The sequence below is a fragment of the Physcomitrium patens genome, chromosome 19, assembly GCF_059467195.1.
Source record: "Physcomitrium patens ecotype Gransden chromosome 19, ASM5946719v1, whole genome shotgun sequence".
NCBI lineage: Eukaryota > Viridiplantae > Streptophyta > Bryopsida > Funariales > Funariaceae > Physcomitrium > Physcomitrium patens.
Window position 1 is genome coordinate 1536012 of NC_143428.1, and position 60948 is coordinate 1596959.

At 36.2% G+C, this 60948-nt stretch overlaps 2 protein-coding genes across 2 annotated transcripts; one reads left to right on the forward strand and one right to left on the reverse strand.

Annotated features, from left to right (window-relative positions):
* Window positions 1–42992: 42992 nt before the first annotated feature.
* Window positions 42993–48274, forward strand: LOC112296151 (uncharacterized). Its single transcript, XM_024548400.3, has 4 exons — window positions 42993–44394; window positions 44672–44719; window positions 45087–46179; window positions 46511–48274. The coding sequence occupies exons 1-4, from the start codon at window positions 43147–43149 to the stop codon at window positions 47878–47880; spliced, it is 3759 nt and encodes a 1252-aa protein (XP_024404168.1). The 5' UTR covers window positions 42993–43146; the 3' UTR covers window positions 47881–48274.
* Window positions 48275–54738: 6464 nt separating this feature from the next.
* LOC112272881 (uncharacterized) lies at window positions 54739–60234 on the reverse strand. The gene is made up of 4 exons (XM_090244930.1): window positions 58619–60234; window positions 58294–58341; window positions 56834–57926; window positions 54739–56502 (listed from the first exon to the last, which is right to left on the reverse strand). Exons 1-4 carry the CDS (start codon window positions 59864–59866, stop codon window positions 55133–55135), a joined length of 3759 nt encoding a protein of 1252 aa, XP_090101056.1. The 5' UTR covers window positions 59867–60234; the 3' UTR covers window positions 54739–55132.
* Between the last annotated feature and the right edge of the window lie 714 nt (window positions 60235–60948).

Here is a 60948-nt window from a genome sequence, read left to right on the forward strand (position 1 = left end):
ACCTTCAAAGTCTTTAGATATTATATGAAAAAATTACTCTTTATTGGATGTCAATGAAGAAAATAGAGATTTTCATGTATATTAAAAATTCAAGCATTGGTTTCATATAATTTGGAATAATATTAAGATTTTTAAGGAATTTTCAAATTTAATAATATTCTTGGTGGAATGAGGATTTAAAAAATAAAAATATGTATACAAATTTGAAGGTTTCTTGAGTTTTTTGATATGTGTATAGGTAAAATTTAGATAATATGTTAGTGTATTAATTGTGAATATGTATGCAATTTTTGAAATTAATCAAATGGTTAGATTGAAGTATATGAGAGTTTTTGTAGATTGAAGTCTTAGAAATTAGAGTTTGAGGGTCAATGAATATTTCTAAGATCTTCAATAATTAATTAATTGGATTGAAGTGAATTTTTTTGCATGGATACTAGACCACATTTTTAAACTTTTGAGTAAAATTTGAAAGCAATTCAAAAATTCAAAAAGAGATATTAGTACTGGAAGTTTAGCATTTAGGTTGAAGTAAGAGGCCATCCAATATTCAATTGAATTATCTTGAATTTCTTTCAATTTGTAAGTCCAATTGATTTTATATTTTTTATGCTTTTTCCTCACTAAATTATTAAGAAATGTGAAAATTTTGAGTTGATCTCAACAATTCAATTATTAATTGTTCAGGTTTTAATTTGCTATAGCATTTATTAAGAGTTTATTTAAGATTTAGAATTTGATTAGGGATTGCTTAAGGTTTGTTTTAGGATTTGGTTTAGAATTTAGTTAAGTTTTAATTAGGGTTTTAATTAAGATTTGATCTAAGATTTTATTAAGATTTATTGAAATTTCAATTATAACTAAATTAAGATTTAATTAAAATTTATTCTAGATATCTATTCTTAATATTTCTTTAAAAGTTTTTATTTCTAATATTTTTTTAAGATTATTTTTATTTCTTTAAAGGCTTATTTTTATATTTTTTAAAAATTTCTTATTATTTTTCTTTGAGATTAGTTTAAGATTTCTATGTAATTCTTTTATAATTGTTTAAAAATTTGTCTTTGATTGGTCAAAGTTTGATAAGGATTATTATGGTTTATTTAAAGTTTATTTGAGATTCTATTAGATTTAGTAGGATTATTTTTGTATTTCTAGTTACCTTCTATAATTGGGTATCTAATGCATTCTCAAGCAAGAACATACATAATATGACAATGAAGAGAATGGAAGAAATAGAAATATGGAATAATGGATGTAATGATGGTTTAGATAGATGGATTGCTTTAATAAAAGTTTGGATCACTTTATCATTTTTTTATATAGTATTTTTGGTTTTATCATTTTAAAAATAAAGAATCTTAATTATCTTTTAAGAAATAAAATTTAAAAAATAATATAAAAATATTAATGTATAAATATAAAGATTTTAAGACCTTTTTTATATTCTTCATTAAATATCATTGGAATTTTTTAATTGCCATGGCAAATGCTACCTTTATTAATAATTAGCTTTGTTAGAACTTTAATAGAATCTTTGTAAATGATAGATATAACATGAACTTTAGAAAGAAAAAAAATCAACTATTCTTTGTAGTTTCTAATTAACAATGTTATCTATATAACTTAATTTTTCAACTAAATAATGACTAAATATAATTTATTGCAAGGTCTTTGAAGCAAACTAATATTTGTAATAATATAATGGAACATCTAATCTTCAATTCTAACTTGAATAATAGCAATCTAAGTAGACTTAAATTAATTAGTTACTTAATTTAATAATAAATACTACTATTAGTACTAATTTTATTATTTATGTATTTTTTTAAATAAATGTATAAGACTATAAAAATTATTTTTTATGTTATGCTTATTAGAATCTTCAATATCATCCTTTTATACAAATAAATTTAACTTATTTGTCAAAAATTCATCTTTACATGTCCTATTTTCTTATAGGCCTAAATATACATCTAAAATAAAAGTCTTTAATCTTTAGATGTACTTTCTTACACATTAAAAGAATCACTATGCTTCTTAATAGACTATAAATTATCAATTTATTCTTAATTTATAAGTAAATAATATATTTTGGTTTATTGAAGATAAATATCTAATTAATAAAATAAAACCTTTAAATATGATAAAAAAATTATTGATTATCTTTAAAAGATTTCTAATAAATAATCAATTTTATTTTTATTTATTTTTTAAATGCATACTTTTGGTCGATTTGCATACTTTTATATGATATCAAAGCTTTGATCATTGTAAAGTTACATCAACAATCTCTTCTCTTAAGTTTTTCATAGCTACACTTAAAAACAAATCTCTACTAAAACTTACTATAATTATTTCAAATATCATTTTAATACCATATATATTTTAGAAATTTTTAATGACTATCTTAGTATAATATTAATATTATATTGATATCTCATTCTAAATGATAAATATTGACTTTTTTAGAATATCAATATTTGATGTATTTTTTGTAATACTGCAAAAAAAATCTTTATAGAGATCAAGCAAAGTTTTGAACAAAGAATATATAACTTCTTTTTTACTTAAAATTTGTGATATAATTATATAAAAAATAACACATAAAATAATCTTTTTTGATTTTAAAAGTTTGTTATTATATTATTAGAAATAAACAAATTTTACAATTCATGTTGGTTCTTCTACAGAAACATAACTTTTTAAGTTTATAATCTATCAAATAAACTATATTGAAGTAGAAAATACATTGCTCATTATTCAACTTTAATCAGCAAATGTTTAATATTCCTATTAGTTCGTTATAATCCAATGCTATATGCTTCTAAAATATTTAATTTTTTAATTCTCATTGTCAATATTTTCTATTATAATATAGATAAAAATTTACTAAATTATTTTCTTGATTTTAAAAAATCCTTTAAAAAGAAAAAATCTTTAAACTATTATCTTTCTTTCTATAAGAATCTCAATTATATGATCTTAAATAAATTGATATTATGTAATATTACAAAAACTTACTTTAAACTTCTTTTATAGCTTCTTTACATGTATTTGTGTACATAAAAGCAAAAAAAATCAAACAATAGACTTAACTACTTCAGAATTTTTATTATAAAAATTTCTTTCAAATATTGATTTGATTTTTTTTTTTGCTTCTAACAATCTCATTTTTAAGCTTATATCGTCAAAATTTGAAAATATATATATATATATATTTTTTAATTTTTTTTAAAATTATAGAGGTCTATACACAATCATAAAAATAAATAAAATATATATTTTTTTATAATAGAATCAACAAAAAAATCATATTTTAGTTAAAAATATATGTTGTCTTATTGTCCACTTCTTTGTAGACTTGTTCCACCAAAAGTATTATATAAACTCTTAATATGGTTAAGAATATAAATCATAAAAAAAAATTTAAAGAAATAATACACTCTTATTACATTCAAAGAAAAAAAATGTAGACAAATAAAAGTTAGATATAAGATAAAAAAATAAAAAATAGAATAGCTATTGTTGAATAAAAAGAAATCAGAGATTCTTGAGCTGAGATAAAAACAAAAGAAAGGCATTAAAAAGATTAAGATAGGTCTCAATTTTGTCTCTACATATATTATCTAATTAAGAAGCTATCAAACAACATTCTATAGATCATCTAACATGAATTTAGCTTACAAGACATATAACTAAGTTGCAAGGTAAGTTTCCAGCATGTTGGTGACAAATGACCAACTTGTATAATAAGTAGCTATCACATGCAATATATAGCTAACTTTTTGGCCAAGTTTTCAACTTACCAATCATCTACAAATACTTGTAAAGTCACATTTACATTTGTGAAGCTTCTAAGAAGCTTGGCCATAAGATACTATCAATTTTACATACTTTTATTTTTGTTTGATTCTTCTTAATAATTAATAGTATCATTGTGTATGTTTGTGATAATATCCCCTTTTTTCTAAACAAATTTCTCAAGGAGTAATGATCACATATTGAAGAAGTTGAAGATGCACCAAATTGTATATGCCATATGCTTTAATTTTTATTTCTTTTGGAGATAGTTGATAGATCCTTCCAAGTATCAATAGTGTCTTTATATTAAAGCAAAAAACCAACTTATTATTTGATCATTTTTAAAAACTTTATAACTTCTTTTAAATAAAATATTTGATATACCATCAAAAATGATTTCTACTTCTAATAATATCAACAAATATTGAGAGTCTTTTTAAAGATTATGATATTAAATGTATTGTATTTTAATCTATTTTAAGAAAGATACATTGTTCTTAATAGACTTCATCATTTTTATATTGTCTTGAAGGATGAAACAAATTCGATGTCTTATCCAATAACTCAACAAACAACAGTTCTTAAATTTAATTTTTTGGTTGTTGATTTTCCATCTCTTTAATACCACAAATAAAAAAAAATCAAAAACAAGAATAAAAAAATATAATAAAATCTCTTATAAATCTACTTTGGTACATATATCAAAAATTTTTTTTGACTCTTTGTCTTAATTTTGATAAATGTTGTTGGTGAAAAATATCAACCTTTTTTGATGCATTTTTAAGCTTCATAGATGGCTCCTATGTGCTTTTATTAATCTTATATTTATACCAATGTGCAAGATATTTTATTATATTTTAAAGTTACCTTCAAATAAAGTCTTTTCCTATTTCAAACTTTAATTGTTATCAACTCCTATAAAAAAAAAGTAGAATTTGTCTTTTTTTTCATATATCCACTCTTTTATATGGCTTAAAAGGATTTGCATGGAAATTCATGATAAATCTTTATAGAGTATGGTAGAAGTAATTAAAATACAATTAGATTGATTTTTTCACAAGTAAAAAATAATCTAAATCTCTAATAATTTAACTTTTCATAAGTAAAAATGATCATGATAATACAATAAAATAACCATGTTTTTTGACAACATGATATTTAGGTTTTTTCTTACAATAGATATGTGTGTTGATCTTTTTTCATTCTTGAGATTTACTTAATTCTATCTTTATTGTTGCATGTAACTTTATCAAATAATTTAATAAATTTTTTGTAACATGATTTTAACTTTTGTAAAGTCAAAAGAATCAAATCATAGATGATAATAATAATTACCATAAAAATATGATTATTAAATAGAAGAATATATGATATTATTATATAAAAAATTTATTAATGAAAAAATAATTATCTAATCATCTTCATAATGATTGATGGTACATCTTAAATAATATTCTAAAACTTAATTCATTTGATTTTTTTTGTCTATTAATTTGAGGATAAAGGACCTAAAATAAATTTAATACTATCTTTACTATATCAAAAAGAATTCTTCAAAGCTTATTTACAAATTAAGTTCTCCATCTAATATAATATACCTTCGGTACCAATAATAGTTATAAATATTGTCAATTTTTTTTTTTTTGTTGTTACTTCACTTATGATAATTTTTGTATCTAATATAAAATATAGATTTTTAGTAAAATAATCTATTATAAAAAGTATAAAATCATAAGATCTTAAAATTAGAAGATTTATGATATTATCCATAAAACAAATATGACCATGATTTTTCTAATTTAAGTAATAGTTAAAAATAAATAATATTGATAACAAGAAATTTTTGATTTTAAACAAAAATCACATGAATATTTAAAGTCTTCAACTACTATTTATATTTGAAGCCCCAAAAACTTTCTTGAAATCAATTCCAATAACTATCCAAAATATCCTAAAATTAAAAAATAATAACTAATTTGAAGAAAATATAATTATATTTTAACTTTTGAAATTTATAAGCATATTTTAAATAGAAAAAAAATTATTTTAAAATTTAAAATTAGAATTATGATAATATTTAGAAAAAATATCATTAATATTATACACAAGAGGATCTAAAGACATACTTGATTGAATTTGATAAAACAATATTGAATTAATAACCAATATTAATTTGTATTATTCAAAGATGAAATTACTTTAACTGTAAAATAATTATTTGTTGCTAATAAAAAATTATTTTTTATTCTTTTGATATAAGATAAGAATTTTTAAAAAAGATGTTTGACAAATATTGTTGTTTTTTTGGCTAATAAGGGATATTAAATACAAATCTTGATAAGAACATGCTTCAACGGACCTAGCAATAATTTAGAACATGTATTGACATAAAATACTTGAGATTCTTGGAATTTACATAAAAAATCAGTAGACTAAAAGCACCTTCTTAATATTGGCACTATTTTTGAAATAAATCCATAGTTACAAGAAACTCTTTGTTGTGGATCTTATAATTGATCTTGGATGCTAAATATTTTCTTAAATAAAAAGCTATTAGGTGAAATAAGTCTAGTGGATTTGTTCTTATAAGAATGCATTAAAAAAATAAACATAAGATAATAGTGGGAGTATTGTAAAAACTATCTTTAAAGCTTTAAATGCTACTTCAATATCTTTATTTCACTCAAGATTGTCTTCATAAGTCAAATGTATAAGTCTAGTTGCAATTTGAGACTTTTGTTTGATAAAGTTTTTTTTTCTTCTACTTTTTAGAATTTTTAAATACAAAAATTTTTAAATCTTTTTAAAATTCATTGTAAGGCTATTATTTTAAATAATTTATTCTAAAAAATCAACTTAAGTTATGTAAAATACACACTTTACCATCTGAATATTTAGCCATATATCTATAAGTTTTTGTAATACACAACAAATATCAAGCTTATTTTCTTATGTACTTATAATAGATTAAAATTCTGTCTTAATAATAAATAATAAAATTATCTATAAATCTTCAAAAAAAATCATTCATTAAATGTTAAAAAGTAGTTGGCATATTTGTGAATCTAAAAAATATGGTATTATATACAAAATATCCATACTTAGTTTAAAATATAGTCTTCTATTCATATTTTTAATGGATACAAGGTTGTATGTTCTTTATAGTTACATTATTTATTTTATTTTTTTATAATTTTTTTCTTTCTTTAATTAATTAAAAAATCTTGATATCAAAGATAGAGAATTTTTTTCTTGTTGGAGATTTTTTTAAATCCTTGATAATCTTAACATATCTATAGTGATCAATTTTATTTCTTTATAAATAAGATAAGTACTTTTATTAGAGATTTTTGATAACATATAAAATTCTTAGCTAAATTCTCATTAATATATTCCTCAAATAGAGCCAACACATTTTGTGATAAGCTATAGAATGGTCTAAATTACAATTAAGCTTTTTTTTTGATGATCAATTATACTATCTTTAAAAAAAATCTTTAGAAGAATGTCAATAAATGTTTTAAAAAAAAATGTATTATTAATCCTTATATTAGATTAAAATATTGCTTAAATTTTTTTTACCATTAGAAATGGATGTGGCATAAATAAAAAAAGATAATCTTTCTTCTATGACATGTGTAATAGCTCTTGCATCTACAAATAAAGTTTGATTGTATTAATTTCAAGAATTTTTACTTAATTAAAAATAATCTGATTATACTATAGAAAAAATTAACATAGTAGTGAATCCAATTTATTCAAGGATTATATATTTATGGCCATGATAAACATGAAATGGTTAGATTGAAGAAAAATTTCATAACATTAAATATTACTAAGCTATTATAACCATTTATTGCTACTTTTAAATAAATTATTTTATAGATAACATTTCTAAAAGACTAAAAAACAACCATTAATGACTTCTACATGTACAAACTTAGTTTTATCTATTAAAGATATTTTATATTTTTTTTAATAAATTCTTCATCTAAAAAATAAGATGATGCTCTTAAATATAATCAGTCAAACATTTTGTGATTTTTAGATCCTAACCAAATATCTATTATAAAAATAGATGAAAATTACAAAGAAAAAATAAAACTTGTATTCAATGTAACACAAGATTTGATCCATAAAATTTCTAATATAGTTGAAAAAACTTTTTTTTGATATATTATCATTATTTACAACTATGCTCTTTATTTTTTCATTGTCTTGTTTCTTTGGAAAACATTGAATAATGTGCTTAAATTCTCTATAATATAACCATAATCTTTTTTTAACAATATTTTTTTGTTTTTTTATGTTTTTGCTTAGAGAAAGATTTAAAAGTTATTGTATTAATTTTCATGGATTTGGTCTTGATAAAAAAAATTCAAAAACTTAGAAATTATTAAGACAACTTGATTTATTCTTTTATTATCAAATCTTTGTTCTTAGAGCCTTTTAAAAAGTTGATTGTTGCATGCAATGCCTTAAATAATAAATTATTCTAAGTAATCTTCTTTTTGGCATTATTAATAATAAGCCATTAATTTTTTCTTTTAATTCATAATAAAATTAATTGATAAGGGCTTTATCATTTCAATCTAAATCATAAATCAAGTTTTAGAATTTGGCAGCATAGATGATAGTTGATTGTAATCTTTGTTATAAAGATAGGAATTTTTTTCTACTATATTTTTTAAATAACTTTCTATAAATTTAACCATAATACTTCCAATAATAAATTTTAATTATATAAAATTTATATTTTTTTTGAATTAAAAAAAACAAGAAAAAATATTTTAAAATAAAAGTAAACATAAAATTCAACTTTAATAAATCTATCAAGATATTAAGAAGGATGTAAATTTAAATAAAACTGAATTTATTATAAAAATCCTCAAAATTTTGATCTTATTCCACCAAAATATTCTTACATATTAATCTATGTTTTTCTAATATTTATAGTAATAAGATTTTTTGGATTTACTTGTGCAATTGATTTAATAATTTCTTGTGATTGCACAACTTCTTAATATAGACATTGGATCTTATTGTTGATTTCTTTTGTATATATAGAAATAATACTTCTATAATTGATATTAATAGTACTTGAAATTTCTACCTTTAAAATATTATTAAACTTCTAAAGATTTATAATAGCTACAAATCTATTCTAACTTCTATTGAATGTAACATCCATAATTTATTTCTCTTCTATCTTTATAATAGATAATTTTAACAAATCTACAAGTCAAATTAGATGGAAATAATTTAAAACCTCTAATATCAAATAAATATTTTTATAAAAATGGATAGTATACTTTCTTTAAGAAAAGAATCAATATTAGTTTAGAAATGAATATTTTGTAAATTTTAAAATAAAATAGTAAGAAGTGAGGTAATTTATTCACTTCTAAAACAAAATAAGTATATCAAATTACTATTCTTATCAAAGTATTATAACAGGATTTATAAAAAAAAATTAAAAATATTTTTTTATTATAATCAAAGAAAAAAAAATTAAAATTTAAAATATATATAATATAAAAATTATAATAGATATTTTCAAATTTAAAAATATTAAAGATTCTTAAATTAAGATAAAAATACAAAAAGGCATTGATAAGAGAAAAGAAAGCATCACTCTTACCTCCATATATATTATATAATTAAGGTACTATATGGCAATGTTCTAAAGATCATTTAGCACATATTCAACTTACAAGACATGTGTCTTATTTGCAAGATAAGCTTCTAATAAGTGTACCACATGACCAATTTGTTAGCAAAGTTTTCAACCTACAAATCATTTACTAATACTTATAAAATCATATCTATGTCTATAAAGCTTCTAATAAGTTTTTTTTTATAAGATATTATTAAATGTATCTAATGTTTTTTCAATCTAACTTCTTTTATCTTATAAGTTATTGGTATTTATCTGTATAATTTTAATACATATGTGAAGTACTAGAAATCTTTATAGATTTAAAAATTTCAAAAAATATTGTTTAAGATATTTTTGGTGCTTTTTACAAGCTAAAAATAAAATTGCATTACTATTAGATTGAAAATAATTTGATATATTTTGAAAAGATGCAATGCAAATCAAACCACATTTAAAACCTCTTCATGCATTTTTATTCTAAATAATCATTATATTACTTTTAGAGCTCTAATATATCTTATATTTATATATTTCTTACTTTTATTTTATTTATTTTCTTTCATGATTATTATATAATTATGTCATATTCTAAAAAGTTGTAAATATATTTTATAATATAAAATTAATTCTTTCTATTAAGAATATAAATATATATAGAATAATATCTAATTTATCTATAATTTGATTATAAGCATAGAAAATACATAAATTTATTTTCTATAGTTTTAAAAATAAATATTATTATCTATTAGTAATATATTTTAATATTCTTTTAGATATTTCTTTGGATATTTTTTATTCATCATATGTAGAGGTCCATATAAACAATGATTTATTCAAAAATAAGTTGCCTCATATGACAATAAATCTTCTTTTTTATTAATAAAATTCTACATAAATAATTTTCTCAACAAAAATTGTCTCTTTTATTTTATTGTATTCAACAAAAATTGTCTCTTTTATTTTATTGTATTCACCAAAAAATGTCAAGAATTATATGTTTTAAAGTCTTTTTCAATATATATATAATATACATTCTTAGAAGGCTATTTTTTAAAGTATAGTACTTAAAAATATCTCTATTAAAGGCATGATATTAGAGTTCAAAAAATATAGCTATAAAATTGAAGCAATCCTTTGCTTTTTGTGTTAGAGGAAATCTAATTGATATCTTGGACCACCATGGATTTGTAATTATGGTTCTAAGCATATTCGGATATTCAAAATATTGAGTACTAGCTATGGAGTCTTGAAAGATGTCTTTTACTTCTAATATGAATTAATAAAAGTATTATCTTAGATTTGGCTTCTTAATCTTATAATATTGCATATTTCCAAAAATATTTTTTGATCTTTGATTTATACTAATGTATCTTAGTTGATTCTTATTTATTATTATTGAAGCATCCATCAAAAATTCTTACAAGAATTTTTTGCTCTAAAAGATAGAAAAATACTTATTATATCAAAGAAACCATTGAGACAAGTGCAATTTTATTCAAATAATTTGTACAAACTTTTTATTTGCATCTCCATTTTTATGTTATTTATGAATTTGTATCAAAAATTTCTTTTTCTATTGAAATATTTTATTTCATGTTTTTTTTGTTATTTCTTTATTAAATAGAATAAAAAAAATATTAGAAGTAGAAAGATTATAATATTTTTTCTCAATATCTTTATTAAATGAAGATGAATATATATATATATATATATATATATATATCCTTGGATAATATTGTATAAATTTTAATAACAAAGTAAAATAAAAACATGTCATGTTTTCTTAATCATTCTTAAAGCTCTTACATTGTATAGCCTAATAAATTTTAATTACAAGCTATTATTATTCCATATATAATATAAAAATTTTATACGTGAGGTTACATATAATTTACTTCCAATTCACATTTGGATAAAACAACATCTATTTTATACTAAAAAAACCATATAGACTACAACCTTGTAAGAGAATATTATTTATTTTTACACCAAGATATGTAAATGCATGTTTTATATTATATTATCAAATATTATCATTTGTTTTTCTATAAAAGAGTTATTTAATTAGAAACAAAGGATCTTTAAGAAATAGAATCTCAACATGTCTATAAAGACAACATGTATCAAATTTTAGATTCAATCTTGATAATATCAAGGTTTATTTATCCAACCAATAGTGTGTTCTAAAAAATTGGCATTAAATATCCATATTTTCAAAATTATAAAAAATTTCATTGATTTATCTTTTATTGTGATCTTTGAAATTAAAATACTCTTTTTATTCACCAATATTTCTTACTCCATCTTTCCATACTTGTTCTTCCTAAGATACATATAATGTTACTTCTTTCTATGCCATTTGTCTTTGTTGCCTATTTTTTTATATTATTTATCTTTTTTTTGTGCCTTCTATCTTAATTATTTAATTAAATACCAAAATCATATAAATACAATATTATTTTAATTATTTCTATATATCTCAATTTTTTCTAATTCTTTGCTTGTATATTTTATATCTATCTATATATTTTGCTCCAATATTCACATACAAAATCTCTCTATTAACCAATATTTCAATAATTAATTGACTCATACTTGTCTTTAAATAGGTTTCTATTCTAAAATCCATTACGTTAAGAAAATTACTTTGCTTCTTTATGTTGATCTGTAATGTAAAAATTAGCTTATAAATTCATTAGGCATTAGATTATAAAAGGATTTGATCTTATATTGAAGTTGGATTCATAATCCAAAAATAATTCACAAGGATTATAATAATAATATATATATATATATATATATATATATATATACTTAAATGTCTTTAATTAGCTTCTGATTATGTTAATTATACCTTATCAACTATAGAAAATTCTTTAAAATATCATATAATTTTCTAATAAACTCCAAATAAACCTTAAAACTATTTTTAAAATCCTTATCAAATCCTAAAAAAATCGTAAAAATATCATTCATAGCCTTAAAGAAACCATACACATCCTTAAAAAAATCCTAAAGAAACCTTGAACAAAATATATAATAATCTTAAAGAAATTCAAACCAAAATTTAGCCAATCAGAAGGGAACCACAAGTAAATGAGAATTGAATCTTTAGTAAATTCTAAAAAAATCCAATTAAATTCTATTAAAACCTCAAAAAAAATCCTAATAAATCATAATAAAATTCTAAGTAAATTCTTCAAAAGTTTGAATACCTTCTTAAATATGAATTTAGTTGTTAATTTTAATTTGATATTTTTATAATTTTAAATCTAATAGTAAAAAAAGTATAAATTTTTTAAGAGAAATTTTTTTTAGATTTAAAAAAAGAGTGAAAAAAAATAAAAAAATAAAAAGAAATCTACTCAAGCATAAGCTTGTCTTTCTATTCCAACCTTGATGTTAATCTTCTAATAACAATAGCTCACTTTTGCACTATTTTTTCCTTCAAAAAAGTATATAAATTTTAAAAACTAATTTAGCTATCAAATTTTAAAATAATAATGATAATTTAATAAACAGAAGTATTTATATTTATAAAAATCCTTTATAATCTTGAAAATCCAATTTTCAAGTTTTTAATCTATAAAAATTTTAATATTCTTTGATCTAACTACTTAATTTAGTGCAATACTAAAAAATATATTTAATATAGGTATTTTTAATAAATCACAAAATTTTATTTACAGATATGTAATTAAATTTATGTAATTCATCAAAATTTAGTTTATTTTTTTATTTCAAAAATATTTAGTCACAAAAAACAACCTTAACCTTGTAAAGCTTTTAAAAAGCCATTAGCTACTTATATTCGTCTAAACCAATGCTCAAAAAAATCCTACTAAGTGTCAAGGACAAGAACATGATAAAGAAAAATAAACAAGTGAAAGTTCTTTCAAAGAAAGATGACAAAATAGAAATAACTTGATATGTATATTAAAAAAGAAACTGGAATGGCTATTGCCAAAAGACAAGAAAAGTAGAAACCCTTGAAACTAGACTAGAAGCAAGAAAAGACTTGACAAGAATGAAGAAGGCTTCACTCTTGTGTATATATATACTATCTAATTAGCGGCTACATTGCGGTATTCTATAGGACCTCCAATATGTGTTGACTTTGTAGGACACATGCCTTGACTTACAAGGCAAGTTTTTCTACGTGTGGGCCACATAGTTAGTTTGGTCTTCAAGCTAACAACATAAGTGGTACATGGCCAACTTGTTGACCACGTTTCTAATCCGAAAAAGTCAATTAAAGATACCTATAAAGTCAAAGCAGCATCTATCAAGCTTCTAAGAAGCTTCTATATCAAATACTGTAGAATTAACTTATTTTTATCTACTTTTACTTACTTCTACTTATTTATATATATATAATTACTAGCTTATATGAGTATGTTCGTGACCTTACCTTCCCTTCTAAAGACGAGTTCCACGAGGAGTGGTCATCATATGTTGAAGAAATCTATGATGCGACGAATTATATTTGCCACATACTCTGATCTTTGTTCTCTTCGAAGTTGAATGATAGGGCCTCTCAACCATCGGTAGTATCTCATTTCACGACGGAAAAATCACCCAGTTATTTGATCATTGTTGAGGCCTTCATAACTTCCTTCGAATAAAACATTTAGAACATGATTAGGAGTTGTTCCTACCTCTAGTAAAATCACCAAACATCGAGAGTCCCTTCCAACGTCGTGATACCAAATACTTTATATCTCGCCATTTATTTGAGGAAGAACATGTTGTTCTTGAAGATCTTTATCTCGATTGTGTCATCTTGAAGGTTGTCATAATAGTAATGTCTCATCCGATAGATCAACAAACAAAGGCTCTTAACTCGAATCTGTTAGTTTTTGGTTTTCCATCTCTTGAGTGTCACAACTACAAAGAAGCTACAAACAAGGATTGAAAGTAGAATGATAACTTGCCTAGATCTTGTTTCTTTTATAAAGAAGGTTTTCATCTTGATTTTGATGGATGTCATCGATAAAAAGCCTCCACTGCCTTTGATGTATTTGCAAGATTCTTTACTAGCTCCCATGTTCGTTCACTAATATCATATCGACACCAATAGACAAGATATTTCAATTTATTTTGGGGCCGCCTTGAATCTAAGACTTCTTCCACTTCAAACTCTTCATTATTGTCCACTTGTATAGGAGGAGGTGGAGCTTGTCTTTTTCTTGGTATGTCCACTGTCTTATATGGTTTAAGAAGAGACACATGGAATATTAGATGGATTTTCATTGACTCCGGTAGATGTAAATGATATGCATCTAGATTGATTTATGCAGAAATAGAAAATGGTCCAAGCCTTCAATAGTCCAACTTGTTACAAAGGCGAGTGGTCTTGATATTGCGACGAAGTAACTATACCTTATCACCCATGTGGAATGGTGGTTGTTCCTTTCGATAGACATCCACATTGAATTTTTGTTGTTTTTGATCTTCTTTTAACTGCGCTTTTATCATTGCATGAAGCTTTGACAAATGAATTGCCAAAACTTTTGCAGTAGGATTATCAACTTTTGAAAGATCAAAAATATCAAGTCACAGATGATAATCATAATTAACAAAGAAAGGTGTTTGTTTTGTAGAAGAATGTATCGTATTATTGTAAGCAAACTCTGCCAATGGCATAAGAGTTGTCCAATCATCTTGTTGATAGTTAATTATACATCTTAAATATTGCTCCAAAACTTGATTAACACGTTGTTGTGTTGTAACACGAGTATACAGTGAAAATAAAAAGAAAGGGGAATTTTATTAATATTCAGTTACCTCGGATATTGGGAGCATCAACCAACTCCAGTACAAATACTGAGTGGTCAGGTTCAGTCACTCCGTTAAAGTCAGCCGAGGCATACTGAAATGCTCCATTCGATTCCAATAACGGGAGTCAGCAAGAAGAGAAGGACCAATTCACACGACGGGTTCGAGGAGCCAATTGGATCCAATTTCGATAATCCAATCCGGGTCCTCTTATCCAATATGAGACCTGAATTGGCCGGTCGACTCAATGCAGTCTAATTACAGGAAATCCAGGTCTTACTACGGGTCTTAGCCAATCTGACGCGAGGACCAATTTGACCCAATTACGGGAACATCCAGGTTACTACGGGCATCTTTCCCAATATAAGACCTGAATTGGTCGGGCGACTCAATGTGGTCCCGATTACGGGGTTCGATTCTGTTTCAAGCTGTCTTGTTCTCTGTGCCGTTTCAGGGAACATTGTTTTCGATAAATGGATTTCTTAAAGGCAAAAACGGAGGAGAAAGCTTGACGGCGAGAGCCAATTTCGGATCCAAGCTTGAGGTGGGAGCCAATTCCGGATCTAAGACGGAAGATTGAAGAAATTCAGAGGATAAGGTTAGGTGGGATATAGTTTTGAGGGGAGAGGTTTTTTTTTGGGGAATCGGGGGGGAGCTAGTTTTCAAACTTTTGCAAGGTTACCAGTTCGGTTTTTTTTCATTGGAGGTTTTTGAAGATCAGGGGAATTAGAGAGAGGAGCCTCATGCTTCGGGTCGGGGAAGGAAAGAGATAGAATTTGGATTTTTCTTCTTCGTAGAGTTTTGGGAAGACTGAGGCAATCGCTGCTGAAGTCAGTGTTGTAATGGTGAATCGGGATTTTTAAATGAAGTGGGTTTGAATACTCTTGACTGTTTTGTAAAATCGAGTTACGTCTGTGATTGAAGGATTAAAGGGGTGTCTATAGGATTGAGTATGCGGAGTGAATGAAATTTATTGGGTTAATCTAACAGGACAATCAGTGGATACAAGATCGTAAGTACAAAGGGGTATTGAAGATTAACAGTTTGGGTTGTTCGGGGTTCTCTGTAATGTCTAGAGACCTATCGGCTGGGGCAAAAAAAAAAAAAAAAAAAAAAAAAGACTTCGACAAGCAGTCGAAGAGCATCCGTATCGATTTACGGTACATTGTTGCAGTCGTTTATATTCTAGCAGTCAAAAACTGATAGACTGCTTGACTATCAGCGAATCTCCATACTACCTTCTACAGCCAGACGCCCGGCGCGTTCTTGAGCAGGAAAGCACGTAATACGACATAAGTGGTGAACTCGACGTGAAAGCTTGAGGTGGAAGATATTGGATTTCGGTTGATTTTATCTTTATTTTTATAGAAAACGAAAATAAAAATTTTGAACGATTTTTGGGAGAAGTTTCTGGTGGGGAGTCTTCTAAAGGACAAGGTATGCACATGGATCCGTCTATTGCTAGTTTGTTTCAAGCCTTCTCATTGTCAATGCAGCAACAGCAAAGCAATGATCGAAAGGAAGCTTTGGCAACCAAAGTATTGCAAGCTGTGGTCAATAAAATTGATCAATTTGATGGGAGGAATATTTCAAAGTATTTAAGATGTTATGTTCGTGAAATGGAATTAAATCGGGTTTCTGAGAAGAAAATGGTTGCACTATTTGGACTTGCCACGATACCGAAGATAAGGGACCACATTACATCGATTACGGATCGTTGTGGGAATTCATGGGAGGATTTTTCACATGCATTGAAAGACGAATATTTCTTGGAAGATGCTGATCGCGTTACTAAGAAGCTGTTTCTGGGATGGATTGAACGGCCCAATAAGAATTTGCAAGCAACAGAGCTACTAAGGGAATTTGAGAGGCAGTACTCTCAATTATCGAAGGTAGAAAAATTGACATTGGAGCCGAACAAAGTTGATCTATTTCTTCAAGCTGCTGATGGAGAATTGCAAGAGAAATTAGAACCCCTTCTTGAAGACAAAGAAGAAGATGAAGGATTGACAACGAAGTGGAAGAACGTTGAAGATGCGGTGGGGTTGCTTACAAAAAAAGAAAGGAGGAAGGATAGGAGCAATATTCCGAAAACAGTACAAGCACCCAAAGCTCCAGTACGTACAACACCACCAACAATGCCTACAGTTCAACCTTCGACATCCTTGTCAAAGAAAGCAGATATGGGTATGGAAGAAATTATACGAGGAATGCGAGATCTTCAAATCAAATTGGCAAGACTTGAAGAGAATACTTCTATAAACAATTCGAAGAATGTTTCAAAATAAGGATATGTACAAAGATGCATTTGGTGTGATGATGCTTCACACACTAGAAAAGATTGCAATGAATTTAATAATATGATACGGCAGGGAATTATTTACTGGAAAGATGGGAAGATAGCATTGAAAGATAGGGAGGATCTTCTTCAAACCAATTTTGGCAAGGGAGGAATGAGAGCATTGGTTCAAGATTACTTAAAAGAGCATGAAACAGTAGTACGAGAAAGTGCAAGTTATGGTGCTAGAGTAGATGATGAAATTGGTGGGAGTACGGAAACTAGTGAGTTTTGGGCTTCTGCTGTTTCTACAATGCAAGAAGGGAAATTACCTCGAGAAGCGTTATTGAGAATTGCAGCTACAATACGAGGAAGAACAGGTTGGGAGGATCCTGTTGAGTCTCTTTCAGTTCATGCATATATTGCTAAGAGCCAACATGAAGCCTTGATGGAAGAAAAAAGACGAGGAAATTTTGATGATACTAGAGAAGGAAATTCTTTTAAGAGGCAAACTCGAGGAGACAAGGCTCGGGAGGCAACTTCACAAGAATTGCCTGTAAAGGACACCTCAGCATCATTGGGAGAAAAAACAACGGAGACAAAAGATAAGGACAAATCAATTGCTTATAAGCTACTTTCTGACATTGAAGCGGCAACAAATTTGAAAGGGGTGTTGGAAGAACGTATATTAAATGCTAAGGTGGAATTCACATTGAAAGAAGTCTTGGGAATTGCAAAGAAGGAGTTTCATGATGTTATCATTGACAACATTAAGCGAAAGAGGCAATTAATGAGCGAAACTGGAATGAGTCATGCTATTGATGCAAGAATATTTAGAGATGAAGAAGAGGTTGATATTGGCTACGAGCAACCAGTAAATGAAAAGAATGGGTATAATCAGCGAGTATGTTTCGAAGATTCTAGTGACAAGGAAATGAAAACTTTGAGCCATTATACTCGAAAGCATTGGGCAAGGGCAACTACTGAGGTATTGGTGAATGTAGGAGATATAGAAGAACCAATAGTTGCTTTGGTGGACCATGGTTCTGAAATAAATCTCATGTCTAAAGATCTTTATAAGAAGCAAAAATGGCCAATTGATATGGAACATGGATGGGCAATACGAGCAGCTAATAACACACGAGGCGAATTATATGGAGCTTGTCCAGATGTCAAAATTCGGATTGGGGATGTTGCGACGGAGCAACATTTCTTTGTTCAAGATACAACGTCTTATCCGTTGATTTTAGGACAACCTTATATCACGGCAACACGGATGGAAACAAAGGTACTTGACGATGGTTCTGCTTATGCAAGGGTACGGAGCGAAGATGGGAGGAAAGCTGTACAATTTCTAACAGTACCTCCTAACCATGAACGGAATCGAGATAGGTTGAGGGAGAAACCATTGCCAAAGATTGTTGAAGGATTTAAGGATTTTGGAGAGGTACCACTGTAAAGCGAGATTATGGAGGTACAAAAGAGGAGGTACTCTCGAGAGATGAAGGTGCTTTTGATGCGAGTTTTATTGGTATATTGGAGAATGGAAATATTATGTATAAGAAAGTTGATGATTTTAAAAGAAAAGAAAGAAAAAGATTATATGATATTGATGGACAATTACGCAAGATAGGTACATTGCAAGATGATGAGAGGATTTTGGGTGTTTATGAAGAAAATGGACTGGAAGATTCATTGGAATTGATACCATCTATTGGATTAGGGGATAATGATAAGATTGTTGAGATTCATTCGAGAGAGGTTTATACCATGCTTGAATCTTTTCAAGCACCAGAAGTCACAGTAGAGACGAGATATAAAACGGCAGATAAGAAGGTAAAGCCTGTTGCCGGACCATTACCAGAGGATTCTAAAGAACAAATGGGAGAAGCATCAAAAGAAGCAAGTTTAAGAGATCTAATGAGTATTGGACATCAGTTTACTGAAGAGACTTTTGAAGAATTGAAGATTGGTTCTGATGGTTCTTTATTGCCGGAGGAAATTACTTGCTTCAAAAAGATGTTGGCTAAACAAGGTAGATCGTTTGCCTTCGAATCTCATGAAATTGGGTGTGTGGATCCAAATATTATAATACCTATGGTTATCTTCACTGTACCGCATGTACCTTGGAATCTAAGACCGATTCCAGTACCGAGGGCACATTTACCTAAATTAGTGGAACTATTGAAAGAAAAGATAAAGATGAAAATATTAGAACCTTCATTTGCGCCGTATTTTAGTCGATGGTTTACGGTACCTAAGAAGAATGGGTCACTGCGGTTTATTCAAGATATGCAGCCGGTGAATGCTGTAACTGTCAGGAATGCAGGAATTGGACCTATTGTGGATGAATTTGCTGAGGCGTTTGCTGGAAGGGCGATCTATTCAATGGGTGATTTGTATTCAGGTTATCATCAATTTCAACTTGGCGAAGGAAGTAGAGATATGACAACGATGAGAACACCGCTTGGATTGGTTAGAATGTGCACTCTCCCTCAAGGCGCAACCAACTCAGTTGCGCATATGATGAATGGGATGAATAAGGTATTGAGAGATTTTATTCCGGAAAAGACTATGTCTTTTCTGGATGATGTTCCTATAAAAGGGTGCAGAGAAGGAGACAAGGATGAAACTTTAGATACGAGGGGGTGTCGCAGATATGTTGTTGATCATATACAAGATTGTGAAAAGATTTTAACTCGGCTTGGAGAAGTTCATCTTATATTATCGGGTATGAAGTTCGTATTTGGAGTGCGAGAGATTGTAATTGTTGGACATTTATGCGGATCTTACGAAAGAAAACCAGATCCAACTAAAGTTGATGCAATTGGAAGGATGAAAGAGGATTGTCGTTCTTTAACAGAGGTTCGCAGGTTTTTGGGTGCATGTGTATTTTATCAAATCTAGATCCCTCATTTTGCTCACATAGCGGATCCATTATATGAACTGTTACGCAAGGGTTACCGATTTGAATGGAAAGAAAGGCATATTCAGGCAATGCAAAGATTGAAGAAATTATTGATGTCACCTCCAATATTGAGGAAGGTTGATTATAAGTGCAATAGACCAGTGATTCTTACTGTAGACGCTAGTCCAATTGCCGTTGGATGGGCTGTGGGTCAAGATGATTCGAATGGGAATAGATTTGCAGTTCGATTTGGGGCTAAAGTTTTAAGTATTCGTCAGCGTGCATATTTGCAAGTCAAAAGAGAACTTTGGGGAGTCGTTTCGGCTATGAAAGCTGAAAAGGACTATTTGATTGGGGCAGTAGTAGTAATTGAAATAGATTGCTTGCCATTGCTTGGAATGATTATTAACTATTCAACGCCAGATATTGCAATGCTGAGATGGATTGCTTATATTAAGTCACTAAATCCAGAATTTAAGCATATCACTGGAAAGGACAATTTAGTAGCAGACATGCTATCTCGAGCAAGATACGAGAAGGAGGACGAAATGGTTGAAGACATTGATGACGTCAGATTGAAATTCTATTCAATATCAAATCTCAACAGAGAAGACAAGCTATTTCTTGAAGAATCTTATGAAGGAGAATTATTGGATATTGGTCATTATTTGAATACCTTGTCTAAGCAGGGGAATTGGTCTACAGAAAAATTCAAACAAATAAGAAAAAAAGCATATGGATTTTTACTTCGAGATGGATTCTTATGGAAGAGACCGAAGAAAGGAATTGGGATGCTACAACGAGTGATAGGCAAAAGGGAAGAAAAACTAAAATTATTAAAGGAGTTTCATGATAGTTTATGGGCAGGGCATAGAGGAATCTGGGCTACTTTTGCTAAACTCAAGGAACGATATTGGTGGAAAAATATGTATCGAGATGTGCTCTCATTTGTAGAGTCATGTGAAATCTGTCAATCGTATTCTAATATCCGACATCGAGATGGTCTTCATCCTACGTATCCTCTGGCTATTCATTTTAAATGGGTTGTTGATTTGGTTATTATGCCGGTTGGGTTATGGCAGATGAGATATTTGGTTTTAGCTCGTGAAGATTTATCAAATCAAGTAGAAGAAAGAGCATTGAGGACAAAATCTATAGAGGGGATTTGTAGGTTTTTGCTTGAAGATGTCATTTGCCGTTACGGGTGCGTAGGAAAAATCACTGCAGATCGTGGAGAATTAAATGCACAAGAAGCTCGTAAGTTCTTTGAAAAATGTGGAGTTAAACTATCACTGACTACTGCTTATAATCCGAAAGGGAATACGAAAAGCAAACGCGGTCACCCGCCGATTGTGAAAGCATTGGTTAAAGCTTGTAATGGGAAAGTTAAAGAGTGGCCACGGCTTTTGTCATTTGCATTATGGGCTGATCGAACAACACATAGTTCGGTGACAGGATATATGCCAGTAGAACTTATGACAGGTCAGAAACCAATTATGCCGATTGAAGAAAAGGTACTTACTTGGAGTATGCTACCATGGGAAGATGGATTGACAAGAGAAGAACTTTTGGCTATTAGGATTCGACAATTGGAGCAAAGAACGGAAGATGTCCAGATAGCATTGGAAAGGTTAAAAAGAGCAAGGTTACAAAGTAAGGCGCGATTCGATAAGCAACATCGATTGAGACCAAAAGCAATCGAGGAAGGTGACTAGGTACTTGTTTATGACAATAGTCTGGATAATCAACATAGTACTTTGCGGAAATTTTTAAAACGTTGGTTTGGACCATATGTTGTAACAACTGTTCATGATAATGCGACTTACTCATTACGGGAGTTAGATGGTACAAAATTGAAAATACCAATTGCAGGGAAGCGAGTAAAAATATTTAAACGAAGACACGCAGAGATGAATATGGAAGACCTTAATGAAGGTACAGAGATTCTGCAGCAAGAAGATGAAAGTGATATGGATAATGAAGGTGACGAAGACGAACTGGACAAAGACGTAGAGAATATATTCTGAATCAAACAGCAATTGGGTAAATTGGTGCATACCGGAGGATGCACAGGTTCAGAGGGGGTGGATGTCGTGTTGTAACACAAGTATACAGTGAAAATAAAAAGAAAGGGGAATTTTATTAATATTCAGTTACCTCGAATATTGGGAGCATCAACCAACTCCAGTACAAATACTGAGTGGTCAGGTTCAGTCACTCCGTTACAGTCAGCCGAGGCATACTGAAATGCTCCATTCGATTCCAATAACGGGAGTCAGCAAGAAGAGAAGGACCAATTCACACGACGGGTTCGAGGAGCCAATTGGATCCAATTTTGATAATCCAATCCGGGTCCTCTTATCCAATATGAGACCTGAATTGGCCGGTCGACTCAATGCAGTCTAATTACGGGAAATCCAGGTCTTACTACGGGTCTTAGCCAATCTGACGCGAGGACCAATTTGACCCAATTACGGGAACATCCAGGTTACTACGGGCATCTTTTCCAATATAAGACCTGAATTGGTCGGGCGACTCAATGTGGTCCCGATTACGGGGTTCGATTCTGTTTCAGGCTGTCTTGTTCTCTGTGCCGTTTCAGGGAACATTGTTTTCGATAAATGGATTTTTTAAAGGCAAAAATGGAGGAGAAAGCTTGACGGCGAGAGCCAATTTCGGATCCAAGCTTGAGGTGGGAGCCAATTCCGGATCTAAGACGGAAGATTGAAGAAATTCAGAGGATAAGGTTAGGTGGGATATAGTTTTGAGGGGAGAGGTTTTTTTTTGGGGAATCGGGGGGGAGCTAGTTTTCAAACTTTTGCAAGGTTACCAGTTCGGTTTTTTTTCATTGGAGGTTTTTGAAGATCAGGGGAATTAGAGAGAGGAGCCTCATGCTTCGGGTCGGGGAAGGAAAGAGATAGAATTTGGATTTTTCTTCTTCGTAGAGTTTTGGGAAGACTGAGGCAATCGCTGCTGAAGTCAGTGTTGTAATGGTGAATCGGGATTTTTAAATGAAGTGGGTTTGAATACTCTTGACTGTTTTGTAAAATCGAGTTACGTCTGTGATTGAAGGATTAAAGGGGTGTCTATAGGATTGAGTATGCGGAGTGAATGAAATTTATTGGGTTAATCTAACAGGACAATCAGTGGATACAAGATCGTAAGTACAAAGGGATATTGAAGATTAACAGTTTGGGTTGTTCGGGGTTCTCTGTAATGTCTAGAGACCTATCGGCTGGGGCAAAAAAAAAAAAAAAAAAAAAGACTTCGACAAGCAGTCGAAGAGCATCCGTATCGATTTACGGTACATTGTTGCAGTCGTTTATATTCTAGCAGTCAAAAACTGATAGACTGCTTGACTATCGGCGAATCTCCATACTACCTTCTACAGCCAGACGCCAGGCGCGTTCTCGAGCTGGAAAGCACGTAATACAACAACGCTCTGTTTGTGCATCAGTTTGATGATGGAATGTTGAAGATAGTTTTATATCCACTTTTAGAATCTTAAAAAGAATCCGCCAAAATCTTGATACAAATTGAGTTCCTCAATCTGATATAATATCCTTGGGTAATCTATGATAGCAATAGATATTGTCAAGAAAGAGCTTAGCTGTTTCTTCATATGTGATAGATTTTGTATATGGTACAAAATGTGCCATCTTGATAAAACAATCTACTATCACGAATATAGAATCATAAGAACCTGAAATTAGAAGATCCGTGATGAAGTCCATAGAAACAGAAGACCATGGTTGTTGTGGAATGGGTAATGGCTGAAGAAGTCCGTAAGGATGATGACGAGGAGTTTTTTTTATCTCGAGCAAACATCACAAGATTGTACAAAATCTTTCACTGCTTTCCACATTTGGAGCCACCTAAAGTCCTTGGATATTAGTTTCAAAGTTTTATTATATTCAAAATGTATTGTTACTGGAAAGTCATGACGAGCTTGAAGAACACGTAATCGAGCTTCACCTTTTGGAACATATAAGCGTTTCTTAAAATACAATAGATTCTTCTTGAATTCAAATTTGGAAGTATCATGAGACTTTGAAGGATTTTCTTTAATATCACGAATAAGAGGGTCAGAAGACATGCTTGACTGAACTTGCTTAATGAAAGTTGAATTGATAGTTAGTGTTGATTTTATTGCTTGAAGATGAAGATGCTCTAGCTTCAAGAGAATTATCCATTGTTGATCAAAAGTAGCATCTCCTTCTTTAGGTACAAGATCGTCTAAAGAGTGCATCTGACAAACCTTATTATTTTTTTGATCGATAAGTGATCTTGAATTCAAATCTTGACAAAGACATACTCCAATGGACTTGGCGACGATTCAAAACACGTGCTGATATAAAATATTTGAGGTTCTTGTGATCCATATATATTGTGATTGGACTAGAAGTACTTATTAGATAATAGTGCCATTCTTGAAACGAATCCATGATTGCAAGAAGTTCTTTGTCATGGATCTCATAGTTCACCTCGTCCGCTTAAAAAAATTTTAAATGAAAAGTTGTTGGATGAAGTTTATCATCTAGTCCCATTTGTAACAATATGGCACCCAAAGCAAAGTTTGATGCGTCTGTTTCCTTAAAAAATGGCTTAGAAAAATCGACGCGATACAAGATTGGTGCAAAAATAAAGGTTGTCTTCAAAGCTTCAAATACTACTTCTGCTTCTTGATTCCATCAAAGTTTGTCTTTGCAAGTCAAATGTGTAAGTAGAGCTGCAACTTGAGAGAAGTCTTTCATGAAGATCTGATAGTAGTTGGCAAATCCCAAAAAGCATTGGACATCTCTTATCGTTTTTGGGATCTTCCAATCCATAATAGTTTAAACTTTCTTTGGATCCATCATAAGTCCGTCATTTGAAATGATGTATTCTAAGAAGTCGACTTGAGTAGTGTGAAATACATACTTTTCTATCTTGGCATAGAGTCATGCATCTCTTAGTTTTTATTATACTTGGCGAACAGGAAGTTCATGTTCTTTTGAGTTCTTAGAATAGATTAAAATGTCGCCTGAGAAACAGACAACAAAATCATCTAAAAACTCCCAAAAGACATCATTCATTAGATGTTCGAATGCTGCTGGTACATTTGTAAGTCTAAAAGGCATGACATTGTATTCAAAATGTGCATACCTTGTTTGAAACGCAGTCTTCCATTCATCTCCTTCTTTGATGCGTACCAAATTGTATGCTCTCCATAGATCTATTTTTATACAGATCTTAGCTTGATTCAACTGAACAAGAAGTCCAAATATCAAAGGTAGCAGGTATGTGTTTTTGATAATGATTTTGTTGAGTCCTTGATAATCAACACACATCTGAAATGATCCATCTTTTTTCTTCACAAATAAAATTAGAGCTCCTACTGGAGATTTGGAATGGCATATGAAGTTCTTGACTAAATTCTCTTCAATATACTCCTTGAGTTCAGCCAACTCATTTTGAGATAAATTGTAGATTGGTCCAAATGGCCGTTGTGCTCCTTCTTAAAGGTCAATTGAGCAGTCATAAGAACAATGTTCTAGAAGAGTATCCATATTCTTTTTTTTAATACATCTAGAAAATCTTGATATTGGCTTGGAATGTTACTTGAAGTCTTTCCACCAATAGAAACAAGTGTGGCATGAATGACACAAGGTGATCCTCCTTTTGTAGCATGCAAAAAAGTACTTGCACCTACAAATGTAGGTTTAAGTATACTAGACTTATGACTTTCTACTTGATTAATTATATTCTTAATTATACTTTCAGAAAAAGTCAAGACTACGAGAAGTCCAATCTATTTTAGGATTATATTTTTCTAGCCATGATAAACGTAAAATGATTGTACTAGAAGGAGATCTAATGATATTAAATATTATAAAGATACTATGATCATTAGTTGCTATTTCTTTAGGAAGGATTTCATGAATAACATCTCCTGAAGACAACGAATGACCATCTATGACTTCTACATGAACAGGTCTAGTTTTCTTTACTAAAAATATACTTTATCTTTTAGCAAATTTTTCATCTAAGAAATATTTTGTGACTCTTGAATCTAGTAAGACAGAGGCTTTGAGATGTTTAGGTCCTAAAATAATATTTATTGTAAAACATGGAGAGGGTTCTGAGGAGAGGATAGGACCTTTACTAGGCGTTGTACAAGGTTCCAACTGCATGGTCCATACTGTAGCTAGATAAATTCGTTTTTTGACATGCTATCTCCTTTGATCGTCGTACTCCTCATTTTATGGTTGCGTGGCTTCTTTGGGCAATGTTGAGCCGTGTGCTTAGGTTCTCCACAATATAAGCACAATCCTTCTTGACGACGACGAGTCTTTTCTTGCTCAGTAAGAGGTTTGAAATGTACTACATCAATTTGCATATCTTCTACTTCCGAATGTATGTGTTGAAGAGATATTGGTGTTGCTATTGAATTATAGTTATGTTGAGGTCCACTTGTACAGTTCTTAGATCAGAATTCAAAAAGGTGATTGTTGCACTTCACAACAAAGTCAATTGATTGACTCAATGTTTGATGATTAGATAAGTTGAGAATTAATTTTTTTTACCTCATATTGTAATCCGTAGAAAAATTGGCTAATAAGTGCAGCATCATCCCACTTGATATCAGTTGCAAGTTGTCAAAATTGTAAAGCATACAACGTTACTAATCGATTGTCTTGTCGTAAAATATGGATCTTATTGGTTGCAACACGAATTGCATCATGTTTTCCATACATGGATCAAAACTTTGTCAAAAAAGCCTCTAGATTATTTAATATTGGATCTCGTTGTTCAAGAAAAGATAAAAACCATGATAGTGTTGGACTTGAAAGAAGCGTACCAATGAAACTAACTTGCGATCATAGAGTTGTATAGCTTTGGGGTTGAAGTTCAATCACAAGTTGTACTTGATTGATAAATCCTCGAAACTTAGATCTGGTGCCATCAAACTTCTCGAGTAGGACAATTCTTGGTTCTCTAACACTGGAAGGGCATTCCACCATAGGAGAAAGGACATGATTTAGTGCAGATGTTGAAGTAGTTCGAACCATTTCTATATCTTCACTTCCTACCAATCTTGTTGCTCTTTGTGGTGGTAAATTGAGTTGATGCATCGTAAGCATTAACTCCCTCAATTGCTCTTACATATATACCATTGCACTCTTCATTTCAGCAAGTTTTGTCATGATAATTCTTAGAAAAGAGAAGATGTCTAATATCGCTTAAGACAAATAGAGGAGAGGACTTGAGAACAAAAAAATACTAAAGACAATATCAATTTAGAAGACGATAATCCGCAACTTCTAATATATTTGTGTCTTATCAAGAAAAAGGGATAATCCACTCTTAATCAAGATTAGACAAAGCTCTGATATTGTAGGTGTATTCTTGTCAATCTGTCAAGGACAAGAACATGATAAAGACAACTAAACAAGTGAAACTTTTTTCAAAGAAAGATGACAAAATAGAAATAACTTCATATGTATATTAAGAAAGAAACTAGAATGGCTATTGTCAAGGACAAGAACTCGATGAAAACAATTCAGACAAGAGAGCCTTCATTCAAAGAGAGGTAACAAAATATATATAAACAAGTATATATATAGAAAGAGAAACTAGAATGGCTATTGCCAAAAGACAAGAAAACAAGAGACCCTTGAAACTAGACTAGAAGTAAGAAAGGAGTTGACAAGAGTGAAGAAGCCTTCACTCTTGTCTCTATATATACTATCTAACTAGGGGCTACGTGGCAACGTTCTATAGGACCTCCAATATGTGTTGACTTTGTAGGGCACATGCCTTGACTTACAAGGTAAGTTTTTCTACGTGTGGGCCACATAGTTAGCTTGATCTTCAAGCTAACAACATGTGTGGCACATGGCCAACTTGTTGACCACGTTTTTAATCCAAAAAGTCAATTAAATACACCTATGAAGTCAAAGCAGCATCTAAGAAGTTTTTAGGAAGCTTCCATATTAAATATTGTAGAATTAACTTATTTTTATCTACTTTTACTTACTTCTACCTATTTCTATATGTAATTATTAGCTTACATGATTATGGCCATGACATTACCCCCCCTTCTAGAGACAAGTTCCACGAGGAGCGGTCATCATATGTTGAGAAAATCTATGATGCGACGAATTATATTCGCCACATACTCTGATCTCTGTTCTCTTCGAAGATGATTGATAGGGCCTCTCAACCATCGGTAGTGTCTCATACCAGGGCTGGAAGACCACCCAGTTATTTGATCATTGTTGAGGCCTTCGTAACTTCCTTCGAATAGAATATTTGGAAAACCATCAGGAGTTGTTTCTACTTCTAGCAAAATCACCAAACATCGGGAGTTCCTTCCCAAATCGTGATACCAAACGCGTTGTATCTCACCATCTATTCGAGGAAGAACATGTCGTTCTTGAAGATCTTCATCTCGATTGCATCGTCTTGAAGGTTGTGACAATCGTAATGTCTCGTCCACCAGGTCAACAAATGAAGGCTCTTGCGTTGAATCCACTGGTTGTTGGTTCTCCATCTCTTAAGCGCCACTATTACAACGAAGCTACGAACAAGAATTGAAAGTAGAATGTTATCTTGCCTAGATGTTGTTTCTTTTATAAAGACGGTTTTCATCTTAATTTTGATGGATGTCGTCGATGAAAAGCTTCCACCGCCTTTGCTGTATTTGCAAGATTCTTTATTGGCTCCCATGTGCGTTCACTAATACCATATCTGCGCCAATGGATAAGATATTCTAATTTATTTCCGCGTCGCCTTAAATCTAAGACTTCTTCTACTTCAAACTCTTCATTATTGTCCACTTCTATAGGATGAGGTGGAGCTTGTCGTCTTCTTGGTATGTCCACTGTCTTGTATGGTTCAAGAAGAGACACGTGGAATACTGGATGGATTTTCATTGATTCCGATAGATGTAAACGATATGCAACTGGATTGATTTGTGCAGAAATAGAAAATGGTCCCAGCCTTCGATAATCCAACTTGTCACTAAGACGAGTGGTCTTCATATTACGACGAAGTAGCCATACCTTATCACCCAAGATAAATGATGGTTGTTCCTTTCAATAGACATCCGCATTAACCTTTTGTTGTTCTTGAGCCTCTTTTAACTGCGCCTTCATCGTTGCATGTAGCTCTGATAAATGAATTGTCAAATCTTTCGCAGCAGGATTATCAACTTTTGAAAAGTCAAAAGTATCAAGTCGTGGATGATAACCATAATTAGCAAAAAAAGGTGTTTATTTTATAGAAGAGTGTATCGTGTTATTGTAAGCAAACTCTGCCAATGGCAAAAGAGTTATCCAATCATCTTGTTGGTAATTAATGATACATCTTAAATATTGCTCCAAAACTTGATTAACATGCTCCGTTTGTCCATCAGTTTGAGGATGGAATGCCAAAGATAGTTTTATATCCACTTTAAGAATCTTGAAAAGAGTCCGCCAAAATCTTGATACAAATTGAGTTCCTCTATTTGATATAATATCCTTGGATAATCCATGATAGCAATAGATATTGTCAAGAAAGAGCTTAGCTGTTTCTTCACCTGTGATAGATTTTGTACATGGTACAAAATGTGCCATCTTGGTAAAACGATCTACTATCACGAATATAGAGTCATAAGAACTTGAGATTCGAAGATCCGTGATGAAGTCCATAGAAACAGAAGACCATGGTTGTTTTGGAATGGGTAATGGCAGAAGAAGTCCAAAAGGTCGATGACGAGGAGTTTTCGATCCTGAGCAAACTTTACATGATTATACAAAATCTTTAACTGCCTTCCACATTTGAGGCCACCAAAAATCCCTAGATATCAGCTCCAAAGTCTTATTATATCCGAAATGTCTTGTTGCTGGGAAGTCGTGACGAGCTTGAAGAACACGTAAACGAGCTTTTCCTTCTGGAACATATAGGCGTCCTTTGAAATAGAGTAGGTTGTTCTTGAATTCAAATTTAGATGGATCATGAGATTTAGAAGAATTATTCTTGATATCATGAACAAGAGGGTCTGAAGACATACTTAACTGGACTTGCTTAAGGAAAGTTAAATCAACAGTCAATGTTGATTTTATTTCTCAAAGATGAAATAGTTTTGGCTTCAAAATAATCGTTCTTTGTTGCTCAAAAGCTGCATCTCCTTCTTTTGGTGCAAGGTAAGAATGTCTAGACAAGGCATCGGACAAACCTTGTTGTTTTCCTGGCCGATAAGTGATGATGAACTCGAATCTTGATAAAGACATGCTCCAACGAGCTTCGCGAGGATTTAATACGCATGCTGACATAAAATATTTGAGGTTCTTGTGATCCATATACACGGTGATTGGACTAGAAGCGCCTTCTAAATAATGATGCCATTCTTGAAAAGAATCCACAATTGCAAGAAGTTCTTTGTCGTGGATCTCATAATTGATTTCTGTTGTTGAGAATTTTCTTGAATGAAAGGCTACTAGAAGAAGTTTGTCATCTATTCCCATTTGTGATAAAACTGCACCCAGAGCAAAGTCCGATGCATCTGTTTCCATAAAGAATGCTTTAGAAAAATCAACACGATACCAGATTAGTGCAGAAACAATCGTTGTCTTCAAAGATTCAAAAGCAACTTCCGCTTCTTGATTCCATTGGAGTTTGTCTTTACAAGTCAAACGTGTAAATGGAGCTGCAATTTGAGAGAAGTCTTTGATGAAGATCCGATAGTAGTTGGCAAATCCCAAAAAACATTGGACATTTCTTACCGTTTTTGGGATCTTAAAGTCTATAATAGTTTGAACTTTCTTAGGATCCATCATAAGACAATCATTTGAAATGATGTAATCTAAGAAATCGACTTGAGTAGTGTAGAATACACACTTTTCTATCTTGGCATAGAGTCCTGCATCTCTTAATTTTTGTAACATATGACAAACATGAAGTTCATGTTCTTCTAGATTCTTAGAATAAATCAAGATGTCGTCTAGATAACAGACCTCAAAATCGTCCAAAAACTCTCAAAAAACATCATTCATTAGATGTTGAAAAGTTGTTGGTGCATTTATAAGTCCAAAAGGCATGATATTATATTCAAAATATTCATATCTAGTTCGAAACGTAGTCTTTCATTCATCTTCTTCTTTGATGCGTACTAGATTGTATGCTCCTCGAAGATCTATTTTTGTATAGATCTTAGCTTGATTCAGTTGATCAAGAAGTCCGGATATTAAAGGTAGTGGATACATGTTTTTGATGGTAATCTTGTTGAGTCCTCGATAATCAACACACATCCGCAATGATCTATCTTTTTTCTTCACAAATAGAATTGGAGCTCCTGCCGGAGATTTAGAATGGCGTATGAAATTCTTGGCTAGATTTTCTTCAATATACTCCTTGAGTTCAGCCAACTCATTTTGTGATATAGTATAGATTGGTCTGAATGGCGATTGTGCTCCTTCTTGAAGGTCAATTGAGCAATCATAGGGACGATGTTCCGGGAGTGTATTCGCATTCTTTTTTTCGAATACATCTTGAAATTCTTGATATTGGCTTGGAATGCCACTTGAAGTCTTTTCACCAATAGAAACGGGTGTAGCATAAATAATGTATGGTGATTCTTTCATAGCAGCATGCAAGAAAGCTTTTGCACCTATAAATATGGATTTAATTGAATTGGACTTATGACTCTCTACTTGATTAACTACACTGTTAGTTATACTTTGAGAGAAAGTGAGAGTTCGAGAAATCTAGTCTATTTGAGGGTTGTATTTTTCTAACCATGATAAACCTAAAATGACTAGATTAGAGGGAGATCTAATGATATTAAATACTACAAAACTATTATGACCATTGATTATTACTTCTATAAGAAGGATTTCATGAGTAATATCTTCAAAAGACAATGGACGACCATCTATGACTTCTACATGAACAGGTTTAGTTTTCTTTACTAAAGATATGCTATGTCTTTTAGTAAATTCTTCATCTAAAAAACACGCTGAGGCTCCTGAATCTTACAAGGCAGAGACTTTGTAATGTTTAGGTCCTAAAATAACATTTAATGTAAAACAAGGAGAGGGCTGTGAGGAGAGAATAGGACCTTTACTAGAAATTGTGCAAGGTTCCAGCCGCACGGTCCCTATTGTAGCTGGACAAACTCGTTTTTCGACATATTATCTTCTTTCACAGCCATATTCCTCATTTTGTGATTGCGTCGTTTCTTTGGACAATGCTGAGCAGTGTGCTTTGGTTCTCCACAATATAAACATAATCCTTCTTGACGACGACGAGTCTTTTCTTGCTCAATAAGAGGTTTGAAACGTACTGCATCAATTTACATATCCTCTACTTCCAAATGTATGTGTTGAAGAGATGTTGGTGTTGCCATTGAATCATAGTAACGTTGAGGTCCACTTGTGCAATTCTCAGATCCGAATATAAAAAGGCGATTGTCGTACTTCACAGCAAAGTCAATTGCTTGACTCAATGTTTGAGGATCAGGTAAGTTGAGCATTAATTTTTTTTACCTCATATTGTAATCCGTAGAAAAATTGGCTAATAAGTGCAGCATCATCCCACTTGATATCAGTTGCAAGTTGTCAAAATTGTGAAGCATATAACGTTACTGATCGATTACTTTGTCGTAAAATACAGATCTTATTGGTTGCAACACGAATTGCATCATTTTCTCCATACATGGATCGAAACTTTGCCAAAAAAGCCTCTAGATTATCCAATATTGAATCTCATCGTTCAAAAAAAGATGAAAACCACGATAGTGCCGAACCTGAAAGAAGCGTACCAATGAATCTAACTTGTGATCCTGGGGTTGGATAGCTTTGGGGTTGAAGTTCAATCACAAGTTGCACTTGATTGATAAATCCTCGAAACTTAGATCTGGTACCATCAAACTTCTCGGGTAGGGCAATTCTTGGTTCTCTAATATTTGAAGGGCGTTCCACCATAAGAGAAAGGACATGGTTTGGTGCAGATGTTGAAGCAGCTCCAACCATTTCTATATCTTCACTTCTTGCTAATCTTGTTGCTCCTTGTGGTGGTAAATTGAGTTGATGCATCGCAAGCATTAACTCTCTCAATTGCTCTTGCATTTGTGCCATTGCACTCTTCATTTCAAGAAGTTCTGCCATGATAACACTTAGAAGAGAGAAGATGTCTAATATCGCTCAAGACAAATAGAAGAGAGGACTTGCGGACAAAGAAAATACTAAGGACAATATCAGTTTAGAAGAGGGTAATCCGCAACTTCTAATACGCTTATATCTTATCAAGAAAAAGGAGTAATCCACTCTTAATCAAGATTAGATAAAGCTCTGATATTGTAGGTGTACTCTTGTCAATCTGTCAAGGACAAGAACTCGATGAAAAAAAAATTCAGACAAGTGAGCCTTCACTCAAAGGGAGGTAAAAAAATATATATAAATAAGTATATATATTGAAAGAGAAACTAGAATGGCTATTGCCAAAAGACAAGAAAACTAGAGACCCTTGAAACTAGACTAGAAGCAAGAAAGGAGTTGACAAAAGTGAAGAAGCCTTCACTCTTATCTCTATATATGCTATCTAACTAGGGGCTACGTGGCGACATTCTATAGGACCTCCAATATGTGTTGACTTTGTAGGACACATGCCTTGACTTATAAGGCAAGTTTTTCTACATGTGAGCCACATAGTTAGCTTGATCTTCAAGCTAACAACATGTGTGGCACATGGCCAACTTGTTGACCACGTTTTTAATCCAAAAAGTCAATTAAAGACACCTATGAAGTCAAAGCAGCGTCTACAAAGCTTCTAAGAAGCTTCCATATTAAATATTATAAAATTAACTTACTTTTAACTACTTTTACTTACTTCTACCTATTTCTATATGTAATTATTAGCTTACATGATTTTGGCCATGACAGCTATTGCTAAAAGATAATAAAAGTAGAAACCCTTGAAACTAGACTAGAAGCAAGAAAAGACTTGACAAGAGTGAAGAAGGCTTTACTCTTGTCTCTATATATACTATCTAACTAGGGGCTATGTGGCGACATTCTATAGGACCTCCAATATGTGTTGACTTTGTAAGGCACATGCTTTGACTTACAAGGCAAGTTTTTCTACGTGTGGGCCACATAGTTAGTTTGGTCTTCAAGCTAACAATATGTGTGGCACATGGCCAACTTGTTGACCACGTTTCTAATCCAAAAAAGTCAACTAAAGACACCTATAAAATCAAAGCAGTATCTATTAAGCTTCTAGGAAGCTTCCATATCAAATACTATAGAATTAACTTACTTTTATCTACTTTTACTTACTTCTACTTATTTATATATGTAATTATTGCCTTACATGAATATGTCTCTGATACTAAGTTTACTCTCTAATCTTGCTTTATAATTAATAAAAAATCTAACTTTTTCAATAAGTAAATAATTGTGTATATTAGAATTTGGTTTCAATCTTGATTCACAAACAGTCATCTTTGGATATTAGTCAATGATTCTTTAAGAAAATTTTAGTTATTTTTTTTTTATTATTTTTTTTTTTGCTTTAACTTAAAAATACATATAGTATATTTTTTGCTAAGCTACTTTATTTATCTTATTTATGATTCTAAAATATATGCAAAATTATTTTTACAAAATAAAAATATTTATACTAATTTTTTTAATGACTCTTTAACTATTATTAATATTTTTTAATTATCTTCTAATATAATATAATATTTTTTTGTTCTTTCTTATTAAATAATTATATTATAATATAATATATTACATTAGACATCATGTAAAGAACATGAATCATAACAAATTTTTAAAAATGACAATACATTCTTATATCATCAAATGAGAGAAAGTAAACAACTAAAAGATAGTTATAGAATTAAAACTAATTTTTTTTTTAATATAAAAACTAAGAAATCTTGAACCAAGATAGAGCACACAAAAGATATTGACAAGAACAAATAAATCTTTATTCTTGACTTTATATATATTATCTATTAAATAATTATGTAGCAATTTCTTATAGGCCATGTATCTTGTGTCCATTATACAAGACATATGTCTAATTTATAGAGCAAGTTTTTGACATGTCCATTACATGACCAATTTGTAATACAAGTGACTAAGTATGCAATATGTAATCAAGTTATTAACCTACCAATCACTTACAAACAATCTTATGGTCTACAAAGCTTTTAGAAACTTTTTAATAAGTTATTAATAATTTAACCTAATTCTACTTACTTCTACGTAATTCTATTTATTTAAGTAATTCCACATAATAGAAGTCTTGAATAAATTAGTAGTCCAATTTGATTCTTGACACTATTAATTTATTCTACCTTTTTAAATTTTTATTGCTAACAAAAGAATTTTTAATATTAAATATCAAGTTACAAATAATTAAGATATTTTTATTTCTAATATTTCTCTTAGAAAAAAATATAATTTTCATATCAATATTAAACTAAACTTTTATTTGAGTTTAAGTTGCAATTTGTATTCATAAATATATCTATAAATGATATAATTATGCAACAATACAAATAAAAAATAAAAATGATGAAATTAAACAATATACAAATGTAAGATACATTAAAGATTGAAAGGCAATATGGAGTTGGTTTCAAATGAAAATACATGAAGAAGTTAAAAATATGATTAAATTGCTATTGCATCTTCTTGAAATGCATTCAATAATTTTTTTATTTTATTCATGAAATAGTCGAAATCATAGCCCATATAAATTTTCTAAAAAAAACTATAATGTTAATTTTTTTTTAAAGTAAAAAAATTTATTCATTTAAACACCAAATATGTAAAAAATGCCTTTATTTTGAATTTGATACTTTGCATTGTTGTACAACATTATTCATAGATATATAAAAAAATAAAATCTTTAATTACTATTTTCTACTAATATTACCATTATTCCACTAGTATGCATTAATATATATTTGAAATTATATTTAAAGAATGTAAATAAAACTATTTTTTGAATGAGTATACATATAAATTATTTTAGCATGTATCAATTAAAAATGACTCACCTAAATGCTAAAAAACAACATTTTTAACATTACATAATTGAATAAATTCAATAAAAAGATAATATGATTAAAAAAAACTTCCTATTTATTTGCAAGGCTTTTAGTGAGTAGTTTCAAATTTGAACCAATTGTTACTAGAAGATTTAGAATTATTTCTAATATGACAAACTAATTTTTTTTGCAAAAACAAAAATATTCTTAGCAACAAAAAAGTGAATAAAACAAACATTTTGATAATTTGGGCTTAAGAAAGGCTTCTTTGTTTATTTGATATACTTTTCTCTTTATTTTTTTATATCTCTTTAAATATATATAGTTATATTTTAATATGCACAAAGTTAGGTATTTTAAAATGTTTTAACATAGCTACAATATGTTATGACACTATTAAATCCTCACTTTTACTTTCATATTATTCTATAAAAAAATAATAATTTAAATAATGAACTATCATATTATTTTTTTAATTTACAAAATTTTCTCAAAAAGCTTTAAATAGACAAAAATTGTTATAAAATTTTGAAGTCATATTTGTATCTCAATTTTTTATAGTAACACCGTTTGATATAGAGTAAAAAAACATACACATATGTTTTTAAGCTTTGGATTCATAGAAATAAAAATATTATTTTTTAAAAACATTTAGGTATAATAATTTTAAAAATTAAAAATAAATTATTACATAAATCACATATATATATATATATATATATATATATATCTTTGATGTATTTAAAAAAGAATTAAATTTGTTGTACAAAATAATGTGAACATCACAAGACAATATGTCAATACATTTATAATTAATTTCATAGTAGGAATAATAATTTTGAAAAACTTATCATTGATCTATTTTCACTAAGATAATGATATTCTTATTCTATGTATTTATGTTTAATTTTATTCTTTTGAGTTGTATATATAAAATAAATAAATTATTCGATGCAAAATTTGATTATAGTAAAAAATATTGATATAATAAATTTGTTCTCAAGTTTATGGTTTTATTGATGTATGTGTGCAAATATGTAAACACATCTATGTATACAAGTGTAATATTATCAGACTTGTATAATATCTAGAATAATTTCAGTTTTTAGAATATCTTTTTGACATGGTATATCTAAGGTATTGAAGTTTCAAAGTCCTTTATTACATAAATATGTATTTTGAATTATTAGATATTTTAAATTAATTTTGATAATTACTAAATATGTTATTGAATCTAGTTTATAATAATAATTCATTATTTATTACTTTAATCTTTTCACTAAATTTTAGATTATTTTTAATTTATATGATTTTTTAATATTTTAATAGTAATATAATAATATCACTAATAAAAAAATTATTTGAAATTTTTTATTTTTGTTACATCATAAAAAGATATAATAGGCCATAGATAACCATTGAGGTTTAATGGTTTAAACCTAAATTTTTAAATATTTAGTCTTTATATATAATTAATAGTAATTGTCCGTGAAAGATTCAAAAAAAATTGCCCTTCTTAGAATTTTAATATATTTTCATTTACAATAAAAATAGTGGTATTTTAAAAGAAAAAATAAATATCCATTATAATATTTTATGAGCATTTTATTTGAACAATAAAACTAAGCAAAATTTATTTCTAGATCCTTGATATAAATCATTATTAAGGATTAAATTAATGCACTAATAATATCTTTCACTTCTGTTATTGTAACCAAAAGAAACATCTGTCATAATCTTCTAACACAAATACATTGATTTTACAAAATGATTTTTGATTTTGTAATACCTTACAGTAAAAATAATCACTGACAGTCATTTCAATAATATTTAAAATCATTTTTATTTGATTAAAGTAAAACCACACACTGTTTACTGAAGCAAAATTAATCTGAAAAAAACATGGAATATTTTATTGATGTCAATGTTCTTTATTCTAATGTGAGTTAAAATGTTTTAGAATCAATAAATACAAGTTTTCCTCATTCTGCTATGAATTTCTTTAGAATCAATAAATACAAGTTTTCCTCATTCTGCTATAAATTTCTTTAGAATCATACTACATGTTTAGAAATTAAAGACATGAAAACCTGAAGTTCAATTTTAAAATATTAAGATTAAAATCAGAAAACCTTCTCTTCTATGTATACTCAAAAAATTAAAAATAAAATAAAAATTTTAGTATATTTTTTAACAAAAAAAGATTGTAATATCATCAAGATAAAAAAGAAAAAAATAAAGAAAATTAAAGAAAATGAATATTTCATATTATTATTTATGCTCATTATTTATTATTTTTTTGGATTAATTATTCTTATTATTTATATTGCAAACCCTTACTAAGGTTCCATTTTTGGTGTGGAAAAGTCCAAAGCCTTGTCTTTTGGATATGATTTAAAGTAGGAAGAGGTCAAAGAATGATTCAAATAATTATTTTATTATAAAGCTAAATATGCTAACTTATATCTTATTTTAAAAAGCCATCATGATTTTTTAAATTATTTCTTACTATTTAATAAATATTTTAAGTATTTTTAGAAATTTCTTGGCCTTTCTTAAAAACCACCTCTTTGAGATTCCAAAAGACAATGTTATTCATGCAACATAAAAAAAAAGAACGTACATCACCTCATTTTTTGTTCTTAAAACTTTTAGACTTATATTTGTAAGTATGAAGAACTTAAGAAGACTTCTTGATTTCAATTAATCAATCAAAACCTTAAAAAAAAAACAAAGGCATCTCATCTTGTCTCTTAAATATAAATTACTTCTAAAAAGTTCTATAAAAACTTACAAAGTTTTAAAGTAGAATGCTTCTTATTTTTTAAAGTTTTTAACAAACAAAATCTGTTCTTTAAATTTTTTCTAGATTAGATTAATGTAGTAGAAAAAAATTTAAAATATATATATATATATATATATATGTACACAAAAATATTATTAACTTAAAATAATTATCTTATTTTAAGAGTATTATTAATGCCATTGCATTTTTGTTACTGTCAACATAACTTATTCTTATTAAATTTTAAGTTACTATTTAATATATATATATATATATATATATATATTAGAAAAATTAACATAAATTTTTATTATAATAAAAATAAAAATAAAAACTTAAAAAACATGTTGAATGGATGACAAGTTGTGATGGTTGAACCAAAAATTGTGATGACATTAACAATATCCTATTTTTTTAAAACAATTAACTTATATTGAATAAATTAATGGGAGGTTTAAAATTGATTTTAGGTTAAATAAAATATGTGGCTCACTTAATCATAAAGACCACATATTTCCAAAAAATGATATGTAATTAAAAGGTTAGCTTCACTAAAATTTAATAATTGATCTTTACTGTTTTTAAAGAGATGATACTAAATGTATTGATGTATATTGTTAAATTACAGAGTCAAATCTTATAAAGTAATAATATAGATATTACATTCATAACAATATTAGTGGTTCTGTATTTATTTTCTTTTATGTGCAAATTGTACGGATCAGTTAACTTAATAAAATTTCTCATTTTCAAATCTTAGCATCAACTATTACAGTATCTCAAGATATACTTTTGACAATTATCCTGTACAATAATATTCAGCATGTGTTGTTATTTCAATGAACAAAAGCATAGTTGGTAGTTATTTAATCAATTCTACAAATTATGAAGTGTCCTTCACATCAATATCATGCAATATCAAAATCAATAATAATAATAATAATAATAAGTCATTTCATTGTGGTAATTTCATGGACATATTTTTAATTTTTGGAATGATTATCATAAGATATGTCAACACAATCTCCAAAGTAGATCTTTAACCACAAATCAGTTTAACCACAAAAGTGATCCACATCAAATTTGTTAACAAACAAGGACAAATCCAGTTAAAACTTTATATTTCCATATCCTAGGAATACAAAACTGCACAATCCATAGAGAAAAATATTAGGCCAATAAATATATATATATATATATACACACACAAACATACATATAGTAAGGTGCGCAATAAATTGCATTTATTATACTCAAAGTGATATCACATAATGAACTGTATTTTCATATCTATGATAATTTCTTTAGCCATCAATTTCTATCATTTCAGAGAAATATATAAAAAAAAGTGAGAAAGTTGATGTAAAAAAAATTAAAAAATTAAAAAATGAATGCAGAGTAGAATAATTGCATATCATATTCTCCAATAGTACCCTTGACATAGCAAAACAAACAATTAAATGTGGGACAGGGAAAAGCCTTTAACACGACACAAACCCGCAACCATGGAGTGCGATGGATGGATGAACCCATTGATAAACTGATGAATGACATGTGACTCCATCAATCTGTTCATCCATCAGCCCACTTCTTCTGGTCCAAAGCCCAATGGAATTAGTAGAACGCTGAGCCACCTGATTGGCTGCTTCCATGCATCTTGCCTGCTCGCCTGTCACGTGTTGGGCAGATATGTACGCCACGTCAGATTGACTCATGGGTCCTGGAGATGCCACCTTGGCATTCAGGGGACCCACGATTTGCCAAGCTGACAAATGCATCCAAGAGAGAACTCGATAATTTGCTGGCCAGGCGCGTAGACTATTCATTTTGCTGGACTATTAAAAAAGGTGATTAAGCCTTAAAAAGGCAAAAAAAAAAGAAGAAGACGAAGAAGAAGAAAAAGTAGTGGCTGTGATGGGAAAAAGCTGTGGCTCCATTGGAAATGATGTTGTTAGTGCTGTTTAAGCCATGAGGCCTTTGCAATTGTGTATGATTATTAAATCCATAATGAAATACATGTCAAAAAATAAAATAAATAAATAAATAAAACGAATCATGAAATGTATCTTTTTTTTTGCATGGAACAAAACAAACAAACAAACAAACAAACAAGCAAACGTTGTAGAAGACTTGTATACTTCAACAATGTGAGATAATTCACATATAATTATGTAAGTTTGTACATAACTCTACTTTTCTTTACTTGTGAGATTGAGATATGGAGTAAAGAGTGGTTTTCTTTATCTTACCTTATATTTTGTAGATTGAAAATAATAGTAAAATGGAACGAAGATTTTAGCTTAATGCAGACTAAAAAAAAATTAGATTTGAAGTACCATTTTTCTCTTAATTTAAATTACACCATTTGAACCTATCCAACAGAAATTTATAGATAATTAAAATATCAGCAACATATGAATTTCTAAAGAAGTGAATGGAGAGGAGAATTCAACTTAGAAAGAAAGCCATGGTTCAACTGCCTCTAATTGGATTAAAATCCCATAACAGCATTAATTTGGTTACCTTCTAAACTTGCTAAAGTAAAATACAAAAAAGCAACCAAAGTATGGCTTTTAAATGAACTGTTTTCATTTTGATATAATTTTCAAATAACTAAACTTATGATCATCTTCTGTATATATATAAATTCAATGTTCCAATGTGCAAAAGTATGTCACTATTTTTTTTGATATTTAAAACGCCTTCAACACATGGACATTTGTGGGACAATACAATCTTAGGAAAACTTATCCGTGGACAATGAAATGGAAATCAATTGACAACCCCAAAATGAAAAAGAACATGCACTTTGATTGTACAATTCTACATCAAACATGTAATAAAAACTATATCTCTAGATGCAAGTGCAACTATCATACAACAATTTCAAAATGTTGACTAAAGCACGGTGATGAAGACAAATAAAAATTCACAAAATTATACCTTCACTTTAAGCAAAATCATACCCTACATGATTGAAGCACTCAAGTGTTCAAATTCCCGTGAAGTGAATTTTCTGACCCATTCTCATGCTTCGCCACCTCCTAATCCCCACAACAACAAAGCCGAAACCCAGCAATCAAGCAACAAACACCATTAATCCAAACTGGGTCAAGACATCAGCCATCAAAACTTCAAAGTAGAGGAGCTTAAAATAGAGACACAAGAGTTGGCCGAATGGCATTTGCTGCCATGTGAAACAAAACCAAGGACACCAAGAATGGATAAAATTTCGCTAAAGATAGCGGAGCGGGCCCGGCAAAAAAAGCAAGAAAGCAACAATAGAGCAACAAAAAGACAGGTGATGCAAGGGACAGAGAAGGCAAAGGAAGAGAATAGGGCACCTTCAAGGGGAGTAGGGAATGAAAGCGTGAGAAGCAGCCGTAGCCGCGACGCAGCGACTGGCGCAGGAAACCGTCCACAAGCCAGTGATGGGCAACGGCAAGGTCGCGATCAGACAGTGACCTTAGGACAGAGGGGGCACGGAACGGCGTTGATGATGCGCAAAAGCGACATCGAGCCAGGAGCAGTGTAGTTCTGCCTGCCTCCCTGCCTGCTTGCCTGCACTGCCCACAAAGAGCAATCCCTGCGAGGGACGTAGATTTCCTCCACTCACCACACAAGCGCCAGGCAGCAAGACAACAAACGCCGCAACGCGAATGCGTGGCGCTCGTGCGCGGGGCGGGGTGGAGGGCGAGGGCGAGGGCGACAACGGCAGAGCCGTGTGGGATAGGGGGCGTCGACGAAGGCGTCGTCGTGTTGTAAAAGTGCTGCTGGTGGAGGTGAAGGGGGAGGCGCGTAGTGGTGGTGGTCATTGTGGGTGTGCTGTCGTCGATGAGAATGGCGGAGGGGGAGTCGTAGTGCGCCCTGGAGAGTGTTAGGGGCCGTCGGGGTGGACATGGAGCTGCCGCAGGCGAGCCGTGCTTGCGTGCCGCGGTGGAGGCCGACGACGGAGTTCGGGGGCCATGGTCAGCAGCAGCAGGTGGTCTCGCAGGCGATGGGGGTGCTGGCAGGGTTAGGAGGTAGCGCGGGGGAGTCCAAGTTCGTGATGGACGAGGCGGTGTTGACGGATCTGATGGAGCTGGAGCCGTTGCACGAGCAATTGCTGGGCGAGTCGTGGGCGGAGGGCAACTATGGCGATTACGGGGGGTATTTGGCGCTCCCGGCGTCGTCCCACGGCGGCGTGTTCGCAGGCCCGGTGCCCGCGTTGGCATCGTTGCAAGCGTTCTCGTACGCGAATGGTAGCCTGGCGGCCAGCGTGCAGGCGTTCCAGCAGGAGCTGATGCTGCAGCAAGCTCTGGAGTCGTCCCAGCAGCAATCCATCCCAGGTGCGAGCTCGTCGCAATCGTCGTTGGCCATGTCCAGCGCTGTGGTGTCCGGAATGAGCAGCTACAGCGCGGCGGTCGGGGGTCGGAGTTTGAGCAGCCCTAGCCTGAGCGAGGCCGCGCACATGCTGCTGGGCAATCAGGGGCTGGCCGGAGTGGTGGCGAGGGATGGCAGGGGCATGGGAGATTCCAGAGGGGGCGTAGATGGTAGGAACGGGAAGGTGGAGATCGGCGAGGGCGGCGTGGTGGACAAAGAAGACGACAAGTCGTCGGTGTCGACGGTGGAGGGCAACCCCGTGAGCAGCGGCAATCTGGAGGCGGGCGTGCGGAGGCCCCGAATTGCGGCGGAGCTGCCACTGCCGCTGCGCGATCGAATGATGGAGGCACTTCGGCTGATAGGGCAGTCGCTGGAGGACGTGCTGGTGCAGGTATGGATGCCGGTGGTGCAAGGGAGCCGGAAGTGTTTGCTGACGCGGGAGCAGCCGTTCGTGGTGGAGCCGAACAACGAGCAGCTGTGGCTGTACAGGAACATGACGGAGGGGTACGAATTTCCAGCGGAGAGGGCGGAGGGGAAGGTTTTGGAGCTGCCGGGGCGCGTGTTCACGGGACAGCAGGCGGAGTGGACGCCGAACGTGCAGTATTACAGTAGCCAGGAGTACCTGCGTGTGAAGGAGGCGCAGAGGTGCGACATACGGGGGTCTCTGGCGGTTCCAGTGCTTGACCCCGTGAGTCGCCAGTGCGTGGCTGTAATCGAGCTGGTTGGTCGCGCTGAGAAGATCCAGTATGGTCCTGATGTGGACATCATTGCTCGAGCTCTGCAGGTAGGTTTTGCATCGTGGTGGAGTGATGGTTGCGAGCAGCGACATTGACGTGGCGAGGCTGGGGAATGGTGTGTAGCTAGCCAGCCAGGCAGCTAGGAGATGGAAGGTGCTGTAGAGCAGCGGGGATGGGTTTCCAGAGTTGTTTGTTTCTGTGCAAGTTCACGGGATTTGGTGAAGGAGGGTGTTGATGGGCACTTGGTACGCGGTTAGAGCGTCCAGTGCGTTGGGTGAGTGGGGGATGACGGTCTAAGGCGGCAGGTTGTGGTGCTGAGTGCAGGCTGTGAATTTGACATGTCCGGTTGGCTTGGAGACTCCGCCGCTAGAGGTACGCACGGCTCGATCGCAATGCGATGCGCGTGTGTGTGTGACTATGATGATTTTGAGTGTGCTGCTTTCATGTTTCTGGTGCCTCGCGGTGTGTGCAAATTCGTAATGTTAGAGACGCAGCGCGCTGGATGGTTGCGCATTGGGAGCGTGCATGGTGGTGTCGTTCGGGGAAGCTGGTAGTGTAGGGAGGTGGCAATTGACGCGCGCGTCCCAGTTGCCATGGTTGGTTTTCCGTGTAGTAGATTAGGCATCGGGGGCGGTGAGGCGTGTGTGGCAGGAGGTGTAGAGCGGAGGGAGGAGTCGTAGGGGTGGATGATGTTGACGACGCTGAGGAGAGTAGGGTGGGTGTTGGTGGTGCGATGCAGAGGTCGTCGTGGGGTAGGCAAGCCGCGCTGGCGGAGATAGCGGAGGTGCTGAAAGGCGTGTGCGAGGCGCACAAGCTGCCCCTGGCGCAGACGTGGGTTCCCACGTACAGGTATGGCGGTAGGGGCGACGCGAAGGCGCAGAGCCACAACGCGGTGCAGGTGAACGGAGGGCGTGGTGTGAGGAAGGTCGTGCTACGGATAGTCGACGGAGATGGTCCGTGTTATGTTGGGGAGGCACGCATGTGGGGGTTTCGACGGGCGTGTCTGGAACATGCGTTGGAGAAGGGGCAGGGAGTGCCCGGGAAGGCGATGCTGACGAATCTGCCGGTTTTCGACTCGGACGTGAAGAGCTTCAGCAAGGATGAGTATCCGCTGGGGCATTACGCGAAGTTGTTCGGGCTGGTGTCGGCCGTGGCGATTCGGCTGCGGAGCGTGCACACCGGGGACGAGGACTTCATTCTGGAGTTCTTCCTTCCGATGGATTGCGTGGAGAGCGAGAAGCAGCAGCAGATGCTGAACTCGCTGTCGATCACAATGCAACGCATCTGTCAGAGTCTGCGGACTCTGAGCGAGAGGGAGTTGGAGGAGGAGCGGAGAGTGGCGATGGCGGAGAGCATCGAGATGCAGGCCAAGGCGGTGAAGTTGGAGGCGAAGGAGGTGTGCAACAAGGAGGACTTTCTGGCATGGCGTGGCGGTTTCAACAGGCACGGTGGCGGGGTGAATGGCGAGGAGACGAGCCCGGCGTTTTCGCAGGTGATGCAGCAGCAGCACGGCGTGCAGCAAGCAGCGCGGTTCGTGCCGCAGCGTTCTGCATTGCAGCAGTTTTCTCACGGAGTGTTGCTAGGACGAGGGCGCGACGACGGGCTTCGCATTCCAGAGTCGCATGTGTACCCCGGGTACCACTCGGAGCAGCTGCCTGTGGAGCAGGGGCTGGGCATGGGAGGGTTCGGGTGCCCGGGCCTGGGGCAGGACGTGGCGAGTCATCGACGGAGGTTTGAGAGGAGGCGGGGCACGACGGAGAAGACGATAGGGCTGAACGTGCTGCAGCAGTACTTCGCGGGGAGCTTGAAGGACGCGGCGAAGAGCATCGGTGGTAAGCGGCATTGGGTGAGAGGGGAGGGGATGGGGAGGGGGGGAGGGCGGGCGCGTGCATGGCGTAGTGCTGTTGACTGTGTAGGTAGGTCGGCGCGCTCGGGATATGGGCGACTGGGAACAATAGGTGTGAGGGGGGAGCCGTAAACGAGCAGTAGGCAGCGGTGTGTATGTGAGGCAGTTGGAATGGATGGCAATTATGTTGGGCGGGGCGAAGCACATGGGTGAGGGTGCGAAGAATGGGTGTGGATTTGGATGTGGTATGGGTTGCGTGCGGGGTCAAGATGGGTAGGTGCGTGTAGTTGATGTGGTGTGTGGTGGGTTTGGGGCAGTGTGTCCGACGACTCTGAAGCGGATATGCCGGCAGCATGGGATCTCCCGGTGGCCGTCTCGGAAGATCAACAAGGTGAGCCGGTCGCTGAAGAAGTTGCAGGGGGTGATCGATTCGGTGCAGGGAGCGGAGGGAGCGCTGCGCATCAGCGCGCTGACGGGCGACCTGTCGTCCGCGGCGGTGGCAGCGGCGGCCGTGAGCGGGCACATGAACAAGGGGCTGGCGGCGTCGTCGCCGGGCAACCTGTCGGTGTCGTGGTCGACGCTTTCTCCGAGCTGCGTGGAGGGGAAGGAGGCGCACGCGAAGGTGGGATCGGCGGAGTCGCTGCTGGGTCCCAAGGAGGAGAATCGGCGGAGGCACGATCCGTGCTCTTCTCAGAAGGTGCTGTTGTCGATGCTGAAGCCGACGCTGCAGTTTCGGCCGGAGGACGACAGGGTCGTTTCGTCGCTGGAGGGGAAGGTGTTGGGCGGGAGCAACGGTGATGATGGGCAGGGGAGAGCGCAGGTGGACAATGGCGACATGTGCAGGAGCAACGACGGCAACTCGACGAGCAGCGGCGGAAGCAACCCCAATGTGAAGGCGGGGTACGGGTCGAACGGCGGGCATTATTGTCCAGGGATGAGTCCGTTGGCGTCGGGAAGCATGTTAACAGGCGGGGACGCGGACAGGGGCGATGACGGGGGCAAGCGCAGCGTAGGCACTGCTTTTCAGGGCGTGGGAAACGCAGGCAAAGGGAGCGGCGCGGGGAAAGGGCAGCAGGCTTCTCCTCTGGGCAGGTCAGGAGAGCAGCCGGTGCCGGGAAGGGGTGGTGCGGGGAGGGTGTCGGATTTGGTGAGGGGCGCGACGCCGCGGGGATGGAACGAGTCCCGGGTGCACGGCGGAGGCGGGGCGCTGGCGGCGCTGAAGGGAGGGGATCAGCACGGGTCGCATGGTTTTTCGGAGGACCCGGTGTCGTCGTGCAATCGTGCGAACGACGGCGAGGAGGAGGTGACTGGGTGCGGGCTGGAGTCTCCAGGGTTCGGGTCGTCGCCGGCGAGCGATTGCAGCTCGCCGTCGACGGGGGTGAACGGCACGTCGAACAAGAAGGCGTGGGCGGGGCAGGAGGACGGCGCGGCGATCACGGTGAAGGTGACGCACGGGCTGGACACGGTGCGCGTGAAGTTTTCGCGGAACGGGTCGTTCGTGGAGCTGAAGGAGGAGGTGAGGCGAAGGCTGAAGCTGGTGGGGCAGAAGTTCAGCCTGAAGTATTTGGACGACGACGAGGAATGGATGCTGCTGGCGTGCGACGCGGACCTGCAGGAGAGTATCGATCTGATGCGCGTGTCGGGGAGGCACGCCATCAAGCTGATGGTCTGCAACAGCATGTTGTGATGGTGCGCCGTAGTGCGGTGCGCTGGCGCCGTTGGGGCACGAGTCGTCTATGCAAATCCCTCCGCGGATGTGGTCGAGGTGAAGGGGACGTGGAGTCGAATCGCGGTCTCGGGGTAGGCGACTAGGGGGAGGGTGTAGAGTGGCGATGATAACAAAGTTTTGCAAGTGTGTCTAAGCAAGGCGAAGCGGGGCTTGGCAGGGTAGTTGGGCGGATAGAGAGGGGTATTTTGAGCACTGCGCGGGAGCTGAGTGCAAAGCCCTTTTGTGCCACCGTAAGACCTTGTAGCACATGATTGAGGCAACGCGGCAGCGCGGGATGTGGTGCATTGCAAAGTACATGAAGTGGATGACTTGATCCCTGTGATAATTTGATGGCTCGCTCACATTTCAGGCACGACTGTGCGTGTTTTGGTCCTCTTGTGTGCTGGATGATGAGGGTCAGAGCGATGCAGACTGACACACTAGGGGGCTGGTTCGATCACCACCAGAGGTGTGTAGTATGTTGAGGGGCTGAAATGGTGCGTGTTTTTATGATTTCTAGTTTTGTCTGCCACTTTGTTTTTGGTTCAGATGGTAAGCGGCACAGAGGTTTACTTGGAGCGGAGCGATCGGCAGATTTCAGTGTTTTGGAGGGTGTTGCTGCTCTTCGGTGATGTATCAGTTGAATGAATGGATATTCGATGTTGGATTGCGTCGGTCGGGGAGCCGCGATGTGTAACTCGGAGAATGTTTCTGTGAAGGGGATACTGGCAAAATGGATTGAAACCTGTGCATTAGTCCTTGTGAATGCAATTTCCTGTTGGATTCTTCGTAAGCAAGGCGAGATGGTCTGACCGTAGCAATGATGGGGCCTTTTCGGTAGTGCTGGTCTGCAGCATCAATACGGTATTAGTACGGCATCCTTTTATTTGGGTACACCGACCAAGTCGCAGAATGTAGTGTGCACTCCGAGCCAGTAGACCGCTTTTACACTACTTTCTTTACAACACAATGCATTTTACAGTATAACAATGAATGAAAGTCGTTTAAAGTTCCACCAAGATGTTCACATTGTTAGGGTCTAGTTACATTTCTCAGTTGTAGTTGTGATGGAATTATCTTCCATTAACGAGAATTGGAAGCTGATGCGGACACAAGTGAGGATGCGTCGCCTTTATATAACTAATTTCTGGTGCTTTAGACCTGGAACGTCTAACTGTATCATTTGGTATCTATACAACTATGATTACAAGCTACGGATATAGGTTGAGTGTACAAGTAATAACACGCTCATCTAATCTCAGCTGAGAGTAATCTTGTACATGATCAGAGTCGGACGCAGTCCTCCTCCATAATATTTCCAAACTCCCACCGTACGCTTCAATCTTGCTTTTGTTTTGAAGGTGCACAATGATCCTTTATTTCTATTCTGTTTATTCGTTTAGTTGCCTGTATTGCAAAAGAGAAAATGACTTTTAACGGCTTGTGTAGACTTACAGATGTATTTGGAACTTCAAATGCATCAAGTCTAAACTCTGTGTAATCTACTGCAATCATTGAACACTGTGATTATAGAACCACATGTGATGCCTAGGACATAGTTGGAGGTTCTGCCCAAGATTCTCTTGAGACCACCCTTCCGGCCATCAACTGCACGGTTCATCAACTCTTCTTCTGAGTCTCCACGCTTCATTGACGTATTTGAAGCTGAGTTTTTTTTTGTACATTTGAACTTCTTGCGGATGCTCTTGCCTTACCTCTCCTTCTTGACTCAATGATAGTTGTTGCTTTCCTCCCACATATACTTACTTTAATTGATCCAATGCTCAATTCTCTTGTTAGATATCCAAATTTGCAGCAACTTTGTATACTTTGATGGATTAACAGAGCTTGGTGTCAATCGACTCAACTATCAAAGGCTCTTTTGGTAGATGCAGTAATTAGACTCTTGTAGAGTGAGTGCACAATATCACTCAGTTGTTGAAATGCTTTCTTTACTTGTTTCTTTCTTACTCTAAAGCAAAATCTGACATTAGATCCCTATTCTATGTAGAGCTCATGTGATTGTATTGGCAACTTTCAAATATTGAGGGACTTACTCTTGGGATGATGACTATGGAAGTTGGAGCAATGATTCTACAAAAGTTGTCACACGAAGAAATTCTTTTGTAGACACAATGGCAACTTGGAAAGAGGTTAATTACTACCACTCTTATTCTATAGGTGATTAGATTGCTTGATACAACTTAGACAAAAAATTAAAAATTAATAGTTGACATTTTCTAATATATCATTTATAGATACTACACTCATGCCTTTTCTAAATTTCATAAACAACATTTTGTGTAGAGATTTTGTAAATATATTTTCTATTAATTCCTTAATTGAAATATAATTCAATGTTACCTCTTTTCTTTCAACTTATTCATGCATGAAGTAGTAATATTGTTTGATGTGTTTTATCTTGTTGTAGAACATATCATTTTTTGCCATCTTGATTGCACTAATGTTGTCACACATGATCATTGTTGGTTCTTTTTGTTTTGCTCTTAGATCTCATAGTAACTTTAGTAACCATGCTTCTTTTGTTGCTCCATTGGATAGTACCATATACTTTGATTCAATTGACAACCTTGCCATATATTCTTGCTTCTTGGACTTATATGTTGTTGATCTAGATCCTAACATAATAACATATCCAATATTAAATTTTCATTTGTCAAGGTACAAGTTGTGGTCAATATTTATAAATCCTAGTATCTTATTGTTATCTCTTTATTTGTACCATATTCCAAATTCTTGTATTTATCTTAGGTATTTGACAAATTTCATGGTAGATTAGGATTTGTCTAGGATTTAGGATTTTATTAAGATTTTATTAGAGTTTGACCTAGAATTTGGTTAAGGTTCAAGTAGGATTTTAATTGGGGTTTGATCTAAGGTTTGGTTAAGATTTAATTAGGATTCAAATTAAAGTTATGTTAGGATTTTTATTTTTAATATTTTTTTGATTTATTTTAAAGGTTTATATTTATATTTATTTAAGATTTTTTGTTAGTTTTTTAAAAAATTAAATCATGACTTCTTTTTATTTCTTTTGAGACTTCTTTTAAATTTATTTTGATAGGTTGAAGTTTGATTGGATTTATTAGAGATTACTTGAAGTTTATTTAAGGCTCTATTAAACTTGATAGAATTATTGTTGTATTTTTACTTACCTTCAATAATTAGGTGCCTAATGCATTCTCAAGGAAGAATAAATACTATACGACAACGTATTTATGTCATAGACATACATATTTATTTCAATAATTACCTATATGATTAAGTAGAAGTAAGTAAAAATAGATTAATTTTGTAATGTCTTCTAGAAAAGCTTCTTAGAAGCTTCATAGATGCAGTTTTGACTATATACGTCTTTATTATTGATTGATAAGTTAGAAACTTGTTCAACAAGTTAACCACATATTACACGTGTTGGTAGCTTTTGAAACAAGCTAATAGTATGGTGCACTTATAGAATTCTTGCCTTGCATGTAAAGATAAATGTCTTGTAAAGTCAACAAGTGTTGGAAGTCTTATAGAATATTACTAAGTAGCTTCTAGTTAGATAGTATATAAGAAGGCAAGAGTGAAGCCTTCTTCATTCTTATCAATGTCTTTCTAGTCCTTAGTTTTATTTTAAGACTTTCTTGTTTTCTTGTCTTTGGCAATAATCATTCTAATTCAATATATTACTATCTATGAGTGACTTTCTAATCTTTTCGAATGACACAAGAGTGTACTGAATTTTCTTTCTTCAAAATTCACGTCCTTGATATAATCTTTGTTCAATACCTAGTAAGAAAGATCTAAATACTTACACAAAGTAATAAAAAGAAATATATTAATAGATCCTACATATTATAGATGCCTTGTAGGAAAATTAAGGCTCATCATTAGAGTAAGTAGCCCATGCTTAGCATATCTTATAGGTATAACAAGCAAGTTTCTAGTAAAATGACAAGCTCCACACTTACATTGTCGTATAGTATTTATTCTTCCTTGAGAATGCATTAGGCACCTAATTATTGAAGGTAAGTAAAAATACAACAATAATTCTATCAAGTTTAATAGAGCCTTAAATAAACTTCAAGTAATCTCTAATAAATCCAATCAAACTTCAACCTATCAAAATAAATTTAAAAGAAGTCTCAAAAGAAATAAAAAGAAGTCATGATTTAATTTTTTAAAAAACTAACAAAAAATCTTAAATAAATATAAATATAAACCTTTAAAATAAATCAAAAAAATATTAAAAATAAAAATCCTAACATAACTTTAATTTGAATCCTAATTAAATCTTAACCAAACCTTAGATCAAACCCCAATTAAAATCCTACTTGAACCTTAACCAAATTCTAGGTCAAACTCTAATAAAATCTTAATAAAATCCTAAATCCTAGACAAATCCTAATCTACCATGAAATTTGTCAAATACCTAAGATAAATACAAGAATTTGGAATATGGTACAAATAAAGAGATAACAATAAGATACTAGGATTTATAAATATTGACCACAACTTGTACCTTGACAAATGAAAATTTAATATTGGATATGTTATTATGTTAGGATCTAGATCAACAACATATAAGTCCAAGAAGCAAGAATATATGGCAAGGTTGTCAATTGAATCAAAGTATATGGTACTATCCAATGGAGCAACAAAAGAAGCATGGTTACTAAAGTTACTATGAGATCTAAGAGCAAAACAAAAAGAACCAACAATGATCATGTGTGACAACATTAGTGCAATCAAGATGGCAAAAAATGATATGTTCTACAACAAGATAAAACACATCAAACAATATTACTACTTCATGCATGAATAAGTTGAAAGAAAAGAGGTAACATTGAATTATATTTCAATTAAGGAATTAATAGAAAATATATTTACAAAATCTCTACACAAAATGTTGTTTATGAAATTTAGAAAAGGCATGAGTGTAGTATCTATAAATGATATATTAGAAAATGTCAACTATTAATTTTTAATTTTTTGTCTAAGTTGTATCAAGCAATCTAATCACCTATAGAATAAGAGTGGTAGTAATTAACCTCTTTCCAAGTTGCCATTGTGTCTACAAAAGAATTTCTTCGTGTGACAACTTTTGTAGAATCATTGCTCCAACTTCCATAGTCATCATCCCAAGAGTAAGTCCCTCAATATTTGAAAGTTGCCAATACAATCACATGAGCTCTACATAGAATAGGGATCTAATGTCAGATTTTGCTTTAGAGTAAGAAAGAAACAAGTAAAGAAAGCATTTCAACAACTGAGTGATATTGTGCACTCACTCTACAAGAGTCTAATTACTGCATCTACCAAAAGAGCCTTTGATAGTTGAGTCGATTGACACCAAGCTCTGTTAATCCATCAAAGTATACAAAGTTGCTGCAAATTTGGATATCTAACAAGAGAATTGAGCATTGGATCAATTAAAGTAAGTATATGTGGGAGGAAAGCAACAACTATCATTGAGTCAAGAAGGAGAGGTAAGGCAAGAGCATCCGCAAGAAGTTCAAATGTACAAAAAAAAACTCAGCTTCAAATACGTCAATGAAGCGTGGAGACTCAGAAGAAGAGTTGATGAACCGTGCAGTTGATGGCCGGAAGGGTGGTCTCAAGAGAATCTTGGGCAGAACCTCCAACTATGTCCTAGGCATCACATGTGGTTCTATAATCACAGTGTTCAATGATTGCAGTAGATTACACAGAGTTTAGACTTGATGCATTTGAAGTTCCAAATACATCTGTAAGTCTACACAAGCCGTTAAAAGTCATTTTCTCTTTTGCAATACAGGCAACTAAACGAATAAACAGAATAGAAATAAAGGATCATTGTGCACCTTCAAAACAAAAGCAAGATTGAAGCGTACGGTGGGAGTTTGGAAATATTATGGAGGAGGACTGCGTCCGACTCTGATCATGTACAAGATTACTCTCAGCTGAGATTAGATGAGCGTGTTATTACTTGTACACTCAACCTATATCCGTAGCTTGTAATCATAGTTGTATAGATACCAAATGATACAGTTAGACGTTCCAGGTCTAAAGCACCAGAAATTAGTTATATAAAGGCGACGCATCCTCACTTGTGTCCGCATCAGCTTCCAATTCTCGTTAATGGAAGATAATTCCATCACAACTACAACTGAGAAATGTAACTAGACCCTAACAATGTGAACATCTTGGTGGAACTTTAAACGACTTTCATTCATTGTTATACTGTAAAATGCATTGTGTTGTAAAGAAAGTAGTGTAAAAGCGGTCTACTGGCTCGGAGTGCACACTACATTCTGCGACTTGGTCGGTGTACCCAAATAAAAGGATGCCGTACTAATACCGTATTGATGCTGCAGACCAGCACTACCGAAAAGGCCCCATCATTGCTACGGTCAGACCATCTCGCCTTGCTTACGAAGAATCCAACAGGAAATTGCATTCACAAGGACTAATGCACAGGTTTCAATCCATTTTGCCAGTATCCCCTTCACAGAAACATTCTCCGAGTTACACATCGCGGCTCCCCGACCGACGCAATCCAACATCGAATATCCATTCATTCAACTGATACATCACCGAAGAGCAGCAACACCCTCCAAAACACTGAAATCTGCCGATCGCTCCGCTCCAAGTAAACCTCTGTGCCGCTTACCATCTGAACCAAAAACAAAGTGGCAGACAAAACTAGAAATCATAAAAACACGCACCATTTCAGCCCCTCAACATACTACACACCTCTGGTGGTGATCGAACCAGCCCCCTAGTGTGTCAGTCTGCATCGCTCTGACCCTCATCATCCAGCACACAAGAGGACCAAAACACGCACAGTCGTGCCTGAAATGTGAGCGAGCCATCAAATTATCACAGGGATCAAGTCATCCACTTCATGTACTTTGCAATGCACCACATCCCGCGCTGCCGCGTTGCCTCAATCATGTGCTACAAGGTCTTACGGTGGCACAAAAGGGCTTTGCACTCAGCTCCCGCGCAGTGCTCAAAATACCCCTCTCTATCCGCCCAACTACCCTGCCAAGCCCCGCTTCGCCTTGCTTAGACACACTTGCAAAACTTTGTTATCATCGCCACTCTACACCCTCCCCCTAGTCGCCTACCCCGAGACCGCGATTCGACTCCACGTCCCCTTCACCTCGACCACATCCGCGGAGGGATTTGCATAGACGACTCGTGCCCCAACGGCGCCAGCGCACCGCACTACGGCGCACCATCACAACATGCTGTTGCAGACCATCAGCTTGATGGCGTGCCTCCCCGACACGCGCATCAGATCGATACTCTCCTGCAGGTCCGCGTCGCACGCCAGCAGCATCCATTCCTCGTCGTCGTCCAAATACTTCAGGCTGAACTTCTGCCCCACCAGCTTCAGCCTTCGCCTCACCTCCTCCTTCAGCTCCACGAACGACCCGTTCCGCGAAAACTTCACGCGCACCGTGTCCAGCCCGTGCGTCACCTTCACCGTGATCGCCGCGCCGTCCTCCTGCCCCGCCCACGCCTTCTTGTTCGACGTGCCGTTCACCCCCGTCGACGGCGAGCTGCAATCGCTCGCCGGCGACGACCCGAACCCTGGAGACTCCAGCCCGCACCCAGTCACCTCCTCCTCGCCGTCGTTCGCACGATTGCACGACGACACCGGGTCCTCCGAAAAACCATGCGACCCGTGCTGATCCCCTCCCTTCAGCGCCGCCAGCGCCCCGCCTCCGCCGTGCACCCGGGACTCGTTCCATCCCCGCGGCGTCGCGCCCCTCACCAAATCCGACACCCTCCCCGCACCACCCCTTCCCGGCACCGGCTGCTCTCCTGACCTGCCCAGAGGAGAAGCCTGCTGCCCTTTCCCCGCGCCGCTCCCTTTGCCTGCGTTTCCCACGCCCTGAAAAGCAGTGCCTACGCTGCGCTTGCCCCCGTCATCGCCCCTGTCCGCGTCCCCGCCTGTTAACATGCTTCCCGACGCCAACGGACTCATCCCTGGACAATAATGCCCGCCGTTCGACCCGTACCCCGCCTTCACATTGGGGTTGCTTCCGCCGCTGCTCGTCGAGTTGCCGTCGTTGCTCCTGCACATGTCGCCATTGTCCACCTGCGCTCTCCCCTGCCCATCATCACCGTTGCTCCCGCCCAACACCTTCCCCTCCAGCGACGAAACGACCCTGTCGTCCTCCGGCCGAAACTGCAGCGTCGGCTTCAGCATCGACAACAGCACCTTCTGAGAAGAGCACGGATCGTGCCTCCGCCGATTCTCCTCCTTGGGACCCAGCAGCGACTCCGCCGATCCCACCTTCGCGTGCGCCTCCTTCCCCTCCACGCAGCTCGGAGAAAGCGTCGACCACGACACCGACAGGTTGCCCGGCGACGACGCCGCCAGCCCCTTGTTCATGTGCCCGCTCACGGCCGCCGCTGCCACCGCCGCGGACGACAGGTCGCCCGTCAGCGCGCTGATGCGCAGCGCTCCCTCCGCTCCCTGCACCGAATCGATCACCCCCTGCAACTTCTTCAGCGACCGGCTCACCTTGTTGATCTTCCGAGACGGCCACCGGGAGATCCCATGCTGCCGGCATATCCGCTTCAGAGTCGTCGGACACACTGCCCCAAACCCACCACACACCACATCAACTACACGCACCTACCCATCTTGACCCCGCACGCAACCCATACCACATCCAAATCCACACCCATTCTTCGCACCCTCACCCATGTGCTTCGCCCCGCCCAACATAATTGCCATCCATTCCAACTGCCTCACATACACACCGCTGCCTACTGCTCGTTTACGGCTCCCCCCTCACACCTATTGTTCCCAGTCGCCCATATCCCGAGCGCGCCGACCTACCTACACAGTCAACAGCACTACGCCATGCACGCGCCCGCCCTCCCCCCCTCCCCATCCCCTCCCCTCTCACCCAATGCCGCTTACCACCGATGCTCTTCGCCGCGTCCTTCAAGCTCCCCGCGAAGTACTGCTGCAGCACGTTCAGCCCTATCGTCTTCTCCGTCGTGCCCCGCCTCCTCTCAAACCTCCGTCGATGACTCGCCACGTCCTGCCCCAGGCCCGGGCACCCGAACCCTCCCATGCCCAGCCCCTGCTCCACAGGCAGCTGCTCCGAGTGGTACCCGGGGTACACATGCGACTCTGGAATGCGAAGCCCGTCGTCGCGCCCTCGTCCTAGCAACACTCCGTGAGAAAACTGCTGCAATGCAGAACGCTGCGGCACGAACCGCGCTGCTTGCTGCACGCCGTGCTGCTGCTGCATCACCTGCGAAAACGCCGGGCTCGTCTCCTCGCCATTCACCCCGCCACCGTGCCTGTTGAAACCGCCACGCCATGCCAGAAAGTCCTCCTTGTTGCACACCTCCTTCGCCTCCAACTTCACCGCCTTGGCCTGCATCTCGATGCTCTCCGCCATCGCCACTCTCCGCTCCTCCTCCAACTCCCTCTCGCTCAGAGTCCGCAGACTCTGACAGATGCGTTGCATTGTGATCGACAGCGAGTTCAGCATCTGCTGCTGCTTCTCGCTCTCCACGCAATCCATCGGAAGGAAGAACTCCAGAATGAAGTCCTCGTCCCCGGTGTGCACGCTCCGCAGCCGAATCGCCACGGCCGACACCAGCCCGAACAACTTCGCGTAATGCCCCAGCGGATACTCATCCTTGCTGAAGCTCTTCACGTCCGAGTCGAAAACCGGCAGATTCGTCAGCATCGCCTTCCCGGGCACTCCCTGCCCCTTCTCCAACGCATGTTCCAGACACGCCCGTCGAAACCCCCACATGCGTGCCTCCCCAACATAACACGGACCATCTCCGTCGACTATCCGTAGCACGACCTTCCTCACACCACGCCCTCCGTTCACCTGCACCGCGTTGTGGCTCTGCGCCTTCGCGTCGCCCCTACCGCCATACCTGTACGTGGGAACCCACGTCTGCGCCAGGGGCAGCTTGTGCGCCTCGCACACGCCTTTCAGCACCTCCGCTATCTCCGCCAGCGCGGCTTGCCTACCCCACGACGACCTCTGCATCGCACCACCAACACCCACCCTACTCTCCTCAGCGTCGTCAACATCATCCACCCCTACGACTCCTCCCTCCGCTCTACACCTCCTGCCACACACGCCTCACCGCCCCCGATGCCTAATCTACTACACGGAAAACCAACCATGGCAACTGGGACGCGCGCGTCAATTGCCACCTCCCTACACTACCAGCTTCCCCGAACGACACCACCATGCACGCTCCCAATGCGCAACCATCCAGCGCGCTGCGTCTCTAACATTACGAATTTGCACACACCGCGAGGCACCAGAAACATGAAAGCAGCACACTCAAAATCATCATAGTCACACACACACGCGCATCGCATTGCGATCGAGCCGTGCGTACCTCTAGCGGCGGAGTCTCCAAGCCAACCGGACATGTCAAATTCACAGCCTGCACTCAGCACCACAACCTGCCGCCTTAGACCGTCATCCCCCACTCACCCAACGCACTGGACGCTCTAACCGCGTACCAAGTGCCCATCAACACCCTCCTTCACCAAATCCCGTGAACTTGCACAGAAACAAACAACTCTGGAAACCCATCCCCGCTGCTCTACAGCACCTTCCATCTCCTAGCTGCCTGGCTGGCTAGCTACACACCATTCCCCAGCCTCGCCACGTCAATGTCGCTGCTCGCAACCATCACTCCACCACGATGCAAAACCTACCTGCAGAGCTCGAGCAATGATGTCCACATCAGGACCATACTGGATCTTCTCAGCGCGACCAACCAGCTCGATTACAGCCACGCACTGGCGACTCACGGGGTCAAGCACTGGAACCGCCAGAGACCCCCGTATGTCGCACCTCTGCGCCTCCTTCACACGCAGGTACTCCTGGCTACTGTAATACTGCACGTTCGGCGTCCACTCCGCCTGCTGTCCCGTGAACACGCGCCCCGGCAGCTCCAAAACCTTCCCCTCCGCCCTCTCCGCTGGAAATTCGTACCCCTCCGTCATGTTCCTGTACAGCCACAGCTGCTCGTTGTTCGGCTCCACCACGAACGGCTGCTCCCGCGTCAGCAAACACTTCCGGCTCCCTTGCACCACCGGCATCCATACCTGCACCAGCACGTCCTCCAGCGACTGCCCTATCAGCCGAAGTGCCTCCATCATTCGATCGCGCAGCGGCAGTGGCAGCTCCGCCGCAATTCGGGGCCTCCGCACGCCCGCCTCCAGATTGCCGCTGCTCACGGGGTTGCCCTCCACCGTCGACACCGACGACTTGTCGTCTTCTTTGTCCACCACGCCGCCCTCGCCGATCTCCACCTTCCCGTTCCTACCATCTACGCCCCCTCTGGAATCTCCCATGCCCCTGCCATCCCTCGCCACCACTCCGGCCAGCCCCTGATTGCCCAGCAGCATGTGCGCGGCCTCGCTCAGGCTAGGGCTGCTCAAACTCCGACCCCCGACCGCCGCGCTGTAGCTGCTCATTCCGGACACCACAGCGCTGGACATGGCCAACGACGATTGCGACGAGCTCGCACCTGGGATGGATTGCTGCTGGGACGACTCCAGAGCTTGCTGCAGCATCAGCTCCTGCTGGAACGCCTGCACGCTGGCCGCCAGGCTACCATTCGCGTACGAGAACGCTTGCAACGATGCCAACGCGGGCACCGGGCCTGCGAACACGCCGCCGTGGGACGACGCCGGGAGCGCCAAATACCCCCCGTAATCGCCATAGTTGCCCTCCGCCCACGACTCGCCCAGCAATTGCTCGTGCAACGGCTCCAGCTCCATCAGATCCGTCAACACCGCCTCGTCCATCACGAACTTGGACTCCCCCGCGCTACCTCCTAACCCTGCCAGCACCCCCATCGCCTGCGAGACCACCTGCTGCTGCTGACCATGGCCCCCGAACTCCGTCGTCGGCCTCCACCGCGGCACGCAAGCACGGCTCGCCTGCGGCAGCTCCATGTCCACCCCGACGGCCCCTAACACTCTCCAGGGCGCACTACGACTCCCCCTCCGCCATTCTCATCGACGACAGCACACCCACAATGACCACCACCACTACGCGCCTCCCCCTTCACCTCCACCAGCAGCACTTTTACAACACGACGACGCCTTCGTCGACGCCCCCTATCCCACACGGTTCTGCCGTTGTCCGCCCCCAAGGCTTGCTTGGCTTGACTGAGAGCATCCACTCATGCGAAATAACAACAAAGGTAGAACCTTGAGTTTGGGGGATGCAAAGAAAGTCGCAGGCTTTGGCCCGGTTTGAGACTGGAAGTGAGCGTGCTGTTGTTCGTCATTGGTTCAAGTCCGTTAGCTCGCGTCTGTACCCACCCAGATTAGTGAGAGGCTTCTGTTCGATCGGCTGGGCTTTGTTTGTCTTCACTGCCGGATTGGCTTGTTCCCCTTCTGTGTCGTGGCGTTGTCCTCTCTGTCCCGGATATCAATCTTTGCTGGATTTGTCCTTTTCTGTTACCATAGCGTATTCCTGGACCTCCGAAATTTCGTTCTTTGTTCGCCCTTTTCTTGATCCCTTTGTTTGATTTCTTTTTGTGGCGTTTCTGTTTGTGGCTTTTTTTTATTATTATTATTTTGTTTCACTTTTGGACTTGATTTGAGAATTCACGCTGGCTTTGTGTGTCAGGCGGTGGGCCCGTTTTTGTATCTGTGTTATGATAGTTGTTGCGTTTCCTCTTGCACCGTTGTTAGAATTGTGGGTCATGGTTCGATTTTCTGTTTCATCGTTCCCGGATATTATTGCCCCTACATATCTCCGGTCTTGAACCCACACTCCTCGTTGTTCTCGGAGGGTGTTGCTCACTATTTCGATCTCGTGTGGCGTTTTCCCCTAGCCCTTTTTTGTCCAGGCCTGCGCTTTTGCTTTGTCCGCCGCAATTCTGCGGATGCGGAATCCGTTTTTCGATGTCTCGTTTTTGAATAGTTCCGGCTGTTCATTTGCAAAGTTGTTGTCAAGCATCTGCAGCGTTCCTCTTTCTCTATCAGTTCATCGTTTGTCTACTGTAATCCCCTAGGCTAGGGAGAGC

Excerpts from the sequence above, each read along its gene's own strand:
- LOC112272881 (XM_090244930.1), bottom strand. The coding sequence starts at position 59,866 with ATGGAGCTGCCGCAGGCGAGCCGTGCTTGCGTGCCGCGGTGGAGGCCG. Across the intron at positions 58,342-58,618 it reads TCATTGCTCGAGCTCTGCAG|GCTGTGAATTTGACATGTCC; the intron begins GTAGGTTTTGCA and ends TGCTGAGTGCAG. Across the intron at positions 57,927-58,293 it reads TGGAGACTCCGCCGCTAGAG|AGGTCGTCGTGGGGTAGGCA; the intron begins GTACGCACGGCT and ends GGTGCGATGCAG.
- LOC112296151 (XM_024548400.3), top strand. The coding sequence starts at position 43,147 with ATGGAGCTGCCGCAGGCGAGCCGTGCTTGCGTGCCGCGGTGGAGGCCG. Across the intron at positions 44,395-44,671 it reads TCATTGCTCGAGCTCTGCAG|GCTGTGAATTTGACATGTCC; the intron begins GTAGGTTTTGCA and ends TGCTGAGTGCAG. Across the intron at positions 46,180-46,510 it reads CGCGGCGAAGAGCATCGGTG|TGTGTCCGACGACTCTGAAG; the intron begins GTAAGCGGCATT and ends GGTTTGGGGCAG.